Below are 72,089 nucleotides of genomic sequence, written 5' to 3' on the forward strand. Positions count from 1 at the left end.
TGCATGATATCGTGTACAACTTCTACTTGCAACTTTTATATGACCCTTTTTTTATAAAATACAGAAAAATTAACCGAACCGTACCGATACCGAAGAAAAACCGAGATGGTGGACGGTTTCAAAAAGTCAAATTTTAGTTATATAAAATAAAATAACTAAAAAATTGATATGGTATAAATTTTATAAAATAATTGTCCGAACCGTACGATCGACACTCCTATCTTTGACAGGTCTTTTGTAAGCCTTCTGTAGAACGAACCTCACAGGTTCAAGGAAATTACGATCTATTTCATGCATAATATTACTTAGAAATATGCCCAATCAACCAGAATAAAATATATAGCTATTAAATAGTGAAAGGATAACATCGAAAAACTAAAAGTAGGGTAAAAGCTTATTAGCGCTGGAATACAACGTGATATTTGTTTGCATACATATTTTTAAGCATGATTAATTGAAGTGTTCTTACTACGATTCTCTTCTTCATTGTTTCAATATGGCTTCTTTATTATTTATATATATTTTTTAAAAAGATTCTGTCAGCTGTTTCAAGTGCTTTTTTTTTATTTGTTCTATTGTATTTGCTTTACATATTTGATTTTTGCTATGTTTTACTTAAGCCGAGGGTATATCGAAAACAACTTTTTTACCTTTTCAAGGTTAGGGTAAGGCTGCGTATAGGATTACACTATACTCCCTCCGTTTTAATTTATATGAACCCATTTGACTGAGCACGACATTTAAGAAAGAAGGAAGACTTTTGAAACATGTGGTTCAAAATAAGCCTTGAAAATTTGTGTGGCTGTAAATCATTCATAAAGTGAATTTGTTTCCAAATTAGGAAAGAGGTCATTCATTTTGGCACGGACTAAAAAGGAAATAGGTTCAAACAAATTGAAACAAAGGGAGTATATGTTATTGTTGTTGTTGTTGTTCATTGAAGTATATCTATACTCCTTTAAATTATGTAATCATGGTAAAGTATAATTGATTTGGTGTAAACATCCGATATAAATAAATATTTACCAAATAGTAGAGAAATGATCACGAGCAACGCGTCAAGTGGCTTGCCTACAAGTGAGAGGGGTGTTGCAAAATACCACTCCCTCCATCTCAATTTATATGACGGTATTCGAATTTAATGACTCAAATAAATTATGTTTTTACTGCAATTTTGTATATGCTTTTAAAATTATTAATTATTGTAATACTCTCTCTATCTTAATTTATCTGGCATTGTTCTGATTTCAAGAGTCAAACTTCTTAATTTTGATCGTGAATTTTGACACAAAATCTTTATGTTTTTAAAAATAAAATTTATATATCAAAAACTACTTAAAAAGTACTATAAGTCACAATAATTGAAAATTCAAGATATTTAAATGGCATATTAAGAAATTATGGTCAAAGAAAAACTAGTTTGAATCTCGATTTCCAGAAACTGCCACATAAATTGGGACAAAGGGAGTAATATAGAGCAGTACTTAGCTTTCATTATACTACTCCCTCGGATCAAAAAGAGTGTCCACTTAGCCTTTTTTTCTTGAGTCATAAAGAGTGACCACTTATCAAATCAAGAAAGAATTTACCTTGTTTTTCCAGATTTGTCCATATTAAGTGCTATGTAATCAAATCCAATACTTATTTAATTAGAGGCAGTGGTTTTTCTAGGAGTCAATATTATTTTCTTAAGAGTTGTGTAAATGATTAAGTGAACACTCTTTTTGATCCTGATGGAATATAATTTTATTTCGAAAAACTAGAAGATTTTAAATGTATCATTAATATTAAGTAGTTTGAATCCCAAAAGAAAAAAAAAAAAAAGTTTGGAAGAGAGGAACTATTAGTCTGCATGCATTTTGATATGTGTCACAAAGTGCTCTCTCGTTTCGAATTCCAAAAAACCCCAATTTCCCTCTTTCATCTCACCAAACAAAAGCATCATCCAATTAAATGTATTTTCATTCTATAAAATAATCGCCATGGAAATTGATCAATGAATAGTACTTGCAAAGCAAGATGACCCAAATGGTAGCCTCCGACCTGAATATTGAGCTTAAGCAGCAGTCAGAGATTTTTATTGATAAGCTAAAGTCTTATTACTCCTTTTCAACACAATCCCATGGAGAATAATATATTTATTAAACAAGGTAGTGTTAGAGAGGCATTTCACTCTTAACATCAACATGGACTAACTTGAGAAATTAGTAACTCGAATCTTCTTCTCATGTTTAATGTCTAATGGTCATGGCACAGAATCATCTTTTTTATCATCTGATGTGTGTAACGCTAGTACAAGCTGTTGGGTATTTTTTTTTTTTTTTTTATGTGAATGGGAAATGAAGGTTTTATTCCTAACGTTTTTTCCTCCTAAAGGAAATTATTAGTTTATGTCCCTTCGGCCAAATTTAATTACTAGCAGTAGCCCAAATATATAAAATCTATGCACTTATATGAATAATATACGCATAGTACAGAAGTGCAGCCAATGCACTTAGCTCCCGCTATGCGCGATGTCCGGGGAATAATATGGTACATGAATATTATATGTATAGTATATGTATATCGTATGTATATATGTATATTTAGGTATAAATATACAAAACCTATACATTTGCTGGCAATCACCCAAAGATATTGGGCTGTAATTTTCCCAATTATTTTAGGTGCCTTTCCTAATAAGACACCTAATTTTTCGAACATACACCTACCATTGTCCACAAATTCAGAGGTAAGCCTCAAAATTTACACGCTGGAACACTGAAATCATTCTCCTTCCCTCTTTTTTCTGCATTAATTTCGAAATAAAGTAATTTGAAGTGCCGCTATTATAGAACAGTTTAATTTGTTCTATCGCGGGAGGAATTTCTTAAACCTTGGGCAATAATGAGGGGATTAAATTCCTTAAGGATACATAGTGAATTCTGTAGGTTCGGAATTAAATTAAATCTTTATGTTAATATTTTTTGTATCCATCTTACTTTCTATGTTTGAGAGACTAAAATATTAGTGATTTTCTATTCCCATTTTGGAGACTGAAATCCTTGTGATTTTCTACTCTGATTTGTTACTTGGCCTGAAGATATAAAAATTTTGCCGTTTTATTAAATCTGGTTGAAAACACAGGAAGCTAACAGAAGCTGCAACTCTAAAGCCAAGATAAGCTTAATTGGAATTCGAAGGCAAAAGAACGGGAGATATGCTGCTGTGATTACAGACCAAATTAGACATAAGGAAGTATGGTTGGGCACTTTTGACACTATAGAAGAGGCTTCACAAGCTTATTTCTCCAAGAAGTCTGAGTTTGAGAATGAGAAATTAAGCAAGCTGGGAAATAAGATGAGTAAAAGAATCCATGAAACAGCACGTATCGATGGGGTTCACAAGAAAAACAAGAGAGGAAAATATAACACTGAGATTACAAACCCCATCACTAAGAAAAGAATCTGGCTGGGGACTTTTGGCAATGCAGAAGACGCTTCCCAAGCTTATCAATCTGAAAAGCCCGAGTTAAATGCGATGCAACAGCAATGTACTAATAAGCATACAAGATGGGAAATCAAAGAAATTAGTCAATGTCAAGCAAGGACGTGAAAATGTAAATTGTGAAATATTTCAGCCCGAATCAGCTGGTGGATCAGAAATTGATATTCCGATCTCAACTTCATCTAATGGAGGAACTGACCAAAGGATTGATTTTCACAAAATAGGCACTGCACAAGAAGCTTTCCGTGTTAATCACTCTAAGAGAAAACAGGTATTGCTATGGAGGCATCCAAAGCTTAAACCGGTATTTCTAAGGAGGCCTCCAGAGTCTTTATCTGATCAGTGGTTAATGGCTAATAAAGTCTGTGGCGCTATATCATCTAATGAGTGTGATACTAGCACAAGCTGCAATCCTAAAGCCAGGAGAAGCTTAATTGGAATCCAAAGGCAAAAGAACGGGAGATACGCAGCACGGATTACAGATCGAATTAAGCATAAGGAAGTATGGTTGGGCACTTTTGACACTGTTGAAGAGGCTTCACAAGCTTATTTCTCCAAAAAGTCTGAGTTTGAGAAATTAAGCCAGGGAAATAAGGAGAAACAACTGAAGAAGACTTGTGATCAAATTCAGCAGCCTGAATTACCGTCTGTTGTGGAAATCTTAAATACTGCTAGTTGGGGTAGAAGAAAGAAAAGAACCGATTCTCAAGGGAAAGAACCCGGATCTTCTCAAGAAACCTCATGTTTAATGACTAATGTACATGGCACAAAATCATCTGATATGTGTAATACTACTACAAGTTGCGATCCTAAAGCCAAGAGAAGCTTAATTGGAATACGAAAGCTAAAGAGCGGGAGATATGGAGCAGTGATTACAGACCGAATTAAGCATAAAGAAGTATGGTTGGGCACTTTTGACACTATTGAAGAGGCTTCACAAGCTTATTTCTCCAAGAAGTCTGAGTTTGAAAAATTAAGCCAGCAGGGTAATAAGGACAATAAACAAAAGGAGAATCTTGATCAGATTCAGCACCCTGAATCATCATCACCTGTTGCGGCATCCTTTTCCAACATGGCTAATCATCAAACCTTAGATACCGCTAGTGGAAGTGGGAGAGATAATAGAATCGATTCTCACAAAACAAAAGCACATATTATTGGGGCTCATAAGAGCAAGATAGCAGGGAAATATAGGTCTCGGATTACAAACCCCATCACTAAAAAGAAAATTTCGTTGGGAACTTTTGACACTGCTGAAGAGGCTTCCCAGGCTTATCATTCTAAGAAGCTCGAGTTTCAGAAATTAGTCAAGGCGAAGCAGCAGCAATGTAGTAATGAGCAAACTCATTCTAAAATAGACGGGAAATCTGAGAAAGTAGTCAATGTCAAGCAAGGAGATGAAAATGTAAATTGTGAACTCGAATCAATTGGGGGATCACCAGAAATTGCTGTTTTGATCTCAAATTCATCTAATGGCGGAACTGAGCAAATGATTGACTTTCACAAAATAGTCACTGCTGAAGAAGATTCTAAGAAATTCGATCTCCAGACCTCAAAGAAGGACGAGCTGCAAAGCGATATGACAACTGATTCTAGTGTTGGGGAGAAGCAAGAAGGTCAAGAAGACGATGAAGATTTATGGATAGGGGGATGGGTGCAACTTCCAGGTAATAGAGCAGTCAAATTTTCACTGAAGCTGGGCTTACCAATCATCGATAACTATGGATATCTTTTAGGTGAGTTAAGCAGTTTGGACGATCTTAGTATTAGGTAATTGAAGACGACAATGCTGTGTTTTTCCTAGCTTATTGAATGTTTGCAAATTGCAAGAAGATTTTTGGTAGTTTCAAGTTTAAGGATCCAGTAGATAGTAGTAATATGTAAAGCTTCTTGCACTTGTTGGTATTGGTCATTATGATACTGATTAACATGGTATATCTGCATATTTTTAACTAGCCCTGCTATACTTCTCTATGTTTGTTTCAGCTATTTTTCTGGAAATATCTCATACAAAATTCAGTCCTGACTGTAAAATGCTAAGACTTGTTGTATATTTCAAATTTTCACTTAAGAAGTCCCATATAAAAGCTCTTCCTAAGATGGTGGTATGTGATGTTCAAAAAACTGATAAATATGTAGTAACAGGGTAAGTCTTCTTCAGGTGGTTTTCGCCATCGGTAGTTGGCAGCTTCAATCTCTTTGGAACATTTTGCTCCTAGTTGCTCTGCCGTTTTCCCAGACTATGTTTTTCGGCCTGGAAGTTAGTATGGAAAACTCGGCTGAATACAATCTTACAACCCGCCAAGACTTCCTTACGAACTGATTTGAGCACCTGCCATTTTTGTCAAACAGTTATGCTTAAGGGACGTGAACAGTGAGGATTTATGTAGCCAACCATAACTTGCTTGGGATTTAGGTACAGTTATTTACACCCACTGCACGTATGATGTATCAAATAAAGAAATACATACCGGTGTCAGTCTTTTGTCCTATGTATTTCTTTTTTGGGAAAATGTATAAAAACACCACTAAACTTGTTGCGGATTTATTGTTATACAATCATACTTAGCGGGTTCCTATTGTCCTCCTGGACTTTTCCAAGAACAAATATCACCCTCAGTCGGCACAACCAAATATTAATTACTTAGCCCACAACTAAAATTCTCCAACAATGCCTGCATTCCTATGAAGAATATTACTTTTATTTTTTTCCCATGTAAGTATTTTTATTTCTATTATTCCTTATTGTGGTGAGGTGCTGTACAGACGCGATAACTTAAAAAGTTAGTTGAAGAAGTAAAATAAAGTATATTGGCCTGTTTCAAGCTCACCCTGAGACATTAAGGAGAGTTTCATGCAATTCATCTTTATGAACGCGTGACACTGAAGATGACATAATTCCACTTTGACGTATGTTTTTCTGTACTTCATTTCACATTTTGGAAAAGAAGAAAAGAACCTTAAATTCAAAGATAAGACACACAAATCTGTGGAATTTATACATGATATCATCTTTTTTCACCTCATCTGAAAGTACCAAGGTTGTGTTACGCAACTGTTTCCTTTTTAGGTTATTATTTAGATTATATCGCTATTTTAAAAAGTTTATTGCTCTTGAAAATTACCTTGTCAGACAGCGTTAGATTCGAGACTAATGATCAACCTTACAAATAAAGATTAAGTTGTCGTCTAAAATTTTCAATAACTTATAGAAATTTTAAATTACCTTGTCGGACAGCGTTAGTTTCGAGATCTTTTGACCTTGATTTAAAGATTCATAAGTTGCAAAAGAAATAAAAAGGGGTCATTTAGGAAATAGCTTTCCTAAGTGGGACAACCGACAAAATTTTTACCAGTATAAATTCACAAGTATGGATAATGATTTACGCTCCTATCACTACATCCAATTGACTTTGAGTAGATGATCTGGTAGGCGTTTGAACATAAAAAATGATATATGAAAAAAAATACTTGAAAGTTGAAATATCTGGTACATGAAGCCACAATTTTGAGGAAAAAGTAATAGTTTTATGAGTAAAAAAATTATTTAAAGAACCGGTGAAAATCATTTTTTCGAACTCAAAATTCATTTTAAAAAATAAATTAAAAATAAAAAGCATCCGATGTACAACCACGTGTTTTAAATTGAACTTCTATGTCCACACGGGCCCCTCATTTGCACTTTACTAAGGGCCTGTTTGGAAAGCCACCCAGGTAATTGGAATTGGATGTAACTAGGTGTAATTACACAGCTTGGTCTGTTTGTTTGATCAGGTAATTACACAATTAGGTAGAAATTGAGTGTAATTGAGAGGGTGTAATTACACTCTCCAATTCTCAAGGGGGGCTGAGAATTGAGTGTAATTACACCCTGTAATTACAGGGTTACTTTTTAATTTTATTTTAATTTCTTTTTTATTTCTAATATTTAATTTCTTTTTAATTTTATTTTATTTTTTTTCTTTTCTAATTTATTTTTTATTTCTATTATTTAATTTATTTTTTATTTTTTATTTTTAATTATTTGTATTTTTAAAAATATATTTTTCTTTTTATAGAATTTATATTTCATTTCCTTTTTTCTCATTCCCAGCCTTTACTTCTTGTGGTTCCATGTAATTGCTCGAATTTTTTTTTTGTTTTTTATTTTATTCATTTACCATAACCGTGTTAATATTCTAATTTTTGAAACTACATCTCTTAATATTAGAAAGAATGAGTCATTAACAAACTTGACATATAATAAGTGACGTTATTAAAGTAGAATTTCGTTGTGAATGAGGTTATAGACTTATATTTTCCCTTTCTTTTGAATTATAGGAGTATTTACTTATGTTACGCTGAAACATACTTATGTAACGTTGGAATTTGACATAAGAGTATTATGTTAAAAAAAATTCTTTTGGATTTTGAATTTAGGTTATATTTTCTATTTTAAAAATATTTGCTTTAGTACTATTGATTTGTTATTTTACTTTGCATGTTGTTTATTTTTCACTTATAGTTGATAGAATTATTGTCAAACATTTGAATAGTATTATGACATTATATTTATAAATATTCTTTTTTTGTCAAAGATCCAATCCCGTGATGTTCTCGCAAAAAAGGTATGCTTTTAAGTTTTATAATCAATTAAAATTTAAATATTATTAATTTGAAATTATAAATCAATTATTTTTTACAATATTAGTTACAAATGGATGATCACTAATTAACATATTTACAAGAAGCAATATATTATTAGATAACTAATTTAATATCATTTATAAAGGCACATATTTTTTAAATATTAATTTTAAATTTTTTATAATTAAATTTTATTTTTAAATTAAACTAACTGTGTAATTACACTTGTGCAACCAAACAACACACTTGTAATTACACTGCAATTACATTATGTCAAATAAACATGTCATTGTAATTACTAGGCTGTGTAATTATTAGGGTAGTAATTACACCAATTTCAATTTTCAGGTGACTTTCCAAACAGGCTCTAAATGAGACAATATCGAAAGAAGAGACATTATTTTGACTAAAAGTAAAGAACAAAACAAGCAACATGCAACAAATAAAGAAAAATCTAGCAACACGTGTCAAGTGGAATTCTACAGTAGTACTTGGCACTGTAGAGACTAGAGATGAAGTAGCTAAGAAGAACTTAGTGGCAAAGAAAAACTTTATCATGGGTGAAGCATAAATATAATAAGGTGTGTGAGGGATTATTTTATTACAATTATATTATGGGCCCTATCACTTTATGCCGCTGTTCTTTTCTTCTTCACTTTTTTTTTTGTCATTTCTCTCTCCTCTTTCCTATTTTTTCTCATTTTCTAATTTATCATCAATTTTAAAATCAATTCTATTATACGCAGATCAATTTTTTTAAAGATATTTTTTCAATTTTTCTTAAAAAATCAGTTAAATTCCGTACAAGTTTAAAAGAAAATAATTGGTGCTCCAAAAAAAATTATTGTAAAAACTGATAACCAAAAATAAATGTAGGATACTTTTAAAAGTAAAAACACCTTAGAACATTTATTGGAATTATTTTTTTCCTTTTTGTTTTGGTATATATTATTCAAAGTTGCTACATTCTGTACTCGAGAAATTCAAAGTTCTAAGTGTCATCAAAGTAGACCTTGAATTTAGTGGTGTGCAAAAATCCGTTTAACCGAGAAACTGAACAGAAAAAAAAGTTATTGGTTTAGCAATCTATTTGATTAATAATTTTTTAAGTTTTATGGACTACCAGCTCGATTTCAAATTTTAAGTTCTATTAACAGGAAATTTAATGGAATTCTCTTTTTTTTTTGTATATATTCAATACAAAGTTGCTACATAAGAATTTTCTTTCTCTTTTAGTATATATTCAATTCAAAGTTGCTACATTTTACACTCAAGAAATTCAAAGTCCTAAGTGTCATGAAAGTAGACTCTGAATTTAGGGGTGTGCAAAAATCGGTTTAACCGATAAACTGAACAGGAAAAACATTATTGGTTTAGCAATCTATTTGGTTAATGGATTTTTAAATTTATCCGACTACCAGCTCGATTTCAATTTTTAAGTTGTATTAACGGTTAAACCAATAACCCAATAAGAACATAGGTTAAAACACGTTACTGGTTCAGTTTACCGGTTAAACCAATTGTGTTCGAAGACAATTGGTTTGGCCTACTACAACTTTCATATAGAAAGTATCACTAAAACATGCTTATTAAAGGTAATTTTAGTAAGATCTTATGTCCTCATTGGGTTATTGGTTTAACTGTTAATAGAACTTAAAATTTGAAATCGAGTCAATAGTCCATAAAACTTAAAAAATCATTAAAAAAATAGATTGCTAAACAGATAACTTTTTTTTCGGTTCAGTTTATCGATTAAATCGATTTTTGCACACCACTAAATTTAGGGTCTACTTTGATGACACTTAGAACTTTGAATTTTTCGGGTACAGAATGTTGCAACTTTGAGTAATATATACCAAAATAAAAAGGAAAAAAAGAATTCCAATAAATTTCCTAAGGTGTTTTTACTTTTAAAAGTATCCTACATTCATTTTTGATTATCAATTTTTACATTTTTTTTTGGAGTGCCAATTATTTTCTTTTAAACTTGTATAGAGTTTAACTGATTTTTTAAGAAAAAATTGAAAAGCTAAATAATAAAACGGAAGAAAATCTTTTAAAAAATAATGAGCGTATAAAAGAATTAATTTTAAAATTGATAAAAAAAAGAGAGAAAAAATAAGAAAGAGGAGAGAGAAATGACAAAAAAAAAGGTGGAAGAAGAAAAGAAGAATGGGAGAGCATAAAGTGAAGGGCCCTCAAAATAATTGTAATAAAATACTCCTCACACATCATATCTATACCTCACCCATTATAAAGTTTTTCAGTGGCAAAATACTCTCAAAATATTTTCATTCAAAAATTCCAAAAAATTCCTTAATTCAATGTCATTGTCATCGTACATTGTCATTTTAACATAATCTCCATGGAAACTGATCAACAAGGACTACTTGCAGATGAAGAAGAGGAGGAAGAAGAAGCCAGTTGCAAGAAACAGAAGATCTTTGTTGACAAGGTAAAGTCCACTATTCCTTTTCAACCCACAGATCACAAAGCACATAGCTCAAATTCGACTAACAGTATAAGTGTTGCTGCTGAAATAAGCAAAGAAATTGATGGTAAAATGCGCTTTATTAGGGAGATACCATTCCATGAGAAAAGACCCTTATTTGGAAATGAGTGGCAAAATATGGGGATTTATCATTCAGTGAGCAAAGACCCTTTTGGACAAAAAGAGGAATTTGTGGGTACTGAGGAATCCCAAGACTTTAGCTCTAACATGCACGAATTCCAAAGAAAAGAACCCTTAGTTTGCATAGAATCATCTTTTAAAGAAACCTCATGTTTAATGTCTAATGTCCATGGTGGCACAGAATCATCTGATGAATGTAATACTAGTACAAGCAATCATAAAACCAAGATAAGCTTAATTGGAGTAAGAAAGCAAAAGAATGGGAGGTATGGTGCTGTGATTAGAGACACAATTAGGCGTAAGCAAGTATGGTTAGGCACTTTTGACACTATTGAAGAGGCTTCACAAGCGTATTTCTCCAAGAAGTTGGAGCTTGAGAATGAGAAATTAAACCAGCAGGGTAAGAAGGTTAATAAAGCAAATGAGAATTGTGATCAAACTCAGCCGCCTGAATCACCTGTTGTAGTGGCATCCTTGTCTGTGGCTAATATTGCTAGTGTGGGTATAAGAAATGAAAGACTCGAACTCAAAACAACAACGCATATCGTTGGGGTTCACAAGAGCAATAAGTCAGAGAAAGAACCCGAATCGTCTAAAGAAACTTCATGTCTAATGGCTAATGTTCGTGGCACAGAATCATCTAATGAGTGTAATACTAGTACAAGCTGTAATCCTAAAGTCAAGATAAGCTTGCTTGGAATCCGAAGGCAAAAGAACGGGAAGTATGGTGCTGTGATTAGAGACACAATTAGGCATAAGCAAGTATGGTTGGGAACTTTTGACACTATTGAAGAGGCTTCACAAGCTTATTTCTCCAAAAAGTCAGAGCTTGAGAATGAGAAATTAAACCTGCAGGGTAATAAGGAGTATAGACCAAACATGAATCCTGATCCAGTTCAGCAGCCTAAATCACCTATTGTGCCATCCTTGTCTGTTGCTGATGATCAAACCGTGGAAACTGCTAGTGCGGATAGCAGAAATAAAAGAATTGATTCTCACGAAGCAGTAGTGGATATCATTGGGGTTCGCAAGAACAAGACGCCAGGGAAAGAACCTGAATCTTCTACTGACCCCGCATGTATAATGGCTAATGTTGATGGCACGGAATCATATTATGAGTGTAATACTAGTACAACCTGCAATCCTAAAGGCAAGAGAAGCTTACTTGGAATCCGAAGGCAAAAGAACGGGAGGTATGGTGCTGTGATTACAGACCAAATTAAGCATAAAAAAGTATGGTTGGGCACTTTTGGCACTGTTGAAGAAGCTTCACAAGCTTATTTGTCCAAGAAGTCTGAGCTTAAGAAATTAGGCCAGCAGGAGAATAAACCAAAGAAGAATTGTGATCAAGTTCAGCAACCTGAATCATCACCTGTTGCAGCATCCTTTTCTAATATGGCTAATGATCAAACCTTGGATATTGCTAGTGAAAGGGGAAGAGATAAAAGAATCGATTCTCACAAAACAACAACGCATATTATTGGGGCTAACAAGAGCAAGACAGCCGGGAAATATACGTCTGAGATTACAAACCCCATCACTAAAAAGAAAATTTGGTTGGGGACTTTTGGCACTGCTGAAGAGGCTTCACGGGCTTATCATTCTAAGAAGCTCGAGTTTCAGAGATTAGTCAAGGCGAAGCAGCAGCAATGTACTGATAAGAAAACTCATTCTAAGCAAGATGCAGGGGAAGAGAAAGTAATCAATGTCAAGCAAGGACATGAAAATGTAAATTGTGAACCTTTTCTGCCCGAATCACCTATTGTGACATCCTTGTCTGTGGCTAATCATGATCAAACTTCAAAGTCTCCTAGAGTGAGTAGAAGAAATAAGACAGTCGATTCTCAGAAAACAACACATATTGTTGGGGTTTACAAGAGAAGGCCAGGGAAATATTCGTCTGAGATTAAAAACCCCATCAGTAAGAAAAGAATTTGGTTGGGGACTTTTGGCACTGCTGAAGAGGCTTCCCAGGCTTATCAATCTCAGAAGCTCGAGTTTCAAAAACTAGTCAATGCAAAGCAAAAATGTAGTAATAAACAAACTCATTCCAAGCAAGATGCAGGGGAAGAGAAATTAGTCACTGTCAAGCAAGGACATGAAAATGTAAATTGTGAACTCAAATCAGCCGGTGGACCAGAAATTGATGTTCCAATCTCAAATTCATCTAATGAAGGAACTGATCAAATGTTTGATACTGCTGAAGAAGCTTTCCATGCTTATCAGTCTAAGAAATTCGATCTTCAAAGTTCAAAGAAGGTCGAACTGCAAAGCGATGTGCCAACTGATTCTAGTACAAGGGAGAAGCAAGAAGGTCAAGAGGATGATAACGATTTATGGATGGGGGAATGGGTGCAACTTCCAGGTAATACGGCAGTCAAATTTTCACTTAAACTGGGCTTACCAATCATCGATAACTATGGATCTCTTTTAGGTGAATTCAGCACTTTGGATGATCTCAGTATTTGTAAAACTGAGGATGGTAATGAAACATAACTGTGTTTTGCCTAGCTTAAAGTTTAGAAGTTTGTAAATTGCAAGAAGATTTTGGGTAATTTGTAGTTTTAGGATTCAGTAGATAGTAGTAATATTTAAGCTTCTTGCAATTGTTGGTCTGCTACATGGTATATGTGTGTATTAGTAAAAGAGTAGCCCCTCTACCCTCCTTTCTATGTTTGTTTCAACTGTTTTTCTGGAAATTTCTTCACTATTGGACGTAAAAAAGTTCATCATGTTTACTTCATTTCAACTATAGAAAATGGTACAACGAGTGCAGGCAAAAGGCTATATCTCATACAAAATTCAGTCCTGACTTGTAAAATGCTAAGACTTGTTCTACATATTGCAAATTTTCACTTAAACTTCCCATATATAAGCTCTTATCTAAGATGGTGGTATGTTAATGTTCAAAAAGAATGATGGTGTGTAAATTGTAATGTCCACAGACGATGATTTTTGGTCTGGGAAGTTATAGTTATAGGGATAGCCCAGCTGAACACGATTATCTTACAACCCGCTCAAAGACTTCCTTACAGACAGTTTTGAGCACCTGCATTTTTGTCAAATAGTTAACACAGCCAGCCATATTAACTTTGCTTGGGATTGAGGTACAGTTATTTACACCCAATGCATGTGATGTACTCCCTCCGGATCAAAAAGAGTGTCCACTTAACTTTTTTTTCTTGGGTAAAAAGAGTGTCCACTTATCAAATCAAGAAAGAATTAACCTTATCTTTCCAGAGTTGCCCCTATTAATTACTATGTGATCAAATCTCAATACCTATTTAATTAGGGGCAGTTTAGTCAAATTACCTATTTTTGTGTAGGATTTAGTATTTTCTTAAGGGGTGTGCAAATGGCTAAGTGAACACTCTTTTTGATCCGGAGGGAGTATCAAATAAAGAAAACATTCCAAATGTAGTCCTTTTTTTTTTTTTTGGAAAAACGCATAAAAACACTCCAGAACTTGTAGTGAACTTAGTGTTACAAAATCGTACTTGGGGATCCTATTATCCTCCTGAACTTTCTCAAAAGTGAAATAAATGCCACCATGAGTTGGCACAACCAACTATTAGTTACTTAGCCCATAAATCATCTGCTATAAGTGGGGCATCTTCAACAATGCCTGCATTCCTAATGAAGAATCTTTTGGTTTGTTTCATGAAGCATTTCTATCTCTATTATTCCTTATTGTGTTGAGGTGTGCTACCGATGACAGACCTTAAAAAATTAGCTGAAGAAATAAACTGAAGTATATTGGCCTGTCTGAGCTCACCGTGAGACAAGTCCCGTTGAGAATGACATAATTCCAGTTTGCAGGTTTCTCTATATTTCATTTCACATTTTGAAAAAGAAGAAAAGAACCGTGAAATCAAAGATAAGACACATATGGAATTTACACATGATATCTTTTTTTTTTTTTTTTTTTTGAGCTCGTTATAAAATACGAAGGTTGTTTTATGCAAATGTTATGCAAATATAGTTCTAAAAAATTACTCTTACTCTTCCGAAAGTTTTGGGTTTAATGTTCACTCACATATCGTTCAACCGTACGAACAAAACATTAAATTGTCGTCTTACGTTTGCAATAACTATAACTTTTTCTCAAAAGATTACCTGGCTCAAAAGGGATTTTTCGACTGTGATCTAAAAGGTTCATAAGTTACCAAAGGAATAAAAAGAGGACCGTTTACGAAACTTACTAGTATAAGATGAATCAAATATTGGAGGTACGAGTAACCATTTACGCTACTATCACTACATTCGGTTGACTTTGAGTAGATGATTTAGGGCCCGTTTGGCTTAGCTTAAAAAAGCAGCTTATAAGCCAAAAAAAATAAGTTGGGCTATCACAAATTATTTTTTTGAGCTTATTTTAAGCACAAAATAACCTATAAGCTGGTCAACCAAACACTCAAAAAAACTGAAAAGCAACTTATAAGCTAAGCCAAACAGGCTCTTAGTATGCGTTTGGACTTAAAAGGTGATATGCGAAAATGAAAAGATTGAAGAAGACTGGAAAAGGATGCTTGAAAGTTTGAAATTGTGCTTGAATATTATTAACTTAAATTACTCCTACTAGTTTAAAAATGGGGACCTAATAATACTATTTAAGACTCTATATTACAAAATATAAGGATATTTTTTCTTATTTACAAAACATACCAACAAAATTACAAATTATACCAAATTTGGGTTTAATGGATACCTACTATCTTGGGGTTTTTTTTAAGGAAGAGAATCTGATTTTAAATGTGGCTTAATTTTAGGATAGTTACCAATCAAATTCTTCTTCTTTTTAAAAAGATTTCTCTCTCTCCCCCTCTATGATGTAGACACCATTTCTAGACCTAAAATTCATCTTCTCTCCTAGTATAATAACTTGTTTGGCCAAACTTCTAAAATCAGCTTATTTTAAAAAGTATTTTTTTTAAAAGTACTTGTCAAAAAAACACTTTTAGCGAAAAACAGTTTGTGTTTGACTAATTAATTAAAAAAACACTTTTGAGCAGTTATTAGTGTTTGGCCAAACATTTAAAAAGTGCTTCTATTTGTATTTTTCTCAAAAGTACTTTTCAAAAAAAGTGCTTTTGGGCAAAAACTGTTTTTTTAGCTTTTGAAAAACTGCTTCTGCTACTCCACAAAAACACTTATTTTCTCCCAAAAGCTTGGCCAAACACCTCACTTTTTTTCAAATAAGCACTTGAAAAAATAAGTACTTTTGGGGGAAAAATAAGCTTGTCCAAACAGGCTATAAATTATCAAACCAATATTACAAAGGATTTTTGATTATTGACTTATGTATTAATTGTATATAAAACTTGGTTTGTATTGTTTTGAGATATGTGTGATCATTGTGTGTTTGAAATCTGTATTATCATATAAACTTTAGTTTTCAAAATGTTGAAAACTAATATATGTATGAAATGTGTATGGAATCTTCTATATATTATTTTTTAGATATATGCGGCACAATGTGTATGAAATGCGAATAAATTCGATATGAATTAGTCTTAAAAATATTGAAAACTGATATGTGTATGAAATGTGAATGGAATCTGGTTTGTATCAATCAGAAAACTTATTATACATATTTACTTTCTCCTAATCTATACATACTTTGATCAGATTTTATACAATTTATATGTACTTTATCATAATCAAAATATAAATACAACTTTTATACATATTTCATACATAAAAATTATAACGAATTTATACAGTTATACATATTGCATACAAAAATTTATACCTATTTATTTTCTGGTGTATGAATTTTTTATGGAATCTGGTTTGTATCAATTACAAATTTATTATACATATTTTCTCAAAATTTATACATACTTTGATTAGATTTTATACAATTTATATGTACTTTATCACAATCAAACTATACATCCAATTTTTATATATATTTCATATATAAAAATTATAACGAATTTGTACAGTTATACATATTGCATAATAAAATTATACATATATGTTTTTTGGTGTATGAACTTTGTGCATAAAAATTACCGATTAGAATGAATTTTTTGAGTAAAAGTTGAAGAAAATTAGGGAATAATATCTCTTAATTTTGACTGGGGAGAGAAAAGAAAAAGTTGGAGAAAATCAGGAATAATATCTCTTAATTTTGAATGGAGAGAGAAAAATGGATAAAATAAGGGAAACAGTTTCTTACCTTATTTAATATGTTTTATTTGCTTCTTTTTAATTTACTTGATTCGTATAGATTTTGTAAGAAATCTATTGATATATTTTGTAAACTGAAAAGTATCGTCATGTTATTTAAATATACCCTCTTACTATGTACATATATGTTTTTTGGCCTTAAAAATGAGTGGTTACTATGGCCTTATTTTTGATTAAAAAAAAGTATTCACAATCAAATTAAGAAAAAAATAATTTTAATCGAATTATTTATTTTTGCATGAAAAGTAATATTTTTTTAAGAGTATGCAAATGACTAAGTGAACACAAAAATTCACTCGAAAAAACTAGTCAAAACGGGCCCTTAGCATCAGAAAGGCACTTTAAATCTCTTTTGCACTTCAATAATGAGACAACAATATCGAAACAAGTGCGTTTTTGACTAAAATTAGAGAATACAAAAAGCTAACATGCAACAATTAAACAAACAATAATCAAACAACACGCGTCACGTGGAATTCTTCAGAGCACTTGGCACTGTAGAGATGAGGAAGCTAGGAAGAACTCAGTGGTGAAATACTCTCATAAATATGCTCATCAAGAATTCCAGTTCCCTCTTTTATCTCACCAAGAAATCCCTTAATTACATGTCATAATCATTGTACGAGAAAATGATCAAAATGGTCCTTAATGTATGAGGGTTGGATTGTTTTGGTCCTTGATATATTCACTTGATTGAAATAATCCTTAATGTATGCAAAATGTGGATGGTTTTGGTCCTAAATCCTAAATATAATGTCGTAACATTATTCAAATGTTTGACACAAAAAATCCATCAAATGTAAGTGAAAAAAATTTATTTTTTTTATTTTTACTTTTTTATTATTTTTATTTTTAAAATGTATTATTCTTTTTATATTATTTATAACGTCACCCGTTATATGTCAAGTTTGTTAATAACTCATTCTTTTCAATATTAAGAGGTGTAGTTTCAAATATTAGAATAATAACACGGTTATGCTAAATGAATAAAATAAAAAAATACGAGCAATTACATGGAATCACAAGAAATAAAGGTTGGGAATGAAAAGAAAGAAAATGAAAAATAAATAATATAAAAAGAATAATACATTTTAAAAATAAAAATAATAAAAAAATTTCACTTACATTTGATGGATTTTTTGTGTCAAACATTTGAATAATGTTACGACATTATATTTAGGATTTAGGACCAAAACCATCCACATTTTGCATACATCAAGGACTATTTCAATATCAAGGACCAAAACAATCCAACCCTCATACATTAAGGACCGTTTTGATCATTTTCTCGAAACATCAAGACTATTTCAATCAAGTGAAATATATCAAGGACCAAAATAACATACTGGACCATTTTGATCATTTTCTCGTCATTGTACATTGTCATTTTAACATAATATCATCATGGAAACTGATCAACAAGAACTATTTGCAGATGCAAAAGAAGAAGAAGATGATGAAATCAGATGCAAGAAACAGAAGATAACCCAAATTGAGCAGCCAAAGATTTTTTATGACAAGGTAAAGTCCACTACTCTTTTACATCACAGAAATCACAAAGCACGGAGCTCAAATGCACCTAATAGTAGTACAAGTACTGCTACTGAAAGAAGTAAAAAAGCTGATGGTAAAATGCCCTTTATTACGGAGATATCATTCCATGAGACAAGACCCTTAATTGGAAATGAATGGCAAAATATGGGGACTTATCATTCAGTGAGCAAAAACCCTTTTGGAAAAAAAGAGGTATTTTTGGGCAGTGAGGAATCCCAAGAATTTAGCTCTAACATGCACAAATTCCAAGGAAAAGAACCCTTAGTTTGCATAGAATCATCTTCTAAAGAAACCTCATGTTTAATGTCTAATGTCCATGGTGGCACAGAATCATCTGATGAATGTAATACTAGTACAAGCAATCTTAAAACCAAGATAAGCTTAATTGGGGTAAGAAAGCAAAAGAATGGGAGGTATGGTGCTGTGATTACTGACAAAATTAGGCATAAGCAAGTATGGTTAGGCACTTTTGACACTATTGAAGAGGCTTCACAAGCTTATTTCTCCAAGAAGTCTGAGTTTGAGAAATTAAACCTGCAGGGTAATAAGGTGAATAAACCAAAGAAGAATCTTGATCAAATTCAGCAGCCTGAATCACCTGTTGTGCCATCCTTGTCTGTGGCTGATGATCAAACCTTGGATACAGCTAGTATGGATGGAATAAATAAAAGAATTGATTCTCATGAAGCAACAATGGATATCGTTGGGGTTCACAAGAACAGGACAACAGGGAAAGAACCCGAATCTTCTAAAGAAGCCTCATGTCTAATGGCTAGTGTACATGGCACAGAATCATATGATGAGTGTAATACCAGTACAAGTTGCAATAAAGGCAAGATAAGCTTAGCTGGAATCCGAGGGCAAAAGAACGGGAGGTATGGTGCTGTGATTACAGACACAATTAGGCGTAAACAAGTATGGTTGGGAACTTTTGACACTATTGAAGAGGCTTCACAAGCTTATTTCTCCAAAAAGTCTGAGCTTGAGAATGAGAAATTAAACCTGCAGGCTAATACGGAGAAAAGACCAAACAAGAATCCTGATCCAGTTCAGCAGCCTGAATCACTTATTATACCATCCTTATCCGTGGCTGATGGTCAAACCATGGAAACTGGTAGTGTGTATAGGAGAAATAAAAGAACTGATTCTCACGAACCAATAATGGATATTGTTGGGGTTCACAAGAACAAGACGTCAGGGAAAGAACCCGAACCTTCTAAAGAACCCGCATGTCTAATAGCTAATGTCGATGGCACAGAATCATATGATGAGTGTAATGCTAGTACAAGATGCAATCCTAAAGGCAACAGAAGCTTACTTGGGATCCGAAAACAAAATAACGGGAGGTATGGTGCTGTGATTACAGACCGAACTAAGCATAAAAAGGTATGGTTGGGCACTTTTGACACTGTTGAAGAAGCTTCACAAGCTTATTTGTCCAAGAAGTCTGTGCTTAAGAAATTAGGCCAGCAGGGGAATAAACCAAAGAAGAATTGTTATCAATTTCAGCAGCCTGAATCACCTCTTGTGACATCCTTGTCTGTGGCTAATCATGATCAAACCTTAAATTCTGCTAGTGTGAGTAGAAGAAATAAAAGAATCGGTGCTAACAGAACAACACATTTTTTTAAGGTTCACAAGAGAAAGAGTTCAGGTAAATATACAACTGAGATTAAAAACCCCATCAGTAAGAAAAGAATTTGGTTGGGGACTTTTGCCACTGCTGAAGAGGCTTCACAGGCTTATCAATCTAAGAAGCTCGAGTTTCAGAAATTAGTCGAGGCAATGCAGCAGCAATGTACTAATAAGCTTACTCATCCTGTGCAAGATGGGAAATCAGAGGAATTAGTCAACATCAAGCAAGGACATAAAAATGTAAATTGTGAACTTGAATCAGCTGGTGGATCAGAAATTGATGTTCCAATCTCAAATTCATCTAATGAGGGAACTCTCCAATGGATTGATTCTCACGAAATAAGTGCTGCTGAAGAAGCTTTCCATGCTTATGTGTCTAAGAAATTCGATGTTCAGAGCTCAAAGAAGGTCGAGCTGCAAAGCGGTATGCCAACTGATTTTAGTGCAGGGGAGAGGCAAGAAGGTCGAGAGGATGATGAAGATTTACGAATGGGGGAGTGGGTACAACTTCCAGGTAATAGGGCAGTCAAATTTTCACTGAATCTGGGCTTACCAATCATCGATAACTATGGATCTCTTTTAGGTGAATTCAGCACTTTGGATGATCTCAGTATTTGTAAAACTGAGGATGGCAATGAAACATAACTGTGTTTTGCCTAGCTTAAAGTTTAGAAGTTTGTTAATTGCAAGAAGATTTTTGGGTAGTATGCAGTTTTAGGACTCAGTAAATTGTAGTAGTAATATGTAAGCTTCTTGCAGTTGTTGGTCTGCTACATGCATATTAGTAAATAGTAGCCCGTTTATCCTCCTTTCTCACTGTTTGTTTAAGCTGTTTTTTTCTGGAAATGTCTTCACTAGGAAAAATTGGACGTAGAAAATTTCATCAGGTTTACTTCCTTTCGACTATAGAAAATGGTATAACGGGTGCAGGCAAAAGGCATTATATGTATAAAAAGGGCAGCCCGGTGCACTAAGCTCTAAAGGTGTCAACCGGTTCATTGTAACCGGTTTTAACCGGTAACCGGACCGGTTAAACCGGAACCGGAACCGGAACCGGTATAACCGGTTCCGGTTAACCGGATATTAGTTTACCGGTCCGGTTCCAAAAAAATTTTAACCGGAACCGGACCGGTTAAACCGGTTAAAATTAAAAAAAAAAAAAAAAAAAAAAGGAAAGAGCCGTTGGGCCTCGGTAATGGACCATTGGCAACGGTCATTTTCTTAATTTTTGGCCCCCAATTTTTTTTTTTTAACACTTTAACCCCTCCCCCACCCCTATATAAACCCTTCTTCATTTTCATTTCAATTCACTGTTCTTCATCTTTCTCTCAAATCTCAATCTCTCAATTATAGTTACTTTGCAATAATTAGCCACAAAGTCTTATTATAGTTTCAACTTTCAATTATTAATTTTGCAATTATAATATTGTTGATGGAGTTGGTGATTTTGCAACAATCCGAAGTAGCTTTGGTGGATTTGCAATTCTAGCCGCCTTCGCTTTGTTGGAAATTAATTCGGCAATTTGGTACCTTCGTTCCAACTCTATCTTTAATTTTCGCAATTTAATTCTAGCAATTTATTTTTCGAAATTTAATTTACGCAATTTAATTCTAGCAAATTTAATTTGTTGTAATTTATTTTCTTGTGATTTATTTGATTGTGATTTAAATTATTTCTATTTAATAATGTCAAAGAGATTAAGACGTGGTGCCGGTAGTAGTAGTCGTACTGTTAGGGGTGCGCTTAATGAGGAAACATTTGTGGAAGAAACACCTAATTTAGGTATTGATGTTGGTGGAAATAATCCACTTTTAGGTCATGAGGCAATGCAACAACATTTTACCGACACTTTTAATGAAGACTTAGATGATGATGATGATGAAACACAACCCTCCGAAAATCCCATAGGAGATACAGGTCCTGCACAATCACATACACAAGACAAACCGCCTAGAACTCGTAAGCCAACAGCTAAAGTTTGGAAATTTATGACTAAGGATAGGGAAAACCAATCAGTTACATGTACCCTATGTGCACAAGTATTTAGTTTTAAGCAAGGAACTGGTAAGGATGGTGGAACGGGTACACTAAATGCTTATATGAGAACCAAACATATGGATATTTGGGGAGAACAAACGGGTTCAAATGTGTGTGTGTGGGGGGGGGGGGGGGGGGGATTCAAATGACGATAGACCCACGAACCGGTAGAAATTTTAAGTATGACAAGAAAAAAGAACGCGTAGAAATAGCTAAAATGGTAGCTTATGATTGTTTACCATTTTCCTTTCCCTCGGGTTTGGGGTTTGTTACTTACATTCAACGTTGTTATAACCCGTTATTTGAGGGTATTCCTAGAAGTACTTGTAGAGCCGATGTTATAGATTTGTTTAAAAAATATAGATTTTATTTGCGCCATGTATTTAATTCTTTAAATTGTAATGTTTGTCTTACCGCTGATTTGGGTGTTAGTATTAACCATTTAGATTTTTTTGCTATTACATGTCATTGGGTTGATGACAACTGGGTTATGCAAAAAAGAATTATAGCTTTTTTATACGACGAAGGAAAAGGTCGTCACGATGGAAAATTTTTAGCCGATTCAATGTCTACTATAATGAGATTTTTTAACATTTATAGAAAAACACTTTGTATTGCTTTAGATAATGCTTCTAATAATACAAAGGCAATTGGTCTTTTAAAAAGAGAAATAAACCCTCCTCTAAGAAATATTTTTCATGTAAGATGTAGTTGTCACATTTTAAATTTAATTGTTAAAGATGGTCTTATGCATTTTGATGATTCTGTTCAAAAAGTTAGAAATGTTGTTGCGTTTCTTTTTTGTAATGCTAATAGGGGAAGAATTAGAGATTTTAAGAATGCTTGTGTGGAAAATAACCTTAGACCTAGGAAAATTCAAGTAGAAATTGAGACTAGGTGGAACTACACTTACATTATGCTACAACAAGCATATGAGTATAGGATTCCCATACAACAAGTTCACAACAAGTATAATATTGATAGTGAGGATTGGTTAACTTTTAGGCATTGGGAAGATGTTAAAGAATGTATTGAACTCTTAGAAAATTTTTATAATGCAACTCTTGCTTTTTCTAGACAATTCTATCCCACGGTAACCGGAATTTTAGCCTACTTAGCGGAAATAGCTAGAGTTTTACAAGAGTATAAATATAAACCCGATTATCAAGTGGCTATTTTTGAAATGATAATCAAATTTAAGAAGTATTTTTTTCCCATCCCAACTTTATTTATATTGGGTTCCCTTTTAAATCCTTGTTTAAAAGTGTCTTATACTAAAAATTTGGTTAGTCAAATTTATACATTTTTAGAAATTGAAGAGGGAGTTCAACCATCTTTAGCTGAAGCCGATCTCGCTATTGATGATGAGTTTAGAAGAGTTTTTACTCATTATTCTAGTTTGGAAGAACGTGCTACACCCGTTGCTCCACGCCCTACTACTTCTCAGAGTAGCAAAAAGGGCTTGTCGGGTTTAAAAGTTTTACATTCACAGCCAACTTCTTCTTCTACTGCAAACTTTGATGAATTTAACTTTTATTTGATGCAGCCAAATGTGGATATCAAGGATGACTTGGACGTCTTAGCATGGTGGAAGAAGTACAAGGCAAGCTATCCGGTACTTTCAAAAATGGCTCGAGATATCCTTACGGTTCAAGTATCAACCGTGGCTTCGGAGAGCGCATTTAGCCAAAGAAGACAACAAATTAGAGACCATAGACATTCATTATCCGGCTTTAGCTTGCAAGTACTAGTGTGCATTCGAGATTGGATTAGATCGGAGCGACACAACCAAAACTCAGAAGCGGAGCAAGGCGAAGAGGAAGAAATTGAAGATTTGATAGCTAGTGGACCGGACCAAATGGAAGACTTTGAAGATATTTCCATGACCGAATATGATGTGGGGGAAATTAACGAAATGGTTCAAAATTGGTGATTTTATTATTCTACTATTTTTGTATAACTCATGTATTATTTGCAAGTTAAAAAAAATACAACTTGCAAATAAATGTTATCCAAGAATGAATAAAATATATGGCTCATTGAGCTTTCTTCTATTTACTTGTGTTCATATTTTTACTTTTATTAAGTTAGGAATATATATATATAAGTATATATACTATATATATTAAGTTATACACATATATAAGTATATATAGTATATAACTATATATAGTATATAAGTAAGTGTATATAGTATATAAGTAAGTATATATAGTATATAACTATATATAGTATATAAGTAAGTGTATATAGTATATAACTATATATAGTATATAGTATATAAGTAAGTGTATATAGTATATAACTATATATAGTATATATAGTATATAACTATATATAGTATATAAGTAAGTGTATATAGTATATAACTATATATAGTATATATAGTATATAAGTAAGTGTATATAGTATATAAGTAAGTATATATAGTATATAACTATATATAGTATATATAGTATATAACTATATATAGTATATAAGTAAGTGTATATATAGTATATAGTACATATATATAAGTATATATACTATATATATTAAGTTATACACATATATAAGTATATATAGTATATAAGTATATATACAATATATACATATCTAATATATATACAATATATACTTAATATATATACTATATAATATTAGATATGTATATATTGTATATATATTAAGTTATACCTATATATAGATATTAAGCTATACATATATAACTATATAAGTATATAGAGTATAGTATGTAAGTTATACATATATATGTGTACGAAAAGCACTATTCTGTATTGCTGACTTGCTGTTAGGCTGTTAGTCAGTAAATATTTAAACTTTAATTATAAAGTTGTATAACATATGTAAATATACCTATAATATACAAATAAATACTATAATATATATATATAATACAAAAAAAAAAAAAAAAAAAAATTTAACCAATCCAAACCGGACCGGTTCCGGTTTGGACTTTAAAACCGGTTAATCGGAACCGGTTAAACCGGAACCGGTTAGGCGGTTCCGGTTTTGGAACCGGAACCGGCCGGTTTCCTAACCGATTCCCGGTCCGGTTCCGGTTGGAACCGGTTGACAGGTCTACTAAGCTCCCGCTATGTGCGGGGTCCGGGGAAGGGCCGGACCACAAGGGTCTATTGTACACAGCCTTACCTTGCATTTCTGCAAAAAGCTGTTTTCACGGCTCGAACCCGTGACCTCCTGGTCACATGGCAGCAACTTTACCAGTTACGCCAAGGCTCCCCTTCTGAAGGCATTATATGTATTTCATACAAAATTCAGTCCTAACTGTAAAATGCTAAGACTTGTTCTACACATTTCAAATTTTCACTTAAACTTCCCCTTATATAAGCTCTTATCTAAGCCGGAGATATGTAATGTTAAAAAAAAATGATGGTATGTAATTTTCCAGAGACGACTATTCTCAGTCTGGGATTTTATATTATGGGGATAATCCGGCTGAGTACAATCTTACAACCCGCCAAGACTTCCGTACTAACTCTTTTGAGCACATGCCATATTTGTCAAACATTTATAATTAATGGACACAACTCAATATGAGTGACATTATTTATCAGTGAGAATTCACATAGACTCTAAAAAACTGGAATCCGAAACGACAGTATTAAAAAAACGAAGCAATTAAAGTACCAGACGTACTCTATTACAATCCCAACGGACACCTCAACTTGGGAATGAATACAATTATTTACATCGTAAATATTATCATAAAAAACATTGGTTCTCCTGTTCTCACATAGACCCGATTCCCTCCTCTTCGCCAATCACCATCTATCTATGCATCTTTTTTGCCAAGCCTCTGATTGAACGAACGAAGCGTAATATCTGTACTTATCCAAGTCAGTATTTTTGTTTGTTCACTATTTGTTTGTTTTATATCTTGAGGAATGGAAAAAGACAATTGGAAAAAGACTTTTAAATTCTTATTATGAATTTTAAATTTGTGATTTGGTCAATATATTAAAGTACTTTGTGTATAATATGAAAATATGTTTCTCTTCCATCTTTGATTAAATTAGTAAAAATAATTATTCCTAAATTCACTAATATGCCGTGCGAAGTGCGGATTTATTCACTAGTTATATATATATATATATATATATATTATTTATACAACTTTAATAATTTTTACATATAAATTTATACACCACGTTAAAAATACCGGTGAACCCGGTACCTCAAAACTCCATCCGCCCCTAACCTTTTTTTATTTTAGTGTTTCCAGAATGTTATTCCATATTGAGAGTGATATAGTAATAATACAATAATTGTGTTATATCTAATATCGAGATTATTAGTTTTGGAACAAACAACTTCAACCCATTTAATCTCGAGGTCTCTATCCTTTTTTTTTTTGTTTTTTTTTTGTTTTGGGTAAACAGAAGTTCTTCAAGGAGCATTATGCTGGTTTGGTCCAGCATCATTACAGTGCTTACTACTCCCTCCGGCAGTGTCCACTTCGCTTTTTTATTTTGGTTCAAAATAAGTGTTCACTTATAAATCAAAAAAGAATTAATTTTTATTTTTCTAAATTAACCCTTACAATAAATAAGAATGAGTCTTATTAATTAAAGATAGTTCACTCATTATAGAAGTAAGTATTTTTTTATGAGTTAGTGTTTTATTGTGGGGCGGTTGGGTTGGGGTGGGTGGGTGGGGTTGTTTGGGAATGCTACGTAAACCCTTATTTTGAACGGGAGGGAGTATTCATTGGGAGGCGACCCCTAATGGGTCGCTATATTTACTTAGAAAGCAAGGCGCAACAAGACAAAAAGCAAGTCACGCGTCAGCCCTCACAAGTGTAATATAATTCTACAATAGTGCTCTGCGTGCACTGTGGAGATAGCACTAACTGCTCATTCTGACGTCCAACAAATCCCCAATTCCCTTTTTTTCATTTCCATTAGCCATTTTACATTCTCATTGTAACATAACGATGGCCATGGAAACTGATCAACGAGGACTACTTGAAGAAGAAGAAGAAGAAAGCAGCTGCAAGAAACAGAAGATAACCCAAGTTTTTGTTGACAAGGTAAACTCCACTACACATTTTCAACACACTGATTACATGGACAGTAGTACTAGTGTTGTTGATGAAAGAAACAAGAAAGGCAACTGTGAAAATCCCTTAACACGAGTTGATTGGCAAAACGTGAAGACATATGTGAGAAAACTCCCTTTAGAGAATGAAAAAGAGGTATTCAAAGGCTCTAGCTCTAAGGAAACCTCATGTTTAATGGCTAATAATGGTGATGGAACAAAATCATATGATGAGTGTAATACTAAGGAGAAGATAAGCTTAACTGGAATCTGGAGGCGAAAGAACGGGAGATATGCTGCTGTGATTAAAGACCGAATTAGTCGTAAGAAAGTATGGTTGGGCACTTTTGATACTGCTGAAGAAGCTTCACAAGCTTACTTCTCCAAGAAATCGGAGTTTGAGAAATTAAGCCAGGGAAATAAGGAGGATAACCTGAAGAAGAAATGTGATCAAATTCGGCAACCTGAATCACCGCTTATTGTGGCATCCTTTTCTATGGCTAATGATCAAACCTTTGATACTGCTAGTGGAAATGGAAGAGATAAAAGAATAGATTCTCACAAATCAACAACACATCTTATCGGGGCTCACAAGAGCAAGGCACCAGGGAAATATACGTCTCGGATTATAAACCCCATCACTAAAAAGAGAATTTGGTTGGGGACTTTTGACACTGCTGAAGAGGCTTCACGGGCTTATCATTATAAGAAGCTCGAGTTTGAGAAACTAGTCAAGGCGAATCAGCAGCAATGTAGTAGTAAGCAAATTCATTCTAAGCAAGATGCAGGGGAAGAGAAATTAGTCACTGTCAAGCAAGGGCATGAAAATGTAAATTATCATGAACCTCTGCCCGAATCAGCTGGTGGATCAAAAATTAATGTTCTGATCACAAATTCATCTGATAGAGGAACTGACCAAAGGATTGATTCTCACGAAATAGGCACTGGTGAAGAAGCTTTCTGTCAGAAAAAACAGGTATTCTTGGGTACTGTTAAAGAGGCATCCAAAGTATTTAACCCGTGTTTAATAGCTAATGTTAATGGCGCTGAATCATCTGATGAGTGTAATGCTACTACAAGCTGTGATCCTAAAGCCAAGAGAAGCTTTATGGGAGTGCAAAGGCGAAAGAGCGGGAGGTATGCTGCTGTGATTACAGACCGAATTAAGCATACGAAAATATGGTTGGGCACTCTTGACACTGCTGAAGAGGCTTCACAAGCTTATTTCTCCAAGAAGTCCGAGCTTGAGAAACCAAGTCAGCACGGAAACAAGATGAATAAACCAAAGAAGAATTCTGATCAAATCCAGCCTGATTCACCTGTTGTGAAAACCTTAAATATTGCTAGTTGGGGCAGAACAAAGAAAAGAACCGATTCTCAAGGGAAAATACCCGGATCTTCTAAAGAAACCTCATGTTTGATGGCTAATGTACATGGCACAAAATCATCTGATATGTGCAATACTACTAGAAGTTGCGATCCTAAAGCCAAGAGAAGCTTAATTGGAATCCAAAGGCAAAAGAACGGGAGATATGCAGCTGCGATTACAGATCGAATTAGGCATAAGAAAGTATGTTTGGGCACTTTTGACACTATTGAAGAGGCTTCCCAGGCTTATCAACCTAAGAAGCTCAAGTTGCAGAAATTAGTTAAGGCGAAACAAAATCAATGTACTAATGAGCAAATTCCTTCTAAGCAAGACAAGAAATCAGCAGAAGTAGTCAATGTCAAGCAAGGACGTAACATAAATTGTGAACTCAAATCAGCTGGTGGATCAGAAATTGATGTTCCAATCTCAAATTCATCTAAAGGAAGAGCTGGCCAAAGGATTGATTCTCACGAAATAGGCACTGCGGAAGAAGCTTTCCATGCTTACCTTTCTAACAAATTTGATTCTCAGAGCTCAAAGGAAGTCGAGCTGAAAGGCAATATGCCAACTGATTCTAGAGCAGGGGAAAAGCAAGAAGGTCAAGAGGATGATAAAGATTTATGGATGGGGGAATGGGTGCAACTTCCAGGTAATAGGGCGGTCAAATTTTCGCTGAAGCTGGGCTTACCAATCATCGATAACTATGGATCTCTTTTAGGTGAATTCAGCACTTTGGACGATCTCAGTATTTGCTAAACTGAGGATGGCAATGATAACATAACTGTGTTTAGCTAGCTTATAGTTTGGAAGTTTGTAATTTGCAAGAAGATTTTTGGGTAGTTTGCAGTTTTAGGACTCTGTAGATAGTAGTAACATGTAAGCTTCTTGCAATTGTTGGTCTTAGCCGATAAGATACTGATATATGGTGTATCTGCATAGTAGTAAACGACCGGCTATCCTTCTCTATATTTGTTTCAGCTGTTTTTTAAAGGGTTCTTTTCAGCTGTTTTTCTGGAAATTTCTTTACTATGAAAAATTGGAGGTAGAGAAGTTCATCTTGTCTACTTCCTTTTACGACTACAATGGTATAAAGAGTGCAAGCAAAAGACAATACCCATACAAAATTCAGTCCTGACTGTAAAATGTTCAGATTTGTTCTACATATTTCAAATTTTCATTTAGACTTCCCATATATAACCTCCTACCTAAGATGGCGGATGTAATGTTCAAAAAATTGATAACAACGTACCGGCAGGGAAGTCTTCTTCTGGTAGCTTTCTCCATCGATAGTTGGCAACTTCAATCCATCCTGCATTGACCAGGAATTGGCTCTCTTTCACTGCACAGAGTGATTTTTCTGTTCCAGCATCCAAAGAGGCAACATGAGTGACAGACAAGTCATGCTCTTTGGAATATTTTGCTCCTAGTTTCTCTGCCGTTTTCCATAGACCATGTTTTTCGGGCTGGAAATTAGTAGGGAAAACACGGCTGAATACAATCTTACAAGCCAAGACTTCCTTACGAACTGTTTTGAGCACCTGCCATTTTTGTCAAAAAGTTAAACTTGAGGGACATGAACATGAGGATTTATATATCCAACCATAACCTGCATGGGATTGAGGTGCAGTTGTTGCTTGAGTTATATTTAAGGTAGGTAGAAAAATAACCATAGAAACCAGACAAGTAACCTAAATAACCCGAATTATCAGACAAGAAAAAAGAGCGCTACGACATCAGATTATATCTGCCCAGATGAAACGCAGACTAGTTCAATTAACTGAAGAAATAACTGACTGACGAAAGATCATATGTCTAAATAGTAGAATAAGAGCAGCTAACCTGCAAACTGTGATACTACATGATTGGACAGTAAACATGTGCTACAATCTTAGCTTTCATGATATAACAATTTATAAAAAAAAATTAAGATAAACATTATCTATTCAAGAAGAAGAATCCAAAAGGAGATGAAATTAGTTTCGAGCTCTTAACCTACACTCGGTTTTTTACATAATTTGTACCTGCCTGACGTCTCGGTCATAGAGATTCTGCCCACACTCCTGAAAAGTGGTCATACCCATTAGAAAGGCTCATTGATAATGTAAGAAAACAAATAGATAATCAAAATCAACAGTTAAGTAGGAGAGACAAACCAGATTGAAAAATCTACTGTGTATCTTCTTTAGAACACTAAGAACAGAAGAAAGAGCTCCTTCCATTTCATTTTCATCACTTCTAACTTCAGAAAGAGATTTATTTTCGGAACCAAAATGTCGGCAACTTGAAGCAAAGAAATGGTATCTTTCAATTAGTATAAGATTCTCTTTGTGCTTGCTCCAAACCTAAAACAATTGACATTCAAAAGTTCACATATTCCACCTAGTGGAACGAAAAGATTCTCCCCACAATTAACATCATGCAATGTCACTTCAAAACCAAAGCATTATATCTTGCATCGGATGTATAACAGCAACAGATATGCCAAATGCAATAAGGTCTTCATGCAAATGAGATAACTAGAAGAGATTAATACAAGGCAAGAGAATTAGCAAAGTCATCCATATGACTATAGACAAAATTTTATAGAATAGTCATGCAATCAAGACCAGAAACCATTTCTTCATCATGCATTTAGAACTAGTGAGCTTAGCACTAACTAAAATTATAGATAGAGCACTTATACCAACTAGATTATAAGAGGGTCAGGAATGAATATTCTTTCCGACTACTGAAAACTACAGGATATAACGTCATAGGTATGATTTGCATTGCACTCCTCAAATGTTGCTGACCAAAATACATAAAAAATGTTCCCTCCCTAACCGTTCAAAATTTACAGTGAGGTGGTTCACACAATTCAATCGGTATGCCAAATTCCTAGGTTCAAGTTTCACTATGACCCATAGACAAATAGTTTCATGTGCTTGGTCGAGAAAACACAAATAGACTAACATGTGATGGGCATGTTGCAAACTTGAATAAAGAAATAAATGTGCTACTATCACTGGACACAACAACCAGAAGTGTGAGCAAAAACATGCAAGCAAGAATAATACCACCATCCATCAAATGAAATGGATGTAATGGTTCGCATATGTTGGTAACTTGTTTACCGCTTCAGTGTCATCGAGGATCAAAACTGCGCTATCTTTCCCGATAACAACATCAAGATCCTTTTGATGCCTCTGCGTGGAATCCCCTTGTGCAATAACTCTAGAATGGAAGTAAACACCTCCAGCGTCAACCAGTTTTTCCGTTTCCAGTGCATAAGTGAGTGATCCCATTGTGTAGATGCACATCTCAAACAAACTACTTGCTTCCTTAAGGAAAGTGTGGACAAAGGGCCTCAACTTGATCATCATTTGAATGCCGTTCAATCTGAAAAGGCTGCCTCTCAAAGCATCTGTGGATATTAGAAGTGCAAAAAGCATCTTAGCTGAACAACTAGAATTAATTGCCAGTAAAATTAGTTTCAGATAGAAAAGAATAACAAAGAAGCTCCTCAAATATGCCACCGGGTGCGTGTCAGATCCTCCAAAGTAGTGCATTTTTGGAAGATCAGACATGGGTGCGGCAATATTTTAGGAGAGTCCGAGCAACGGTCGCAAAACTAAGCATTTTGGCCAATTAGACCTCAAAACAATGGGTGCTTAAGCTTTTTATCACTAAAAAAAAAAATTGATTGAAAAAGAAAGGACAACCATGAATTTCAAGTTGCAAATATGACTCTTGATCAATTATGTGGGAATGTTGGAAATGATCTAAAACTCGGAAATAAAGAAAAATACCCGACATTAGGAATTATTAAAGGGGTTTAAATGATCAAACTAATCAACGCATACAGAAAGTGATGGTCAAATATATTCGGACTCTGGAGGCTCAGAAGAGTAGGCTGTGGTCTTGATGAATCGGAGGTCCCAAATTTGGTATTCACATATTGATTTTATCCTTTTAAAAGAAAAATCATTTCAGAATCATTGTTCATTTGAATAGTTCTGGAAATTGTAAAATTTGATTATCAGTCGTAACACCCGTAATATGAAAAGATACCACCACAAATGTTATTTTTATAAAGCGCAAGGCCTAACGTGTATGTGCTCTAGCATGCACTTGCATTTACAAATCAAGTAGAACTTGGTCATTTTTCACATGAAGACGAGGAATGGATAAAAAACTGTAACATCACTTGGACATATCAAACCCAAGTGAACAAAGTGAAGCATGGTGATATATAGGGGGGAGAACGTGGACCAGTGAGAAAATAGTACCAGGCAGAGCTTCTCCTTGGTCCTTTAAGTATTGCTCTACTGCTGAAATGTTCGAAAGTCCGTTGAGTGGAGTAGCGTATGGTCCAAATCAAGAACCAAATAGAGCTTCTTGTGGCGCAGCAAGTTCTTCAAGTCCTTTTCCCATAACCGTACAATCTCATCATGAGCAAGCATCAGATTCTGCATCATTAAATACCAAGGAGATATGTTACTGAATAAGCTGAAAACATTATTTGAAGTACCAAAAAAGAATATGCCCTGATACTACAAACTGATTTAGCACAGATATCTGAAATGTGTAAGCTGTTGTTGAAAATTCATTGCTTTGTCACTTAAAGCAATAGAGCGATGCTATGCGAGATGGTCTCCTCGTGATGAAGCGATGTGCTTCTGAATACTGCCTGCTTTAAATAATGAAGAGCGAGGTAACTTAGCAAGGACTGATCAATTGTTTGAATGTAATTCTAAAAAGATGAAAAAAGAGAAGAAAAGGAGAAAGGCCTTTTTCCATTTGAGTACTGGGTCTCCTCTTCCACACACGCTTCAACATTCTCGAGTTCTAATGCCGCTTCTTCTACCATGTCTCTGCACTTCTGTTTCTTCGTCAAACATTTTTTATTTCTTCTTCCTCCTCTAATATGAAGGTTTCTTGCTACTTGCGTGTGGTTAACTTTGCAGATTGTTCTGTTACGGGTGATTTTTATAGAAACTTTCATATGTTGTTGAAAGCCAGCTACGACATAGTAACTTTCCTATGTTGTTGAAAGACTGGTACAACATAACATAAACTCAAGTCTGTAACAAGAAGAATAAATGCAACTACCCTACTGCAATAAGAAGAAGAACCTTTGTGCATGTACCCAAATGACATACCGGATTCATCTTCAACTTTCTTCCCACAACTTATGCACATCCCTTCAATAGCTCCAGGATGTTTACATACATCCAAAGTGAAAGAAGTGTCTGCAGCCAGAGTAGTATACATAATAGTTATCTAATGCCGAAGTCTCACAAACTGTTACGTTATCTTCTCCTAAATTCTAGTTAACCTTGAGCCAAGAACCTAAAGTTTAAACAGGACATGGCAGGTGCAGGAAAAACCTTGCAGATTGATCACTAATAGGAAAGTAATGATGATGATCAATTTATTTATGCAACAAGATATTAGAATTTAAATGACATTTATTTTGCCTTCGAATCGTAGGGTGGCTTTAAGATCCATACATATCATGCAAGTGCAATCGCCCAACCTGTAAATAGAGATACAATATTACCAGGCATGTCATGGGCCCTTAGATGAAAGAGATGCATAGAGGTTTTGAATACAAAAGCAGTAAAAACCAGTGTTGAATTAAAGGAAAATGAATGACCTAACATTGGTACTAATATCCATTGGTAATAAACGTCGACAACCAACATTAGGCATGTATACATGTTGGTTCACATTAGATGAGAGAGAAACACACGTTCAGGAGTACAAAAGTAGGAGACAAAACAGTTTTGTTATAGCACGACAGGGTACAAGTTACATTTAAAATCCTAAGCAATCACTCGAATTCTCTTTTGATAAAATGTTGAACCAGTCATCAGTCACACTGGAACGCCATAAGAGAACACAAGAAATGTATGTCAAAAATATGAAAATAACTAATAAGAATATCTGACCTGAAGTTTGTCCTAGTCCTCGAGATATTGATTCATGTTGGTCCCCTGCAGATTCTAATAGATCCACCTTCTGCCTTTTGTTCCTACAATAAAACATTATCCGCATTGAAGGGAAAAGACAATATAAGAATACGATCAATACGAGCATGCACAAAGATAAAAGCACCCATTCTAACAGAAAAGGTAAGAATACAACACAGGATATGGAATCAAAACAAGAAAATTTCATCGAAGACCAGATAACATTTTGCCACAGGAATCTAATCTCCTTTTAACTATCGTCTGTTATTCACATTTTATTGCACGAATCCCCCAATAAATAATCATATTAACCTCAAGGGTAAAGGAAGAGCAGAAGAGATTCTATTCCAATATGAAGAAAAATAAAAAGGAAAAGAAGGATCTGCTTTCCAAGATATTATCCGGTGAACAAGGGATTATCAGCACGGCGCCTAAAACCAGGGGATGGAATCCACGTGTTAGATCAAGACAAGAAAATAAAAAAATAGTGACCCCATACATTTACACAAAATACTTTTCAAAAAAGATAAAAATACTCATTCTAATTGCAAAAGTAGTACGCACATGTCACGAGTTCGAACTCTGGCGGGCAAACCAAGTCTAGTATTTAAGTGGAGAATGATAGAGGGGCCGGCCATTATCTACCGAGGTTTCAAAGATGGAATCTGCAGATTCCTTGATAATCAATATGTGTGTGTGTGTGTGTTATAAAGACTCATTCTTACATTTGATTTCAAGAGTACATTGTTTTTTACCTATATCTTATCCCCTCAAATTCTAAGTTCCATAATATAGATAGCATATGTGTTCTCATTTTTTAACAGCTCCACCTCCACATATTTAACAACATTTTCTTGCTAGCACCAAAGACATGTTTATGGTGCCAAAGCCAAACTAGTCAGAAGGTAAAGTTGTTCAGATTCCCAATCTTGTCAAATTCACTAAGGTTTCCAATTCACATTGGCAACTTCAGTATCCATACAACTTTGAATCAAAAGCTGTAAATGGAAGTTACACTACAAGGTGCGCAAGTGAAGAGCTCTAGGCCATAAAGGCATAGAAGAAAAACTGAAATATACAGAAAAGTAACTTCTTAAACAAGAAATTTATACATTTGGAAAGCTTACCTAATGTGGAGAAAATAGCAACCAATTGATAACACCACTGCCATTCCCCATCAAACCCGCTATTTAACCAAAAAGGACCATAAGAAAATCAAACACTAAGCTTTTCCATGTGCTTAAATTATGCGTAAAATTGAATTATCTCAAGTCACATATATATGATGTCCTCTTGAAGAATGGAAGTGGTATGGAAGTCCATGAGTGTACATCACATATTACTGCATGTATACCATCTTCAATGCTATAGTTTAGGACAAACCACAAAATTTAAACTTAGGGATTAACTATAAATTCGGATACTTCTACAGACTCAAAAATACCAGCCAAAATCAGCTTCATAACCGTTGTCTTCCAGTTCCTCATGTTTCTTGTTCTCGTCATCCTCCTCCTCTTCCTCTCCAACTTTTTCATGAGTGGGGAATACATCAGAAGCTGAATCTAACTCGGCATTTAGAAATGCTAAAAGATCATCACTACTTGACGACCGCACCAGAGAATCTACAGTCAGACTCATCTGACATGCCAACCAAGTATTACACAGAAATCATACTAGTGAAATGCATAAAAACATAGTACTTTGCAAGACAAACAGCTGAGAGTAAATGAACTAAAATTCACAAAGTAAATATCTCAAAAGGTCACTCAACTACGTGAAATTATGTAGCAAAGTCACTCAACTTAGGACGTTTCTCTTTCAATATCACCTTTGTCATAAAAAAAATCTGACATTATAAACATTTTAAAACTTTTATGAACATTAAAAAATCACCGGACTAGCACAAGCAGTATTATGAACATTAAAAAATCACCGGACTAGCACAAGCAGTATTATGAACATTTTAAAACTTTTAGCACTTTATTCAGTTCAAATCAACCAACCTGGATAGTATATATACACATACATTTTGTGGCATTAATCATTTAATGTTCGCAATCATCAGTATAATTCTTTCAAATGGTACATATCACAACTGTAACCGTGCAAAAAAATTGAAATTTGAAAATCAAGAGTCATAATGCATCTACAATCCACAACTTCATCCCTAATTCCCAAAGGCCTCAACCACCTTACCGTCAATTTAAGTCCGAATATACAAAGTTTATACCTCTGTGCATTCTGAATATACTAATACTACTTGAAGAGTCAAACAATTCTCTCTGATTTTTTTTTTTCAAACATTCTATTATTATTTTTACATAAACACTTTTTCTATAGTTCCTGATTCTCAACTTTTTATTTCAAATAATAAAACCAAATTTATTCCAATATATTATACACATTGTGAATAATCTTCTCTCTCGTGCTCTTTTTTGTGCAATTCAGAACTCAGAACTCAATATATATACGTTACGAGGTGCTGAGAAGAAAACTTCGTCGAGAAGCCGAAAAGGGGTTTAAATTTAGTGTGTGTGTCATGGATTTCCTGAGATTTGGTTAAATGGCGTTCTCACCCTTCTAGATTTGAAAAGTTCAATATGGTACTAAATATTGGTTTTTCTTTTTATAAAACCTCTGGTATCTACTGACACGATTAATTCAAATTCAACGTCATGTGTGTTGCCAGAAAAACAATATGTTGTGTGTGACCTATTAAGGGGGGAAAGAGCTCCCGACATGAACTGCTCTATTCCTAGTGCTTGGATCAGAAACTTCTAATTAAGGATGGAATGATTTCATTCCGTAACAATTTTTTATACACTGCCAGATGTACATGGGGACATGAATTCACGTGCACCTATGGTTCTCTCTAGACCGTGTATAGTAAATTATATTGTTATATTTTCTCAAAAATATTTTGTTATTATTTGTTGTTTCTTTGCTTTTGTTATTTCTTGTCCTGGATTGCTTTTGTTTCCTTTCTTTGAGCCGAGGGTCTATCGGAAAAATACTTCCCAAGATAGGTGTAAGGTTTGCGTAGACTTGTAGGTGCCAGTTAGTAGTTTTAGCTAATGGGGGTGGTTGTGGGTGCTGGTTGGTGGTGGCAGTCGATTATTGTAATAGATGGCAAATTGGCAATATATAGTGATGGTTAATGATTGTGATTGTTTATAACAGTAGTGGTTAGTGGTTATTATAGTGATGGTGGTTGATTGTGAAGATTATAAATGGTTGTGATGATCTACAATAATGGCGGCTATGACTAAGTATTGTGGTTACGAGTAGTGGATGGTGATAGTTAGAGCCCGTTTGGATTGGCTTATAAGTTGCTTATAAGCTGTTTTCAGTTTTTTTTGAGTGTTTGGCTGGCCAGCTTAAAGTCATTTTGTGCTTAAAATAAGCTCAAAAAAATAATTGGGCCCATTTAACTTGACTTATCTAAAGCAGCTTATAAGCCAAAAATATAAGTTAGACTACCTCAACTTATTTTTTCTAGCTTATAAGCTGCAAACAACTTATAGGCATAAGCTCATCCAAACAAGCTCGCGGCAACCGCAACAACAACCAGCGGTCAAGTAGAGTTAAATCCTTAATGTATAACATCTTAATAATATTAAAGTTTATTTCTTCAGTTCATTATGTGGTTGTAAAATAAAAAATAAAAAAGGGCACTTAGTGATTTAGACCCGAATAATTAAGATTTATCATGTTTTACCAAACTTCTAAAATCAACTTATTTTGAAAAGTGTTTTTTAAAAAAAGACTTTTGGTGAAAACTGAAAAGTAGTTTGTGTTTAGTCAATTAATTTAAAAAACACTTTTGAGTAGCAATTAGTGTTTGACCAAACTTTTAAAAAGTGATTGTAAGTAGGGGTGTACAAAGCAAACCGACAAACCACACCAAATCGATAAACCGAGAAAAAAACCCGACTAGTGGTTTGATTTGGTGTTGAAAGAAAAAACCCGACCATAATTAGTTTTGTTTGGTTTTAGCTAAAAAAGTCAAACCGAACCAAACCGACCTGACATTACATATATTCGATTTTTAAAATATTTTATACATAAAAATATTTATTTGTAATGTAATTTGTAAATATTTCTTAAATATTTTCATAGTTTTTTGTATTTTATAATATATAATATTAAGCTTGAACTTAGAATTTTGAATGTCAATAAGTTTTATTTCCCATAAATGTTAGTAACTCAAATAAAGTTCAAATCAAAACCAACTCAACACTAATGCTAACAAAAGAAATTCAATTCTAACACTAGGAATGACAGTAATGTTGGATATCTATTCTTTAGTTTTGTATAATTGGTTTAGAGCATAAAAATACATAGCTTAATTTTTTTATTTATCATGTAATTAATACTTATTAGCCGCTTATTTTAGCATAACTTATTATTTAGATTAAAGTCATATTCTTTATGACTTATTAGTTAGCAATACTTATTTTAACCGATTTTATTATCTTTTTTGTTGAATATTTTAATACGATATCATCACCCATCTCACATTTTATGTTATTTTCTTAAGAAACACCTTAGTTATATAGTTGTATCTTACTAGGACTAAAGAAATATTTGAAGTAAAAGTCATATGTTTTGTATGAAGACTTTTTCGGAAAATATCGGAAAAACCCAAAGAAACCCGAAGTTGAAAAACCCGAATTTTATCGATTTGGTTTAGTTTATAAATTTAAAAACCCGACGCAATTGATTTGATTTGGTATTGAAAAATCCGAACCAACCCGGTCCATGTACACACCTAATTGTAAGTGTATTTTTCTCAAAAGTGCTTTTCAAAAAAAGTGCTTCCGGTGAAAAACTACATTTTTTAGTTTTTGAAAACAACTTCTGTACTCTCCAAGAGCACTTGTTTTCTTCTAAAAGCTTAGCCAAACACCTCATTTCTTTAGATAAATATTTTTGAAGAAAAATAAGTTTAGTCAAACAGGCTATAGATCTGACAAAATCACTCAATAACATATATTTAAATAATTAAGATTCAAACCTTCAGTAAGTGCTAATAAATAAGGCAAAATCCCATTTATTATGATCTTAAAAAAAAATCTTTTTTATGAGCATGTTTGATGTTAACTAAAATATTTATGCGTCAAATACTTGAGGAAAAAAAACCTTAGAACAAAAAGACCCACAACTTTTCTTGAATAGTTAGAAATGCCACCACATAGTTTTCATTTCAAACAATTGCACTCACAAGTCACAAACAGCAATAATTTTCTATGCAGAACCTTCAACACCAAAATAACCCCAAATTTTTTCAAGTGCAATTAGAATTACAGGCTTGATCCGTACCTGTATAGTCTTATGAAGTGTAAATCGATAGCGTGTATATGGTCAGGTTCACCGCCGGTCCACAAAGTCACCGCTGTTGCCGCACTCAATAATCCTCCCACTCTCTATACCGGCGCTTCAGATGGGTCCATCATCTGGTGGAATCTCTCTTCTACGGTAAAATTACTTTCTTCTCCTTTTAATTATTCTCTATTTATACTGTTAGCCAATGGTTGAAATCTAGAAATGTTGAAATCTATTGTTGAACTTTCAGTTTAATTACGAACCTACCAATATATATATATATATACACACACATATTTTGTTTACAGTTAGCTAATTGCAATCTTCCGTACAGTTTACCGACTATATCACATTTATGTTCAATTAAGAAGCAGTATTTTGTTAATTAGCTAATTGCGATCTTCTGTACGCTTTACCGACTGATATTACATACTGTAGCCAATGGTTCATATCTAGTAATATTGAAATCTATTGCTCACATTTCAGTTCAGTTACGACGTCGTATATGTTGTTGGCTAATTGCGATCTTCTTTACGCTTCACCGACTGATATCACATTTGTTCAATTACGAAGCAGTATTTTGTTCTTAAGCTTATTGTGATCTTCCTTATGCTTTACCGACTGATATCACATTTCTGTTCAATTACGACGTTGTCATTGTTGTTAGCTAATTGCGATCTTCTTACGGTTTACTGACTGATATCACATTTCTGTTCAATTAGGAAGAAGTATTTTGTTATTTAGCTAATTGTGATGTTCTCTATGCTACAATTGTTGCTAGTCATTACTTTACCTCAGTGTAGTTGTGTCATTTTGCTGAAATCTATTGCTCATGTTTCAGTTCAATCACGACGTCGTACATGTTCTTAGCTAATGCGATCTTCTTTACGCTTTATCAACTGACATGACATTTCTGTTCAATTACGAAGCAGGATTTTGTTCTTTAGCTAATTTGTGATGTTCTCTATGCTACAGCTGTTGCTAGTTATCACTTTATCTCAATGTAGTTGTGTCGTTTTGCTGAAATCTAGCAATGTTGAAATCTATTTCTCATATTTCAGTTCAATTACGATGTCGTATATGTTGTTAGCTAATTGGGATCTTCTGTCAGCTTTATCGATTGATATCACATTTCTGTTCAATTACGTAGCAGTAATTTGTTTATTAGCTAAGTGTGATCTTCTCTACCCTACAATTGTTGCTAGTCATCACTTTATCTCAATGGAGTTGTGTCATTTTGCTGAAATCTATTGCTCAAGTTTCGGTTCAATTACGACGTCGTACATGTTGTCAGCTAATTGTGATCTTCTTTATGCTTTACTGACTGATATCACATTTCTGTTCAAGTAGGATGCAGTATTTTGTTATTTAGCTTATTTGTGATCTTTCCTATACTGCAATTGGTGATAGTTATCACTTCTATCTCAATATAGTTGTGTCATTTTGCTTATTTAAGTTAAAAGAAGAGATCTATAATTGATATTTTTTAGCATAGTCTTTCTGAACAGTGCAACTTAGATATTTGATTTGTCCGAGGTGGATTTGAACTTTGTTGGTTCGAAATGCTACTTAATCCACCGACCATTTGAATTACTGGGTTCTGAAATTTAATACTTATACATATTTACTAGATTTCCTTAACATATATACAGGTTTTGAGTCCAAGCTACTGCTTTCAGCTAAGCCCATAGCCTATACTGTACATTTGCCCACGTTTTATCATAAAATGAATTAATCAAGGTCCAACATAGCTTTCTGATTTTTACCCTATTCTCTTTTAACATTGTTTCTTAGCCCGTTTCTATTTGCCTTGGTAATCGATGGATTGACACGACAAATTCAAGGTGAGGTGCCATGGTGTATGTTGTTCGCGGATGACATAGTCTTGATTGACGAGACTCGTAGTGGAGTTAATGCTAAGCTAGAGGGTTGCCGGCAGACGTTGGAGTCTAAAGGATTCAAGTTGAGTAGGACCAAGACAGAGTACATGGAGTGCAGGTTCAGTGGCGTACCAAATGAGACTGACGTGGAAGTAAGGCTTAGTACCCAGGTCGTCCAAAAGAAAGAAAGTTTCAAGTACCTTGGGTCTATTATACAAGGAAATGGGGATATCGATGATGATGTCACTCATCGTATTGGTGCAGGGTGGATGAAATGGAGGCTCGCTTCTGGTGTGTTGTGTGACAAGAAAGTGCCACCAAAACTTAAGGGCAAGTTCTACAAAGTGGTGGTTAGACCGACTTTGTTGTACGGGGCAGAATGTTGGCCAGTCAAGAACTCTCATGTGCAGAAGATGAAAGTCGCGGAAATGAGAATGTTGCGGTGGATGTGTGGGCACACTAGGAGAGATAGGATTAGTAATGGAGACATCTGGGACAAGGTGAGAGTGGCATCGGTAGAGGACAAGATGCGGGAAGCGAGGCAGAGATGGTTTGGGCATGTTAAGAGGAGAGACAGAGATGCCTTAGTGCGGAGGTGTGAGAGGTTGACTATGGACGGTTTCAGGAGAGGTAGAGGTAGGCCAAAGAAGTATTGGGGAGAGGTGATTAGACAGGACATGGCGCAGTTTCAGCTTACCGAGGATATGACCTTAGATAGGAGGTTGTGGAGGACTCAGATTAGGATAGAAGGCTAGTAGGTAGTCTCACTTACTCTTTTGCACTAGTGGTCGTAGTTTTGCTCTATCGTTTATTGCCTTTTGATTTCTGCTTATATTTGTTGGGTCTTGTCTTTCCAGATTGTTTTATCATGACTTCTTCGCTCTTGTTATTTCTTATTTTCGCATTACTCTGATATGCTTGTTTGTATCTGACTCTTTTGTCTTGTTTTCTCTTGAGCCGAGGGTCTTTCGGAAACAGTCTCCCTACCTCCCAAGGTGGGGGTAAGGTCTGCGTACTCTTTACCCTCCCCAGCCCTCACATTGTGGGATTTCACTGGGTATGTTGTTGTTGTTGTTGTTGTTGTCTCTTTTAACATTGTTCGATATAGTATGATTCTTGCAACTCATGATATCTTAATTATTAAAAAAAGTGAAGCAATTTATGTCTGATTGAACTCATACATGAAAAGAGATGAGCGAAATTGGATGGAGGGAGCAAATCATTGTGATAATTTGCGTGAAATTGGCTCTTTTTTTTTTTTGGTCGAACAAGGTAATAGTAAAGTAACGTTCGATCTTTGATTCTTTTCTTAGTTGTGGTATTTGTTAAGGTTCAAGTTTATGAGCTCTTCTGTTTTTTTTTTTTTTTTTTGGTCTCAGGAAATCACACCGGTTGCCATGCTTTGTGGCCATGTTGCTCCGATAGCTGATCTAGAGATATGTGTTCCTACTACAGTTTTGGGAGATGGGAAATTAGATGATTCAAACAATGCGGTATCAGCTTCTAACTCATCTAACTGTGGTGCATTATTAAGTGCATGCACTGATGGTGTGTTGTGCATTTGGAGCAGAGCCAGTGGACAATGCAGACGTAGAAGGAAAATGCCTCCCTGGGTAGGGACGCCATACTTAATTCGACCATTTCCCGAAAATCGTAGATATGTATGTATAGCTTGTTGTTCTTTTGATCATGTTCATTTATCCGATCACCACTCGCCTAGTTCTGCTGAGAAGGGTGAAGCATTTGCAGATAGAGACTCACAGCATGCAAAACCGGTAAAGTGCACAGTCGTTATTGTTGATACGTATACTCTTGCTATCGTCCAAACAGTTTTTCATGGGAGCTTATCCATTGGGCCTTTGAAATCTGTGGCTGTAATTTCGTCCTTTGGGGATGTATTGACTGAGTCAGTGATGATGGTTGATTCTTTTGGTAAATCACAATGTATACCAATATTAAAGGAGTGTGATTCAAGCACAGAAAACATGACCGCCAAGAGCAACTTCTTTGATGCGGGCAAAATGAATTGGGTAAATGGGTCAAAGGACAGGGGACCTCTGGTGGCATTTGCAAATCGTGGGCCGGTTTTAGCTTTTGTATATGGTACATGCTGCATATTTAGTCTATTAGAGGATAGGAGTTCTGTGGGAGAGATATCTTTCTCAGATGATCTGCTCTCTATCGAAGGAAAGTCACATGCCACTGGTGGCATGTTTGTTGGACATGGTAACAATCTGCTTGATTCTGAAGATTCAGATGCCACATTCATTGAAAAATTTGCTGTATGGAATAGTGAAGGAGCGGCCATAGTATACAGGCTATGTTACTCAAGTAATATCTTCAAATATGAACCTTTTGCTGCTATCCCAATCATTTCTCAGGAGTCTAGCATGAGCTTATCTATCTCTTTCGTGCAAGTGAACAACTGTCTTTTACGTGTCGAATCAATTTCCTTTCCTATCAATGAATTATCGATTTGGAAACCTCGTGTGACATGTTGGGTACTGCCTAAGCTGCGTGACAAAAACGAGATAAATTGTCAAGAGTGCAGACTTTCTGGTGCAGGTAGAATATTTGATGATTGGACTCATAACCAGAATGCCCCTGAAAATGAGATTCTTAGGCAGGTTGTTGAAATAGACACAACAGGTGGGAAGGACGAAATAACTTCCTCGCAAGATGCAGCTTCTTGTTCCAAAGCTATTGATGAAAGGGTTTTAAATATCCACAAAAATGGAACTTATGAAAGAAAAGAGCTAGTGTCTTCTTCAATGGTTATTTCTGAAGAGTATGTACCTTTGGCTATTGTATATGGGTTCTATAACGGTGATATAAAAGTTGTTCGATTTGATATGTTCTTTGAAGGATTGGATTTTCATGGTCAAAATTCATATCCCGATACAAAAGCACATGCCACTCAACATTATCTCTTGGGGCATACAGGAGCTGTACTGTGTTTGGCTGCACAACGAGTTCTGATTAGATGCCAAGGAGGTAGCTACAGTTATGTTCTACTCTCAGGAAGTATGGACTGTACTATTCGTGTGTGGGATCTTGACTCCAGCAGTCCCATGGTTGTAATGCATCAACATGTTGCTCCAGTTCGCCAAATAATTCTTCCACCATCTCAAACAGAACGGCCATGGAGTAATTGCTTCCTATCTGTTGGGGAAGACTCATCTGTTGCCCTTTCTTCACTTGATACCATGCGTGTAGAGCGAATGTTCCCTGGCCACCCATATTATCCCGCAAAAGTTGTGTGGGATAGTAGAAGAGGCTACATAGCATGTCTCTGCCCAAACCAAACAGGAACATCTGATGCAGATGTTTTGTACATTTGGGATGTAAAATCAGGTGCTCGTGAGCGGGTCCTTCGTGGAGCTGCTGCTGTCTCAATGTTTGAACATTTCTGCACAGGAATTGACAGAGATCTCCCTGGTGGCAGTATGATAAGTGGAAATACTTCAGCTTCTTCATTGCTTTTTCCTGTTACTGATGAAACCAAGTCTCCACCACCTCAGTCACAAACTCGGGGAAAGGGGATTTCTTCATCAAATATATCCGTTAGTACAAGCATGTCTGGAAGTACTGCAGGATCTAATCGATCTGCATTGCCTTCCTTGCAAATCAGAAAACAACCTGTTAAAGGCTCTTGTCCTTTTCCTGGAGTTGTCGCTCTGTCTTTTGATCTCACATCTTTGATGTCTCTTTGTCAGAGAGATGATTACTATAAAACAGAGAGTTCCAATCTGAATAAAAGCCAAGTGAAAGAAATAAGGGCTGAGTCTCCCATTAAGAGGACTAATTTCAGTGATCAGGAAACTGGCATCCCTAGTTCCAGCGATCAGAGCATCAATGATAAATCTGATGGTGCTTCCATTCAAGCTGCAAGAGATCCTGAATGGATGTTCTTGCTTGAACAATGCCTGCTTCAGTTCAGCTTGTCTATTTTGCACATGTGGAATGTGGACCCTGAACTTGATAAATTGCTAGTAACTGAAATGAAGCTAAAAAGACCACAGAATCTTCTCGTAGCTTCTGGTCTCTTGGGGGATCGGGGGTCGCTGACTCTGACATTTCCTGATTACACTTCAACTCTGCAGGTACTTTGAGTGTTTTGCTAGCTTTAGATTGAGACCAATTTCACTCTCCCGTTCCCCCCCCCCCCCCCCCCCCCCCCCAAAAAAAAAAAAAAAAAAAAAAAAGACTTCTCCTCACTTCTTTGCCTCTAAGAGATTAAATTGACATACAGCTTTGGAAATCATCATCAGAGTACTGTGCAATGAGATCTCTAACGATGGTGTCCCTAGCCCAACATATGATTAGCTTGTCACATTCCTTCCAGGCAGTCAGCAGGTATGAGATTGTTGTGGCATTCTTTCTGGCTACTATATGTTATGACTTAAATCAAGAAAAAGTAATGACTCTCACATCTGCAGCTTTTCTTGCTATTTCTTGTGTCCTACTGGGTTTTGAGCAACATCTTTTAGAGAAATGTTGTGTCAAAGTCGACCCACTGTCTTTGTCTGCATTACATAGATGTAGTGTCATCTGGCATTTCATTGTAGAAGACTCATGTGTCACCGAAGTCTTATAACACTACTGTTGTAGTGATATTTGTCTTTTCCAGTTCTTTGTCAGCATTTTACATGCGGAGCTTTGCCGAGAAAGTTTCTGATATAAAGCCTCCCCTGCTTCAGGTAACAAATCATCTGAATAGTTCTTTTTTCCTTTTTTGGGGTGCGGGTGGTGGGTTAAAATTCCCGCTGAACTCTATTTTGGATGTGGATATAATCAAAGTTCTTTTTCCCTTCTTGAGGGCCATGCGAAGGATCATAAATAATTACCGTGAGTTAGGGTCTTGTTTTCGCATATCTGATCCCCTTCCATGAGAAGCAAGAGAGATGCCGTCAGACTCCTTTTTTTATAATGCTTTCTTCTGCACCACTCATTTCTATACTCCATTTGAATTTTCTTCCATGCTGTGAGCAACCCATAACCATAGTGTCAACGAAGTCCATCTGAAGGTGTGCCTGGGTTATGATTCATGTTCCTTTTGAATTTTCCCCAGTACTAGAAAGCAAAAATATTGGGAAGCCTGTCTCTGCTTTGCTTTTCTATTTGCAAGGTTCTTAATTCAAGGCTAAGGACTGATACAAAATATATTTCTTGGTTGTAAGCAACTCCTCCTTCAGCAATGTAGTGCTCCTACATGTGCTATTATACCATGCATCAGTAGATCAGTGCCTTGAGTAGGTTTTTTGACTCGGATGTGATACTGCATACTAGTATAAACCCTCCAAAACTCTTCCAGTTAGCCCCCGCAAAGAAAGGCAAAAAGAAAAGGAAAATAAAGGTTCCTTGCCTAGGTTACATGACTGGCTGAGGTGATCGCTTTTGTGCCTTGATGACTAGTCTGGGAACTGGTCGAGTACATTTTCACTAAAACTCGAGCCACAGGGGCGGCGTTCTTTTCTCTCTCTCTCTCTCTTTTTTTTGTTTTTTTGTTTTTGTTTTTGATAAGGGAAAGCTTACTGGTGGTGTTCTTTTCTTTGTTGCAACAGTTTGATACATTGGTTCTTTGGGATGTCTTGTGTTTAACTAACCAATCTCGGCAAAACTATTTGTTAATGGTTTGAAATCTCTGTTTTGAAGCTTTTGGTGAGCTTTTGGCAAGACGAGGATGAGCATGTTAAGATGGCGGCACGTTCATTATTTCATTGTGCTGCTTCACGAGCCATTCCGCTTCCACTACGCAGGGATAATCTAAGAGATAATGAGAATGGAGCATCACCAATTAGAAACTATGATTCAGTCCCAGCGCAAGAACCCACCACCTGCTTGAGGGATGACAGACAAATTGTCACTGAAGGGAACTCTGAGGATGAAGAGTCTGAAATAAGATCATGGCTAGAATCATTTGAAATGCAAGATTGGATTTCATGTGTTGGGGGCACGAGCCAAGATGCAATGACATCTCATATAATTGTTGCTGCTGCGTTGTCTGTTTGGTATCCCAGCCTTGTGAAACCAAATCTTGTTGGCTTGACTGTTAATCCATTGGTGAAATTGGTTATGGCGATGAATGAGAAATACAGCTCCACTGCCGCAGAAATTCTGGCAGAAGGCATGGAAAGCACATGGAAGTCATGCATTGGTTCTGAAATACCGCGCCTTATTGGGGACATATTCTTCCAAATTGAGTGTGTCACTGGTGCATCCGCTAATACACCTGCCAAGAATCCATTTACATCTGTTAGAATTCGTGATACTTTGGTTGGAATTCTTCTCCCTAGTTTAGCAATGGCGGATGTCTTGGGCTTTCTGAATGTTATAGAAAGCCAGATCTGGTCCACTGCCTCTGATTCGCCTGTTCATGTAGTAGCCCTCATGACTATAGTTAGGGTTGCACGTGGTTCTCCGAGAAACTTAGTTCAATATCTTGATAAGGTTTGTTAAGATACTTCTTCTTTATTGCTAAATTGAGTGGATCTTGAAGAATTAGCTATGTGCACATCGAAAGTAGTAAACAGAAAATGGTTTGCAGACAAATGTTATATTTTTTTTTTTTTTCCTTTCTCTTTTCTGTTGATAAGCGAATTTTATATATACCATGTAATAACAAGACAACTGTGCTTTTAGCGCTGAAACTTTTTTAAAAAATTTAGCATGTCTGACACCTAGATAGATTTGCAGGTGGTTACTTTCATTTTACGGACAATAGATCCTGGTAACTTAGCCATGCGAAAAACTTGCTTGCAAAGTTCAATGGCGGCATTGAAGGATTTTGCACGCATATTCCCTATGGTGGCACTAAATGATCCAGTGACACGATTAGCTATTGGAGATGCGATTGGAGAGATTAACAGTCCAAGCATTCGGGTGTATGACATGCAAAGGTTAGTTAACAGTACAACTGAATATTATGGTAGCCATACGAGGAGCTTCTTTTCCTCTTTACTCTAGTTATTTTTGGTAACAAACATTCTGGAACACAGAACTAGAAACTTCATTTAGAACCAGTATATGGTATAAACTAAATAATTTGTATATCTTTTTTTCTTTTGAGTATCCTTGGTTGTCAATATTAAGCATACTATTTAGTGTAGCATATTGTAGAGTCTTCTTTTCTCATGAACGATAGATTTGTAAACCTTTCTTTTTTGAGATAAGTAGCTATAGCTTCGTGCTTAATCGATTTCCTTCTATAATCTATGTTCTTTTTAAGAACTTCAAGGGTTTGCTATGTCCAATCCCAGTTTAAAGCTTTTCTTTGGTTTCTCTCTAACAAAGCACGTGAGGCACGGGTTAGGGGCACATCACAGGTTTGAACTCTGCTGCAGACAAAAAACCTGCTATTTACGTGGAGCAGGGTAGAGGGCAGCGGGCCCATTACCTACTGAGTTTTGAACCGTGGCGCCACTGGCCATTGGGGATTTCTCTGGTAAAAAAATGGTTTTAACATGGACTGAAGTAAAATCCCCTCCTTGTCTACTTCTGACCGTGTCAAAATCCGTGTTTGGGGACCTGATTTCTATGATTGAGAGCACCTAGGTAATGTGAGATCTGTTATTCATCTAAATGCTTGTAATACTGATTCTGTTTTGAACCCCAATGCAGCATCACAAAAATAAAAGTCTTAGATGCAAGTGGACCTCCAGGATTTCCCAGTTTGCTTGGAGGAGCTTCAGGGATGACTGTGACTACTGCAATATCAGCTCTTAGCTTTTCACCGGATGGAGAGGTATCATACAAGATGAACTGTTTCACATGATCTTCCTCTTAAAGCTCATTTTTGGAAAGTTGCCGATGTTATTTTGCAAGTTTTGTTGCATGCATGGGTTTGTTATCCATTTGATTTGGCACAATGATGCTCTACCACCTTCTTTGAGAGATTGTGTCCACTGTCTATCCAAAATTTTCATACAATGTTGTTTTACTTGTAGGGGCTAGTTGCTTTTTCTGAGACGGGGTTGATGATAAGATGGTGGTCCTACTCCTTGGGATCTGTGTGGTGGGAGAAACTTAACAAGAATCTAGTTCCTGTCCAGTGCACTAAACTGATTTTTGTTCCACCTTGGGAGGGATTCTCGCCTAATGCTAATAGGTCAAGCATAATGGCAAGTGTATTCTCTAAAGATGGAGATGCTAACTCGCAGGTATGCAATTCTGATGCAATTCTTATGACTAGACATTAGTTCTTATATTGAATAAGCATTGTTATGCTGCTATCGTATAGATTCTTACGACTCCAATGATGACTGTGCAAGACAGATTTGGTTTTGGACTTCTGTCAAATTCCAAAAATATATCTGGTACTCCATTATCCTGCCTTACTTGTTGATCATCATTCATTGCAGGGGAACTCCAATGCATCGAATGAAATGGACAGATTTAAACAGCTTCTTCATAATATTGATCTTTCTTATCGAATAGAATGGGTTGGTCAACGAAAAATAAAACTCACCCAACATGGCCGTGATTTAGGCACTTACCAGCTATGAGAGCCCTGTGCTATACTAAAATTCCAACTCATTTTGAGAAGGTAAAGCTCCGACTCTTCAGTTCTCTTGGTAGTTTTGGACCGGTTGTTAGCTTGAGCTGCACATATGCCTTGCTCTCAAGTTGATGTTTCACCAACATGAACAGTTTCAAACTTTTTGAACTGCATTTACGCAGAGAGGAAATTCTGTTCAAAGCAGCCAGACCAGTAGATGAGTGCATGTAGACAGTACATTTGGTCGGTTTAGTGGTGGTAATTATAACCTCTAATGACATGAATGTCGAGTTTCCAACAATTTTTTCCTTCTCCCCCACTTTTATCTTCAGTTTAGTTTTTAGGGGGTGAGGTTGGCAGCATTGGGGTGGAGTGGGATATTGACTTGCATGTCTTGTACAAGTATTTGAGTTCGAAAATGTGGGGAAGTTTTTACCTCTATATTAGTACAGATGTAAATCAATAGCTCTGAAGTGGATAGTTATTGTATATTTCCATTGATTGATCTTCTTGGTTCTCGGTGAGCTTTCCTTTCGGGCACATCTACACGAAATAAACAAGTTTACAAACTTGGAGACCAAGTTCATCTATCACAGGATTTATGTTCTTGAACATATGCTCTCTCTCAGTTGATTGGTGCCCTTTGTTTATTCACGATTTCTTCTAGAACAGCTAATTGTTTTGAATGTGTCAAATTTGTGAACCAAAAAGTTACTTCCGTTTTGTTGCCTCAGAATTTTAAGATGCATGACAAAAAGTTGAAATGCATGCACGAGGAGGAGAAACACTTCTCAAAGATAATTTAGAATTCTTATAAACTTTTTTTGATAACCCTGGTGTCTGTGCTAATTTGTGCGCACTTGACTAATTTCACGGGGTATTTGCTATCTCCCACCAACACAGCTATCGGTTTAACTCTATCTACCAAGGTTTAGTTAAATGAGAAGAAATCACCTAGTGTGTTTTGTCGGAATTGAACTTGAGACCTAATTGGGAAAGACGTTCAATGAAATGATGTTGTATGCAAAGTAACAAGAAAATTTAAATAGGATAAACTACTAGTACCTTAGAAAAATAGAATCTCGGTAAAAAGGAGCATATAGTCAATTAAACACAAACAAATTTACCAGAAATTTTCTTGGTTCATATAAAGGCTTAACGTGGTAACATTAGAAACGATCCCTTCTTCTTGACTGTATGGTATCGTAATTTACATTTCTATTAACAGAATTGTACATTTGACTTGCTACGTATGGTCATCAGCACAATGAAACACAAACATATGTTACGTTACTTTTCAATTTGAGACATTTAGATAATATCCCATTTACTATAATTAGTAGAACATATTTAGAATCTAGAGAGAAACTGAAGTTGTTTTAGAAGTGGACTTAATGTCTCCATTAGCTTCTCACAAGGGTGATTGTGAATGCCTTCATAAGTTGTCACCACAATGCTTGTATCCTTTGAAAGTCTTTGAATTTGTTTTTTCACATTGCATGTATGGTGTGTACATCGATAGTAACTCCTGTTGCCAAAAAAAAAAGGAGTAGCGAACATTTTCACTAAAAGGAAATAATGTTATATCAAGAGATGCTGTTGAATTCAAAGTATGAGAATTAATTATATATTTATATCTAACACTTTCTTCTTGACGTAGTACTTATGGCATGATCACTATGAACAATTGGCCAAATTTGCAACAACTTATAAAGCTCATTCTCATGAGAAGGTGAACAACCTAATTCGTCGAAATAAACAATGCAAACATGGCTAGAGAGAAACTGAGTTTTTTTTTTTTTTTTGGTGTGTGGGTGGGTGGGTGGGGGGGGGGGTGTTAAAGTAACATCATATTAAAAATTAAATAGTCATTACAAATAGTAGTGCTCCGAAGAGCGAACAAATTTTCAAAGCAAGCCAAAATGTTACGAGTACCAGCTAAAACGTTTCGAATATATATATATATATATATATATATATATTCGATTGTTTACCCAAAAAAAAAAAAAATGGCACTACAAGAAAGAAAGAAGACATTTGCCAACATTTTTTTTTTGCCATAGTATGGACTATTGTTGCAAAAAGTATTTTTGACTACATCTTTTTTGATGTTGCATGAACTATTCCCATCGGTTATTATTGCAACGACGTGCAACAACTTTTTTGTTGTTACCAAAAATATTTTTTGCAACAATAGTCAATACAATGACAACAAAATTAAATTGTTTGACAACAAAAAAAAAAGTTCATTTTTAAAAGTTTCATCATATATGCAACAATAAAACTAAGTTGTTGCCAAATATTGCCAACAATATTAGCCAAAGAGTTGTTGCTATTTCTATACTTTCTTGTAGTGCTATTCGATTGTAATAAATATTTTTGTGATTCAAACTCGTTTTTGAAACAATGAAGCAAAAAGAAAGGATCCAGGACGTATTGAATTCGATCTTAGACGGTTGAAATACGAAAAGAAAGGCGGATTATAGGAATAACACGTCTAATATTAAAGATGGCACCATAATAGAATGAATAGGTCATTGTCTAATTAACATGTTCTAAATTGTCAATGATTTTTAAAATGTTTGTTCAACTAGAAAAGTTTAAGAAATATTCAACAGCGAGACTTAAAACCATTAATCGTTTACTTCAAAAGATTATTTGCAAAACGAAATTGCATTTCCATAATATCGAGACTCATATATATGGCTTTTCTAGGATCATCTGTCAAGAGGAAAAGATAAAGATAGTTGAAAAAAGAGAAGATACTCTTGCATGTTTTACTTCCTTGGGAAAATATAACCTAATCAATTCACTTTCCTTTGTTTTGCATGATGTGTTTTATGTTCCTACGATGTATCAAAACTCATGAGTAATTCCAAAATATATAACAGCGAAAACTAAAAACTACCAAAAAAATGTCATGAGTTTTGCATAACGGTATTAGAATTTTGACCTAAGCGCATAAAAAGTTGGATATAACTTCTGAAATAACATCTTAATTAAAGAGTTATCTACAAAGCTTGGAGGTTGTACATTTATCATATACATTATGATTATTATATAATCTGTATTTCACATAATGCATGAAATAACCAGAAAAGAGTATGTAAATCATTACGGCGTAACTCAGGGCATATAATGGTTATGCTTCAAATACTATAGTTTTCAAAGAATAAACATAAAATGTACAAGCAGTTTATAAGAAAATATTTTACACACTTTACTATTTCATTTATTGTTTTTCTCTTTCGCATTTTAGATCTTTGATATTTTAACCCCAATTAAGACTTACTTCAAACTTGAATATAAGTTATTACCACTTTATTAGTTACGCTTTCAGTTTGTAAACTAATTCAAATCGGTTGTATAAATCATTTGTATCATTTCTTCACTCTTCAATATTCAGATGTTTTATCATAATTCATAACTCGATTATTTATACGCTGATCATTGTCACCACTCTAGCTATATCGGTATGTACACATATATACATCTACTTTTGTTTTTTTTTTTTTAAAAAAACACCATGCATGAATGGATACTTACCTTGGATGTGTGCTATTTTTGACAGCTTTTTGACCATATTTTCTCCACTTATATCCATCATCAAGAATATCCTCAGTGCTCCTTGTATGAAATGCAATCCTAGGTGGTACATATTTCCTCTTCCTAAATTTCCCTTTGTCTCTATTTAACCCACCATGTTGTTCTTGTAATTGTTGTCTAAATAGCCCACCATGTTGTCCTTGTAATTGTTGTTGCTGTTCACCAGCTTCCATCATAATATTCCTAGGATTTATCGACACGTTTGACATAGTTGCATTTTGCTCATGATGAGTCCCATTATTAGTAATAATTGAAGAGCCCGATAAAAGCCCTGCCCAATCAATATTATCACAACCAACTTGAGAGTTATAATTATTTTGCATTGGCAATTGATTAGGTTGTTCCATGAAGAAGTTGGCCGGAGATAGATCGTTTGAGAGTAATATTGGCGGTGGAAGAGGCGGAGGTGGTGGCGGCTCTTCGCCGGCGTTCATTGATGACGTTGTGTTATACTGCATTTGAGAGTAAAAAAAAAATGATGGTGTCGATCAAGATTGCAAGAATGTTACAAAAAAATTATGTTTGAAATTTATAGATGAAGTTAGGTGATAGCCGTTGGACAGTTTTATATATGCTGTGAGAGAGATGGTTCTTAGGGTTAAGAGAATAGTGAGATCTTGGCTTGTGCCCTTTGATAAAAGCCAACTACATTTTACCTAATAAATCTGTTCAACTGCCTTATTAGAAATGGTAGACGTGCCCAAAAAAAATGTTATTACCACCAAAACACGTCGTGTAATTATAACATGTTATTGCTTTTTTTTGTTTTATTAACTTTCAGCCTTTTTCTTGGTTAAGTACTGTAAAGCATGTATGCATGGGTTAGGTAGGAAGCTTAAGAGGTGAATGAAAACGTTGTACTTGAAAATATATTTAAATTTATACATCCAAATTGTATCTCGCTGTAGTTTTGGATGGTTAATACAGGAGTTAGTAGTATCATAGATGAGAGCTCAACTTTTACTTTATTTGCATTAGAGTCCCTAAATTAAGTTGTCTAACAAAAAAAATTAATCAACTTTACCTAAGTATCATAAAAGCTATATTAAACTATCTTTTGTAATAAAAAAAAATTACTCAATTGCCTAAATATAAATAGGAAGTTATACGTTGAATTACATATATTGTTTGGCGAAATATTATAATTGGAATTATAATGAGCTCTAATGAATCGACATTACACCTTAATTGGTTTAATGAACCAACTAGAAGGTTTGTGTGCACACTAAAAAGATCTTTTGGACCAAGACGAGCAGGACTCAATTATTGAGGGATTAAAAGTGAAAAACAAACCGAATAAAATGGTTACTAGTCAAGGCGTGCAAACTACCTTCGCCTAATTAGTGTTCGAGTTACCCTTCACTATTGCTGCCGGACTTTACACGGTCAATTATAGCGCTATAATTTTGGTTAATCAATTGCTAATTAAGAAGTTATGCCACATCCATTGACCATTTCTTTTACACAATTATTTGCAACAAAAAAAGAAAAAGACAAAAGCTTTCCATTGACGTAATAAAATTGACCAAGAGAGTTACAATATAGGTCTCCTTTACAGAAATCCAAATGAAAGGGCATGATCCTAAGAGATTTGATAGATAAAAGGCTACCGTCTCCTGATTATACCACTTAAAAAGATTTGATTTTTCTAGTTTCCTTTCCGGTATACTGTACTCGTATTAGAGACCCGATTAATCCTGCGCCACAAAAGCCTATAAAGAAGGAAATCACTTCTTATCAAGATTTTTTCACACGAGACCTCTGGTTAAGAATGAAGGGATCATATCCATCCCACCACAATCCTTGATGGTCGATTTATCCCTTTATTATTGATTTATTGCATAGACTCTAAAATTGACACACCTCCTACTACAATAATATTCGCATAAGTTTTTTTTTTTTTTTTTTTTTTTTTTTTTTTTTTTTTTAAATATTCGCATAAGTTGAGCGTGAAGTGGAGAATGGGCAATTCATGCGTAATTATCCTTATAATGTATTATCCACTGCATAACTATTCTCATATTATTAATTTTCTGCCACATGCACACGACATGTATGTACTATAATTCCTGTAGTATAATCCTTGCATAACGTGTTTTTATAAATATAGAATACAACATTTAAGAAAAGTGGAGAATGGACATATATATTGTACATAAGGATATGGAACTCAGATATAACATACAAATTTAAAGCTTCGAATATACTCGTTGAAAGCTTGTGAATATTAAAAAGAAAAAAACTCGTTGAGACATTGGAAGTTTAATTTGTCCAAATCTTCTTGGGATGCACTATTTGGAATAGAATATTGGCAATTGGATAATTCACAAAAAAGCCAAAGGAAGATGAATTGCTGAATCAGACAAACTATGGAAGCAACGTGGAAATTTGTTCGACTCAATATTTAGTTAACCATAATCCTTGTCCAAATGCTATACTATATCCTAATCTAACCATTTTTCTTTTCATGGTTTGTCTTCTTGTTAGTATAGAACATACCAGTTCTTTACTCCATGACGTGTCTGCATATATAATCTGTTAAGTATGCATAGAGTGTTATTAATTAACCTGTATTCGAAAAATAATTAAACCAGAAACTGGAAAAATAAACAAAGCAGATTCTGGAATTCAGAACAACAGTATCTTAAAATATATATAAGGAATTAAATCGAGTCCACTGAATGCACAGTGTGTCTTTAAGAAACTTATTCCCAGGGGTGTTCATGGTTCGGTTTGGGTCGGTTATTGATTAAAACCATAACCAAACCAAACAAAATAATAACCACCGGTTTGGTTATTGTCGGTTTGGTTCGGTTTGTTGGATTTTTCGGTTTATGACTAGCAGCCATGAGACTTATCAGTAAAACATTAAAAAGTTGAAAAAGACATGTCTTTTTTTTTGGTTCAAACGATAACTTTTATATATTGTTTAAGGTGGAACATACATCCTAGAAATATTTTCACTATTAGTGATAGTGTATACTCAAGTTACCCAAAGTTGTTAAACTATTACATATAGAGCTAAAAACTAACTAAGTAGTGGCTGCACCATTTTTGTCATCTTAATACACATACCTGGAAATAAAGTAGAGCATAAGAGCTTTTAGTTGTTGTTACAAACATACATATTAATTAAACATAAAGACTACCTAAAATTAAAATTAAAATATATGAAATAAAAAAACTTTGTGTAATGATCCCAAACTTTGGGGCAATACTTGCATTTTGTCCTCAATTCTCCCATTTTATTAAAAACACTTTGAGTAATGATCCCAAACTTCAGATGTTTTTCTATCATTATCCCCGGGGCTAGGGTCTCGACTACAAAGAGTTGTTCTTTTCTGCCTTTTAGGAGGATTACCCACGGAAGAAGTATTAGGGCATTACTATGTGCTTGAGTTACAGCAAATGCTGATGTTACTGAAGTATCTTCTATAAGAACCTCCAAATCTACAACCTCTGTCCTTTTCACATGAAAAATATTAGAAGTTTAGGACCCATTCAGACAAGAAAAACGAAAGGTATAAATTCGGGAAAAAAAAGAAGAAACAACCTAAAATCAAATGGCTGACAAAGAAAGGCTAAAAATTTAAGTTAAAGACATTAGAATCTAACGTGAGCTTCTGTTCGTAGGTTTACATTTAACACTTAAAGTGTTAGAAGACTTAAAGACATGGGCTTGGACATATTCTTAAAAACATGGGCCTTAAACAATCATGTGAAATAAGTAGACCAAAAATCAAATTAATGATTAAAAGGTATAAAATATTTATAATTATTTATGAAAAACTAATATTATACATATAAATAATTATAAAATTTATGTATATAATTTATCGGTTTGGTTCGGTTATTTTTTAATATAACCATAACCAAACCAAATATTATCGATTTTTAAAATTTAAAACCAAATCAAACCAAATGTCGGTTTTTTATTCGGTTTGATTAAATTTTCGGTTTGGTTCTGGTTTTAACCAAAACCGTGAACAGCCCTACTTATTCCCCTCAATGTACCCAAGGTTGTGGAATATATCCTCCCAGGATAGAACGATTTATTCACCGTAGTAGTCGTACTGCAAAATTTGGGTGAACAGCGAACTCACTCGAAGGCTGTAAATCACACGAGAATTTTATTTAGTGTAGAAGAAGAAGAAGAGAGAGAAGAATATTAGAAATTTCATAAGGAAAAAAAATCTGAGGAACAATAGAATTTATAGCCATTGAAGCACTGGTTTTGAAAAGGGTTGCGACCTTAAGAAAAGCCATGTTATAATGGGCGGGAAATTTAAAAAGATCCGGGAAAAGAAATTGGTCATAAGCGCGGATCCGGGTCACTAACCGGGTCAGGATTTGGATAAGTAATTAATAAATAATTAAAAATTAAATAAATTTGGTCCAAAAAGATTAGTAATCAATCAGATCATTTGACCAAATCTGAAGTCGAGCGAGCGAGGACGACGACGCGAGGCTTGCCTTCCTCTCAACCCTTTAACAACTAGAAGGAATGCTTCTATATTTAAGTACAAGGACTTTTCTTTCACTACTAATGTGGGAGAAATGCTTCTTCCATAAAGCTAAAGGGAACAATTCATTTTCCCTCCATATTTCTTCCCTCCGTTTATCATTCAACCAATCATTAAAACTCAACATATAGTGTCCCACATTTGGTTAAGCTTCCCCACACTTTAAAATATTTCAAGTTAGGTTTTCTTCCTTTTTATTTTTCATATAGAATAGATTGTGTTTTGCTGTGGGGCACTATATTGACCATTCAGTTAGCTGTAAGGATAGCTTCCCTCCACTAGCTCTACGACAAACTAGAACTTATTAATAAAGCATTCATCATTTCCTTTAATGTTCGGTTTTTCCTTTCCGCAAACCCATTGGATTGTGGTGTGTGAGGGGTAGTAGTTTGATGGATAAATCCATATTCTAACATATCTCTGAAAAAAGAGATCTATACTCTCCAACCCTATCATTTCTTATTATCTTTATCTTTTTGTTTAATTGATTTTCAACTTCAGTTTTGTATTGCTTAAATGCTTCAATTGCTTCATCCTTACTATTAAGCAAATAAACATAGCAATATCGAGTGCAATCATCAATAAAAGTTATGAAATACTTTTTCCCGCCGTGAGATGGTATTGTCACGCCCCGAACCATGGCCTGGGCGAAACACGGCACTCGGTGCCTTACTGCATGTGACCGAGCGAACCACATGGCTTGCTGAATCATCATGAGGCATAACATGAGCGGAATATAATGTGAATGCATGATGATCCTTTATAAAACGTAGTAAATCATTATACTTAATAAAAATACTTGTTTAAACATGAGTGCAGAAATAACATGAATGAGCCAAAATGGCTATACGACTTCGAATGTCTGACATAACATAACTGACTTGTCTAGTATATGAAACCTCTATCATGAGTCTGACTGAAAAACATACTTACTGGGACAAGGCCCCCAGCATACCTTAGATGCATAACTAATCATAAAACAAAACTTGACTAAACCCCGAATGAGATGGGGCTCACCAATAAGCTGATACGAATGCTGTCCTATATATATATATATATATATATATATATATATATATATATATATATATATATATATATATATATATATATATATATATATATAACATGGTAAAAATATCATAAGCAGGGAGAGCAATAACTTATAACCGATCCATGGTCTAGTGCTTCCGTCCCGCCAGCAGAACACTCAGTCCTTGCCAGGGAACATGGGTGGAGCGATCCTCATCCTACGGTAGCTATGTAGTTTCAGGCTATCTGAAGCCTTCCTCGGTAATTAAAGCAACTCCCAAAATCATGAACATGTAAAATAAGTGGCACTTGCTGCCCATGGTTTTCATGAATATAACTTGCTTGTACATGGATATCATAAATTATAGCTTGCTTGCATGAACTTGTAAAACATGTATAGTATTTTCTTGAAAATAGCATAATATATCATAAACTAGCATGCATGAACCCATGGAATGAGATATATGGATTTTTCATAGATTGCAGACTGATTCTTAATAATCATAAAGAAATATTAAGAACTCAATGATGGAATTATAACAATTCATACATAATATAATCATGGACATGGACCTAGGGTTATCATGAACATGGTATAGAAATCCTAGTTTTCGTAAAGAATCATAATTTATGAATTATGAGGCGTGGGGAAGAACAATGATGGTCCCACACGTAGATAGTAACTATACATACCTTAATCGCTCCAAAACTTGAAGAAAAGTATGAATCTTTGAAGAAGAATTCCAAAAGCTTTGAATTTGGAAACCTTGAGAGGATTTTCACTGATTTTCGTAGCTACTGTTTGTGGCTCAAATGGTACTTCTACGGACCTCTAAATCCAATCTTCACCGTTCATATTTTATACTTATGTGTTATGAACACTCAGTTAAAATTTGGGATTGATCCAACGGTTAGATTATTGGTAAACACCAAATTAATATGGCTGGTCGGAATGAAACTCAACAGAAAAATACTAGAGTTTTCTTCAACTTTTTTACAACTCTTGATTTTTATAGGGTAACGGGATAGATGGATTTATTCTAGTCTTTATAAATGATAAATCTTGTAGAATACAAAGGTTTTTGATTAAAATATTTACCTTAGAGGAAACCTTAGGAAACTAGATTGCCAAACCGAATTCTTGAAGGTTTCTTGATTTTTCTTGATTGCAAGAATGAGTTTCTTGCAAGATTGAAGTGTCTAGGTTCTTTAGGGATGGAGGTAGAGAGAAAAAGAATAGTATCTTAGGGTTTAGAATAGTGTTAGAGACGTTTTTACTTCATACAATAATAAAATAAGGAGTCCCAATTCGAGTAGGAAAAGGCTAAAAACGTAACCCAAAATCTGAAAATTCTGCTCCGACCAGTGATAGTAAAATAGGCATAACTCTTAGCACAGAGCTTCGTTTGAACTCCATAAGATACCATTGCAAAGATATTCTAAAGGGATACAACATTCATGTTTTAAGTTTTTTCAAATTATCAACTAATCAAGGAGTTACAGGTGCCCAAAGTAGGCTGGTCAACCACTTTCGTAATACGTACAAACTTTCAAATTTTTCTCTAAAACTCTAACGTTACGAGTCTAGCATGAGTTTCAAGATACGAGGTGTTACAGTATTGACTTCATATCACAAATATTTATATGAATTAAGTCTAAGGCATTGGAATTCCTCTCAATAGACTTATAAGGATGTTTAACAAACTTAGATTCCACACATATTTGACATTTTAATTTATTACACTCGAATTTAGGCAATACTTCTAAATTAATCAATTTCCGCAAGGTTTTGTAGTAGATGTGTCCTAAACGAACATGACATAAATCATTTGACTCCAATAAAGAAGACGAAGCTGGAATTTTATTAATACTGTCAACAACCATTACATTGAGTTTGAAAAGGCCCTTTGTGACGTAGCCCTTTCCAACATACATATCATTTTTGCTAACAACAACCTTGTCAGAAACAAAAGCACATTTTAAACCATTCTTGACTAACAATGAAGTTGAAACTAAGTTCTTCCTAATTGTAGGAACATAAAGAACGTTGTTGAGCGTCGACACCTTGCCGGAAGTCATCTTGAGGAATATTTTCCCATGTCTTTCAACTTTGGCTGTTGCAGTATTTCCCATGTAAATCTCTTCTTTTGGTTCTGCTTGAATATATGTAGCAAATGCTTCTTTGACAACACGAATATGTCGAGTGGCGCCAGAGTCAATCCACCACTCTTTTGGGTTTCCAACTAAATTGCATTCCGAGAGCATAGCATATAGATCATCAATGTCATCATCCTTTCCCACCATGTTTGCCTGATATTTTTTCTTGTTCTTCTTAGGGGCCCGACAATCTGGAGCCTTATGTCTAGCTTTCCCATAATTATAGCAATTGCCTTCGAATTTTTTCTTATTCTGTTCCTTCCTCTGTCGTGAAGGCCTCTTTCTTTTCTTATTGTTTGGAGCAGATTCCTCAACGATGTTCGCTCCCATAATCGTTGAATTTCCATGCGACTTCCTTTCGGCAACCTTATTATCCTCCTATATCTTCAAGCGAATCACCAGATCTTTCAGCGACATTTCCTTACGCTTGTGTTTGAGATAGTTTTTGAAGTCTCTCCACGAAGTTGGAAACTTCTCAATCACAGCAGCCACTCGAAATGACTCATTAACTATCATACCTTCAGCAATAAGGTCATGGATAAAGAGTTGGAGTTCTTGAACTTGGGTTCCAACAATCTTATTGTCCACCGTTTTATAGTCTAGAAACTTGGCAACCACAAATTTTTTCAAGCATGCATCTTTGGTTTTATACTTCTTTTCAAGTGCAATCCACAATTCCTTTGAAGTCTTCGCAGAACTGTAGACGTTGTACAAATCGTCCTCTAAAGCACTGAGGATGTAACCTTTGCACAAGAAATTTGAATTCTTCCAAGACTCAACAATCATGAAGCGCTGATTTTCTGGCAATCCTTTTTCATGAACAGGAGGATCTTCATTTGTGAATATTTGTATTCCAAGAGTGGTCAACCAAAAGAATATTCTTTGTTGCCATCCTTTAAAGTTAATTCCAGAAAAGTTTTTTCTGCCGGTGCCATCGCATGTGCAGTAGTTGAACTGCTTAACGAGGCAACATTCATCGCTGCAACAATCGCCGCCGCATCAATCTCTATTGGAGTAGAGGCATTGACATCCTAATTTTCTATTGCAATTTTCCTTTTCTCTGTCAATAGTTGACAAACAGTTTAATCAATGACAAACAAAAACAGAACAATAAACAGTGAAGATTTATATGTTCAAACTGTTTCATAAGTTAACGATGAAGTTTTTATGTTCTTCAAATCGTTTCACTCTTATGAACTTTAATAATCCAACGAAGTTTTGATGTTCTTCAAGTTGGACTAGAAAAATTCAAACGGAGTATAAACCCAGAAGGTTATAATCTCCAGAAACAGAATACAGATTAAAATTATATATATAAAATAATTTCCTTAAGATTGTTATAGACCTGTATTCGAAAAATACTTAAACCAGAAACTGGAAAAATAAACAAAGCAGATTCTGGAATTCAGAAGAACAATATCTTAATATATATAAGGAATTAAACCGAGCCCACTGAATGCACAGTGTGTCCTTAAGGGAATTATTCCCCTCAATGTACCCGAGGTTGTGGAATATATCCTCCCAGGATAGAATGGTTTACTCACCGTAGTAGCGGTACTGCAAACTTTGGTGAACAACGAACTCACTCGAACTGGTTCTGAAAAGGTTTTGCAACCTTTCAGAAAAGCCATGTTATAATGGGCGGAAATTTTAAATCAGGTTTTGGATAATTAAATAATTAAAAATTAAATAAATTTGGTCTAAAAAGTTTATCAATCAATCAAATCATTTTGTTAGAATCCAATTTCGAATCCGAATCCGAGCCGAGCGAGCGACGACGACGCAAGGCTTGCCTTCCTCTCAACCCTTTAACAACTAGAAAGAATGCTTCTATATTCAAGTACAAGGACTTTTCTTTCCACTACCAATGTGGGAGAAATGCTTCCTCCATAAAGCTAAAGGGAACAATTCATTTTCCCTCCATATTTCTTCCCTCCATTTCCCATTCAACCAATCATTAAAACTCAACATATAGTGTCCCACATTTGCTGAGAAACGGGTCGTACATTGTCCGTCAATCCAAAATGTACTCCTAAGTAAAAGAGAATTGGAATCGAGATATTTGGTTGAGATTCAACATAACATTAGAGCGGATCGACAAAAGTCTTGTACTCGAGTCTCACCTTCATTCATTATCAAAATGAATTTTTACGTGTTTGACTCATAAAAAACGAATCAAGTTTGTATGTGAGAGGTGTGTTGAAGGCATAATTAAATACTAAAGTATGTTTTCTCAAACATAATTCTTTCCGTTCGAGTTAAAGCAAAATATTATCGTTCTTATATTAGTTCTACAATATTACTCGATTTAGGTTAGGTCATCTTCATCCATTAATTCCATCATTTCATTTTGCCTTTGCAATGTTTTTTTACCATGTCAATACCCAAAAAAATTAAGTAATTTTCTTAGTGCAACGTGTTTTGGGATCCTCTTTCGTCAGGTAGGTAATATTGTTGGACTAGTAATGACTAAATCTTATACGTACTTGCATGCTTTGCACATAAAATTGACCTATAGAGAAAGCAAAGTTTGTAATTGTGAGAACTGTGACGTGAAGGAGTGGGTTCGTCGGTAAATTAAGTTCAGTTACTTTAAATTTTAAACGTGATAAAAAATAATTTTGTGACTTTATTATGACATGAGTAGCTGTCAATTGTTATTAACCGAACTGTAGCGCCCAACCCCAAAAATATGTAGTTTATTAGGTGAGAGAACTCATTCAACCTATAAACTCATTAGTATTTCTCTATTTAAAAGGACAATTGACACACAACAGTCGATAACAGATGCCATGACCTCTTTGATCCATGTCACCATCCCCTTTGGCGCAGTTGCTCACAATTGACATCTCATTCTTCCCTCCCCCACCCCCACCCCTTCCTATAAGTCCAAGACACACCTCTGAGTCACGGCCTCAAAGTGTTGATCGTCCTACTCTATTACTAATTGTTATAGACCGAATAAGCGAATTCAACTCAAATGACTAGTCTATTAGGTGAAACAGTAGATTCAACTATAAATTCATTGATATTTTTCTTTTTAATCAATAAGAGATAATAGACAAATATAGTGGATCGAGTTCAATCACTTTAATTTATTGTGGCATAACATAATATAAAATTCTATAGCTTTATATTTTGTTATAATAATTATGGTTCAGTGAGCATATGCAACATTAATGCTTTAATAATCTGTATAGGATGTAAAGTCTGTAATTGTGAGAACCGTGCATGACGCTAAGGAGTGGGTTCAGCATATCCCAGTCCAGTTATAGGTCTTGCGTAATCTGTTGAATTTTTATTAATTGATAATGAACCTACATGCATCTTTGGTCTCCATCGTTACGCTAACGATCTACATTCCACACAAAAAACAAATGTCATTCTTACATTTTCAGACTTTGCAACTTCCAAGTTTCAACTTCCTCATGAGAGACTTTGTATGAAAGTTACCAAATAAGACAAAGAAATGGAAATGACAATCCGCCATGTTGCTATGGACCCTTTGTATCTTTAGAAAAAGTACAATTTAATTTCCTATGCTATTGCACGCCCTAAACAACTCAAGCATTGACAAGAAAAGTAATCATAAACCGTATGGACAATTTGTTCTGCCACGAGGTAACAAAATTAGCGCATCAAAATATGACTTACCTAATCCGTTTAAGTTTAGTTGGATCAATGAAAACATGACTCGCTCAACTCGTTCACGTTTGGACGGATCATTGAACCATATTTATACAATATATTTTGACCCGCCAATTCTATTAGGTATCCTAAATGACTCAGGAGAAACCTTGTTAAATTATTTCTTAAAAAACATCTTCTAGTCATAATAAAGAAAAAAAGTATGAGGTACTTAAACAAATTATAAAAGAACAAATAAAGAAATTAAAAATTAGTAAGTATTGGATAGGCTAGGTTATGACCCGTTTCTTAACTCATTTTAGCTCAACCTATTTCAAGCCCAATAACTTTTGATCTGTCTAAATTCAGTCAAACCAAGCTGAATTGTAACTATTGCAACTTGTTGTAACATGCATAGACGGATTCATAATTTAAACTCTATAGGTTCAATTTTAAGATTATTAGCATTGAAACCCATTATATTTGTAAAGTTATGGGTTCATATCTATTATTTATTGCAATTTTAGTAAATTTTTACACATAAATTTATGCTTCTTGTCAAAACTTAAGGGTTCAATTGAACCCAAAACTAATATACTACATATGCGCTAACATGTTACATGTCTCATTTTTTTCAGATTATCGATTCCACTTTGCTAAAACAATGTAAGAATTATTTTTTAATGTGTATAGAAGTTGAACTCAATTTAATTTAAATTATTTTAAGTACCATCCCCTCAACGACCGCGAATCATTCTCACGTAGCATAGTTTTCAAACTTATCCCAACATTACATAATGGGTGTTTCCCAGATTTTGCGCTTCTTTTTTAGCCGTCAAAGAAATGTCGAATTTCGTTACTATAGCTCACATGCCCTATAAATACCACAAAAATATTATCAAACTCTCCATTATCGACAGAAAACAAATAATCATAAACCATATAATGTCTTGTTCAATTAATTGTGCAGTTACAATAATATTCTTGTGCATTTTGGCTGCTGGTCCCATTTCTATAGCCAAGAAGGATGATAACAAATTAGTAACTTTCACAGCTTCTCATTATAAAGATGCACTTGGCAAAGCTATTTTATTCTTTGAAGGACAACGTTCTGGTAAATTGCCAGTTTCTCAAAGAGTCAAATGGAGAGGAGATTCTGCACTCATCGATGGCAAGCTCGAAAATGTATGTATTTCTTATAGCCCTAACTAAAGTTATCATATTCTTTTCGGCAAAAGATATTTATCTGTCCAAAAAAGAATGACATTGTTATTATATTAAAAGTGTCAAAAAAAATTTTCAAACTACACCGGGTACTCCATTTTAAGAATATTTTTGACAACATAATAGTTTTGGAGGTAATAGGGTATTACATATATGCAATTTTCTCTGATAACAAGTGTTAAAATTAATTGAAAACTAAACACAATAATACAATCAATAGATAAAAAAAAATACATAGTACTATATAATAATGAAAAACACGAAAAGAAGGTGCGTACTGCTGCTGCAATAGCAACTTGCAAATTAAAGACGAATTATGCTGAGTTTTCCTTTCCTTTAGCTTAAGATGGCTGACAGCTACGGGAAAGAGTTTTAGGTTAAGCGGAGAGAGGGGATCTTGGCCCATATATACATAGACTTAAAAGCTTTATTCCAGTAGGTTATAGGCTCACAAGTTTTCAACAAGCCTACACTACTGTCAGCCTACATTCATTACATGAAATGGTACAAACTCATCATGAAATTTACATAAACGAAATAATGAGTTATTTATGTTAAGTTTATGTTTGTTAACTAATTATAACATTTTTATGTAGTTTCTAACTATGTACATTTCATTTCAAAATTTGGAAAGAAATGTCATCCTTGTTTAGTTACATTATATTCTCTTCGTTTTATAAATTCTTTTTTAAATTTATTTCGATCTAATAATTAATCTATTCTATTAGGTGAACTTGATTGGAGGCTACTATGATGCTGGTGACAATGTGAAATTTGGATGGCCTATGGCTTTTTCTTTAACCTTGTTGAGTTGGGCTGCTGTTGAATACCCAACACAGATCTCTTCAGTAAACCAACTTCCCCATCTTCAACGTGCAATTCGATGGGGCATAAATTTCTTAATGCGAGCCCATACTTCAAGTACCACTCTCTATACTCAGGTGAATACCGTCTCATTTAAAAACTTAAATTATATAAAGCATGATTATTTATTTATTTTAGGTATGCACCATGCCGTCTGATCTTTTTTTTTTTTTAAGCTAAACACAAAAATTCTTTCTAAAATTTTGTGGTGATGAGATCGCTTGAATCTAAGACATCTTTTGGCAGTTTACTACAATACCATATTGAATTATGTGAACCGCATCGTCTAAAAGTTTTAACTATTAGAGACGAGAAACATATTGCTATTTATCTTAAGTTTGTAACAGTTATACCTTTATTATATCTAAAATTTGAACCATTAGAGATTTTGGTGCAGCGAAAACCACTCCTTCATCATTAACTAAAAATCATCAGCAGAAACAATGTCTAATATTATCAACTTTCAAATGTAAAATCATTTGGATCTCCTTTATTTACCAATTGATGATTAGTTATTATGTAGGTGTTGACCTAAACCTCTGGGCAAGGGCTCGATGAATTGTAGACTCATCAGACCCATGACCAGAAGGCAAAGTTCAAAAGCTAATGTTTAGCATGTTGGGTTGTACTGACCCCAAAAAAAAAAAAAAATCTCCCCTATCCTTTAAAGCATATGTGAATTATTTCATATTGTGTTCGAGTCCTAAGATGGAAGTCACTTTTGATGGGAATCGCTTTACTCCTAAAATGAGATTTTTTTTGTGTGAATCCGAAATTAGTCTGGGCACAAAACGAGTACTGACAGTGGATGGAAACCAATAAAAAAAATCTAAAATTAGAAAATATGTGAAATTAGTTATGCAATGTTTACAAATATATCATATGTGCATAGGTTGGAGATGGAAATGCTGATCACCAGTGTTGGGAGAGACCTGAAGACATGGATACTCCTCGAACATTATACAAAATCACATCAAGTTCTCCAGGAACTGAGGTGGCAGCTGACGTAGCAGCTGCCTTTGCTGCTGCATCAATTGTTTTCAAACAAATAGATTCCAACTATTCTACCAAGTTGTTACGAAGATCAAAATCTGTAAGGAAATAATTTCAATTAAGACCACTCTCAATACCTCTACCACTTTTCTCCTATTTAACTTGTTATATTTGGTAGTCCCTGGAAAATATTTTTCGGAAAATAAGTCAGTTTCTGTTGTTTAGTTGCAAGAGAAAACATTTTTCGCCAAAATTTAAAAGGGACAGAATGAATTCCCTCACATTTGGCGATAGTCATGTTTCTTCACAAGTCACAGCTATCTCAATTTTGAACTTCGTATCAATGCTCTAATCAAAACTATATGATTTGGTATTGACATTATTTCCAATCCTTAATACTCAAGAATTTCATCAAAGCACCCTATGATTTTGCTAATATTATTATTATCAATATTTAATAAATATTTTTTCATGAATGTATTTTCCACAACCAAAGACCAGTAATTAGTTTTCACCAAAAAGGGAAACAACTTCCCTCACATTTGGACTGAAGTGATTTTCCTTCATAAATTCTCAACTCTTAAGTATCAGTGCTCTAATCAACACTATGTAATTTGGTACATACATTATTTTCAATCTTTAATACTCAAGATTCTCATCAAAACACCCTCAGGTTTTGCTGATCCAGTGATCAATATTTAATAAGTATTTTTTTTTCTGATAATATTTTTTATATTTTTTTTCAAATACCAAAACTATTTTTCAAGAAAAACATGTTTCAGCCAGATAAGTCATTTTAGGGAGAATTATCTAATTCTCCTTTCCTTTTTCTGAGCACAGCTCTTTGCTTTTGCGGACAAGTATAGAGGATCTTATCAGGCTTCTTGCCCTTTTTACTGCTCTTTGTCGGGCTATCAGGTAAATTTCAACAATTAGACAATAAGTTATCATAATCTCATGATTAGTTTTTTTTTTTTCCAATCACAACTAAGCTTAAGATTTTCAAAATAAATTCAAAGGATGAATTGCTGTGGGCTGCTGCTTGGCTATACAAGGCAGGTGGAGGAAAAAGGTATTTAAATTATGCTTCAAATAACCAAGGCTGGAGTCAAGTTGCCTCTGAATTCAGTTGGGATAACAAGTTTGCTGGAGCTCAAACTTTACTAGCTAAGGTAAAATCTTTCATATTACCAAGGATTTCAGTTTTACACATTAAAAGTACAAACCTTTTTAGACTAACAGTGAAATTTAACCTGTGTGACAACACGTTAGCTACCGTTTTACCATGTTACAAATGAAGGTTTATCAAAGAAATTTACCTTTTCCCTTTATCATCGGCTTAATGAATTAATTTCAAGATATAAGACTTTTCTATTATACGAGTTGTTCAAAAGAATTCCCCTTCCTTCCATCAATTTTTACTTTTTTCCTGGATATTCAAGTTCAAGTACCTATGGGATTTGTTGTTTGCTTACTGGTATTTAATTACCTTATAAAATAACCTGATAATGTAAATATTTTTATGCAGAACATAGAATGTAACCTAAACTCTTTACTACTAATATTACATAGCGTTATACGAATTCACCACTGGATAATATGCTAAAAGCCGAATTAAATTCTATGAGTAGCTCAACAAAATTGGACTGAATTTGACAATCACAAGTAAAAATTTAACATTCTTGATGATCATCAGGAGTTCCTTCATGGAAAGAGCAATTTGGAGAAGTTCAAGAAAGATGCTGATTCATTTATTTGTGCATTGATGCCAGGAAGTAGTTCTGTACAGATAAAGACAACCCCTGGTAATTTTCAAATAGTAGAAGCATTCTCTGTTTTTAACAGAAACTTGATAGTTGAAAATATTATATAATCAATACTTTCTTCTACTATGGTATGATTTGCAGGTGGACTTCTATATATTAGAGATAGTAGCAATTTGCAATATGTGACTGGTGCCACCATGGTACTTTTTATGTACTCTAAAGTCCTTGAGGCAGCTGGAACAGGGGGAATTACATGTGGTTCTGTTAATTTTTCCACCTCCAAGATCAAAGCCTTTGCAAAATTACAGGTCAAGTGCACATTTTGTAAACTTTATACAGTCCTAGACCATCTATGCCAAATAATATGGTTCAAAATTCAAATTATGTCTGGTGTCCCTTCTTGCATTTTAATTAAGTATTATCTTTTGGTTCATTTTTTCAAAATTTTCAAGCCTGACACATTAAAATTCTTATTCTCCTTTTGTCAATGGAAAAATTTATATAAGTGAGTCAGCCTATAATTAAATCAAATGTGTAAATTAAAACTAGTACTAGTAGTAGCAGATGATGTAGCATATAGCCACTGAGTTCAATTATCATATCCCAACATTTTTTATACGAAGATTGATATATAGGTAAAAAAAAATATATACAATTTTTCATAAAAAAATAATTTTGAACATATAATTTCAATTGTGTAATGAGTTCAATGAAAATAATTTTGAACATATAATTTCAAATGTGTAAGGCATTCAAAGACAAAAACTTAAAAAATTAATCCCGTCAAATCTATAATACTTATTCATAATAGTACATCTACCTTTTCGAAATCCAGGATTCATCCTTGCTTGCTATTATCTTTCGAGTTTATCTTTAGTTTAAATAGTTTTTATATTATCAGCATATAAAACTCAAACTCGTAAAATTTGCAGGTAGACTACATACTTGGAAACAATCCGCTAAAAATGTCATACATGGTGGGCTTTAGCAACAAATATCCAACACAGCTCCACCATAGAGCCTCATCACTCCCTTCAATTTATAACCATCCAACCAGGGTTGGCTGCAACGATGGCTATAGCTCATGGTACAATTCTAACAATCCAAATCCAAACACACATGTCGGCGCGATCGTCGGTGGGCCAAATTCTGGAGACCAGTTCGTTGATTCGAGATCAGATTACTCTCATTCTGAACCCACGACTTATATGAATGCAGCTTTTGTAGGATCTGTGGCCGCTTTGATTGGCCAATGCAGAGCACTTTGAGCAAATTAATTCACAATTTAACAAACCAACAAATTAGCACGAAGAACATATCACAGCAAAGAAGTGACTGTTGCAATAAATAAGTGAAACATATGCATGTACATATAATATAGTATTACAATATGTGGTCCTTGGTGTGGGCCGTAGGGTGATTAGATTACTGTACCTAAACTAGCTGATCATCCTACAGGTTCATTATTCAATAAAATTATACTCTAATTAATGCCTCCAATTTCATTTTTTTTTTTTCTAATAGGGAACACGAGCAAATAAATAGCTACGTTAATCCTTACAATTATATTAAGATCCAGGCAAATACATCTAGGAATAAGGATATCTTTATATGTGTGAATTACAAGCTAATAATCTCTTATAAATAATTATAAAATTTAACTTATATACATTAATTGTGTAAAGAATAGTAATTTGACTTATAGCCAATTTTCCAAGCCACTTTTTGATCATTTTGTTTTTGTGTTCGACCAAAAGAAAAAATTGTTTTTGAATTGTGACAAAAACAATTTATCGGTTTTTGAGTAGCAATAGATATGTGTTACTAACTTTTGATTTTACTACTTTTACTGGTAATACTACCATCGAGATTATCTCAAATGATCACTCAATTAAGGATAGTTCTCTCTGAAAGTCACTCAACTTTGTTTTATAACTCAAAAGTCACTCAACTATTGATATTTCACCTACAAAGCCATCCAATCTATTTAAGTGATTTTTCATTAAATTTTCCTAACATATGGAAATGTCTCAAAACTATGTTGA

General features: G+C 34.5%; 4 protein-coding genes and 1 pseudogene across 7 annotated transcripts; 3 read left to right on the top strand and 2 right to left on the bottom strand.

Annotated features, from left to right (window-relative positions):
* Positions 1-17,348: 17,348 nt before the first annotated feature.
* LOC132634844 (uncharacterized) lies at positions 17,349-20,941 on the top strand. Of its 3 annotated transcripts, XM_060350954.1 has the most exons (3): positions 17,355-17,468; positions 18,375-18,460; positions 19,034-20,941. In XM_060350954.1, exon 3 carries the CDS (start codon positions 19,145-19,147, stop codon positions 20,771-20,773), a length of 1,629 nt encoding a protein of 542 aa, XP_060206937.1. In that variant the 5' UTR covers positions 17,355-17,468; positions 18,375-18,460; positions 19,034-19,144; the 3' UTR covers positions 20,774-20,941. The 3 variants fall into 3 exon arrangements, with proteins under 3 accessions (XP_060206934.1, XP_060206937.1, XP_060206935.1); XM_060350951.1 differs by having other exon boundaries at positions 17,349-17,468; positions 18,375-20,941; XM_060350952.1 differs by lacking the exon at positions 17,355-17,468 and having other exon boundaries at positions 18,270-18,460.
* Positions 20,942-29,684: 8,743 nt separating this feature from the next.
* LOC132637073 (RNA polymerase II C-terminal domain phosphatase-like 4) lies at positions 29,685-36,439 on the bottom strand (annotated as a pseudogene).
* Positions 36,440-39,708: 3,269 nt separating this feature from the next.
* On the top strand, positions 39,709-50,866 carry LOC132634845 (uncharacterized). 2 transcript variants are annotated; one of them, XM_060350955.1, is made up of 10 exons: positions 39,714-40,028; positions 43,135-45,858; positions 46,008-46,111; positions 46,386-46,455; positions 47,411-48,205; positions 48,452-48,654; positions 49,376-49,499; positions 49,702-49,914; positions 50,116-50,300; positions 50,435-50,866. In XM_060350955.1, exons 1-9 carry the CDS (start codon positions 39,885-39,887, stop codon positions 50,257-50,259), a joined length of 4,521 nt encoding a protein of 1,506 aa, XP_060206938.1. In that variant the 5' UTR covers positions 39,714-39,884; the 3' UTR covers positions 50,260-50,300; positions 50,435-50,866. The 2 variants fall into 2 exon arrangements, with proteins under 2 accessions (XP_060206939.1, XP_060206938.1); XM_060350956.1 differs by lacking the exons at positions 49,376-49,499; positions 49,702-49,914; positions 50,116-50,300; positions 50,435-50,866 and having other exon boundaries at positions 39,709-40,028; positions 48,444-48,653.
* A 476-nt stretch (positions 50,867-51,342) lies between these two features.
* On the bottom strand, positions 51,343-54,369 carry LOC132638066 (probable WRKY transcription factor 56). The gene is made up of 2 exons (XM_060355053.1): positions 53,799-54,369; positions 51,343-51,780 (listed from the first exon to the last, which is right to left on the bottom strand). Exons 1-2 carry the CDS (start codon positions 54,314-54,316, stop codon positions 51,603-51,605), a joined length of 696 nt encoding a protein of 231 aa, XP_060211036.1. The 5' UTR covers positions 54,317-54,369; the 3' UTR covers positions 51,343-51,602.
* Positions 54,370-66,092: 11,723 nt separating this feature from the next.
* On the top strand, positions 66,093-71,539 carry LOC132634846 (endoglucanase 18-like). The gene is given in 9 exon segments (XM_060350957.1): positions 66,093-66,382; positions 67,150-67,362; positions 68,178-68,378; positions 69,119-69,196; positions 69,298-69,450; positions 69,975-70,083; positions 70,186-70,352; positions 70,977-71,296; positions 71,298-71,539. Coding segments are annotated over 9 exon segments (1,533 nt in total). The 5' UTR covers positions 66,093-66,142; the 3' UTR covers positions 71,350-71,539.
* The last annotated feature ends 550 nt before the right edge of the window (positions 71,540-72,089 follow it).

Source organism: Lycium barbarum, chromosome 4 (genome assembly GCF_019175385.1).
Source record: "Lycium barbarum isolate Lr01 chromosome 4, ASM1917538v2, whole genome shotgun sequence".
Lineage (NCBI taxonomy): Eukaryota > Viridiplantae > Streptophyta > Magnoliopsida > Solanales > Solanaceae > Lycium > Lycium barbarum.

What these genes read in the sequence shown, in the direction of transcription:
- LOC132634844 (XM_060350951.1), top strand. Translation starts at nt 18,572, where the DNA reads ATGCCCTTTATTACGGAGATATCATTCCATGAGACAAGACCCTTAATT.
- LOC132634845 (XM_060350955.1), top strand. Translation starts at nt 39,885, where the DNA reads ATGAAGTGTAAATCGATAGCGTGTATATGGTCAGGTTCACCGCCGGTC. An exon ending in ATTACACTTCAACTCTGCAG is followed by an intron (nt 45,859 to 46,007) that starts GTACTTTGAGTG and finishes ATTGACATACAG; the next exon opens with CTTTGGAAATCATCATCAGA. An exon ending in GCTTTTCACCGGATGGAGAG is followed by an intron (nt 49,500 to 49,701) that starts GTATCATACAAG and finishes TTTTACTTGTAG; the next exon opens with GGGCTAGTTGCTTTTTCTGA.
- LOC132638066 (XM_060355053.1), bottom strand. Translation starts at nt 54,316, where the DNA reads ATGCAGTATAACACAACGTCATCAATGAACGCCGGCGAAGAGCCGCCA. An exon ending in AAAAATAGCACACATCCAAG is followed by an intron (nt 51,781 to 53,798) that starts GTAAGTATCCAT and finishes TTTTGGCAACAG; the next exon opens with GAGTTACTATCGATGTACAC.